We start from the raw sequence: 65,363 nt of genomic DNA, 5'->3' as shown, positions 1-65,363 counted from the left end.
GTTTGAATGATGCGCCGAGCCTGGTGCATGCAAGATAAATGAATGATACAAGCATGCAAGCATAAGGTATGCTAATCAAAACGTGCCCTAATCTAACCACTGAAAGCGGATAAATAAAAGGGAGAAAGAAGTGGGGTTGGAAGACATGCACACACACACGCACGCTTATTACAACATTGCGCCCTCTCGACGGAGGGTCCGAATAAACAAGTTATGCTACACTAAGCTAAGCTAATTATTACAAACCAATTAATTAACTAACTCTAGCTAACTAATCATTACAATCCAAATTAAAACAAATAGTTATGCTAAGCTAATTAGAATATTACAAAACAAATCAAATGACTAGTTACACGAACTAAACATAAGCGATGAAATGGTCTCGCGGGCGAAGGAGGCATGTATGCTCGATTAGCGCCATCCGGGAAATCCATTGCTTTGCCGTCAATTGCCTCTGTTTGTAGTTGCCTTGGTTCCTGAACATTGAACCAAACCTCCAAACTGTTTCTGCTCCAAAACAAGATAATTTCTGCACAAAATTGGACTGGTGGCCGGTCTGCCACAAAAAGTGGCTGCCGGCCACCTTAACTAGCCAATCGGCTAGTGAAAGTGGTCGGTCGGCCACTTGCTGTTCCAGACTTCTGGTTTTGCTGCAACAGAGGACAACAGAGGCACAACAATGTATTTGCAAGAATATGTATGCACAGCCACTCTCCTTGTCATGTCTTAAGCTCAAAGGAGTGTGGCGCTCGGCTCTTAAGCCACCAACCAAGCATCTCAATGCATGGTGGCCCGAAAACCAAGCTGCATAAGCTTAGTGAATGCACAAACAATACACAAAATGCCTCCACCCTATCATGCATGATCAAGGGGGTTGGCGACCAAGAAATGCAACACGTTTCATCACTTTGAGTATGAAACGTCCCATATTTCTTGTGTTTGGATTAACATCTGATCCAAACATAATGCAATGCAAACAACATGCTTATCTTTCACATGTTTTACTTTGCTCAATTCTTGTTTACACATTTTTCATTACCAAGCCATTCCTTAATTGGTTAAGTCCAATGTGCAAGTCCACTAAGGAGAGGAGGTCAACCAAGAGAATGGTTTAAGGCATAGGAGAGACCATGCCTTTGACTAGGAGGAACCCTCAAAAGAAGGTTAAATCCATTTAAGCACAAGTCTCGATCCCAAGCTTAAACACAATCTTAAGGCCAAACAACTCCCAAATGAAATGGAAAAATGAAGAAATGTGGGGGATGGCAGAAATTCAGTGTTGAAATGGCATGCTAAAGACCTTAAAGCATGCAAGCAATACAAGCATAACATGTTGAGGGTCAAAAACATCGAAGCTAGTAAAGAGCATTACACAAGAGACATGCAATACATAGCCTAAATAATCAAATCAGCTCTGGACAGAGCTCAATCATGCCAAATCAAAGGTCAAAACATGCTGAAATGGTAGCACAAAAAGTAAGAAACTCATGCTCATGTATTGGCTCATAAACAAGGCATAAAGCACAACTCTCAAAAGCTATGAAAGAGTGAAATATGTGAGAGTGTGACTACACTATATACACTGAAATTACATGCTAAATGATGCCAAAAGATGCAATCATCACATACACAACATGTTAAGGGCCCCAAAACTCAAAGCTAGTCAAGGCCATTTACACTGCAACCATGCAAGGCAGGCCTCTAAGAACCAAGACCACTCAAAATAGAGTTAAAGCATGTTAAAATATGATCAAAAACATGCTGAGATAAAGCTAACACAAGCTAAAATGATAGGCCAATTCATTATGCATGTTAAGCTAGTAAGCAAAATTACACTACAAGTGTAAGAAGCAAGCAACAAGTGACTTAATCAACCAAAAACAGAGTTAAAGTAGGTCAAAAAAGCCACAAAAACATTCTTGAACTAAGCTTCAAAAAGTTAGAAACACGTGCTCATTTGGTAGGCCATCAACACATGCAAACAAGACAAGAGGAGAAGGGACCACCCCCTCCCATTTTGGACCTCAAAACCACCTCCCCACCACTGAAATTCCTCTGGAATTCAGTGGTTAAAAGGCCAAAAAGAGATGGTTTCAAAAGCTTTAAAGGATGGCCCAAAAAGCTAGCAAATAAGCAATGAAAGAGGGTGGACCACCCTTAACTCCAAAAAGGACCCAAACCAACATTTTTAACACTTAAAAATAGAGGTTTTTGCAGTTGACAACTAGGCCAAAATAGCATGCAAAGGTGGCCCAAAGTAGTGTACAAAAAACAAGCTTAAAAGGGGTAAAACCTTACCCTTGAAACACAGCAACTAAAAGGCAACTTCTGAGCCAAAAACCAACTTTAGAAGGTCCAAACAAGCCTTAAGGAATCTCAGCTCCAAGGTCAAGATATTTGGCTAAGGGGGTTGTATGCAAATATGTGAAGAACACTCGCTTTCAAGCACAATAAAACACAATATAAAGAGAAAGCAAGAGAATTCTAAAGAGAGTAAAATTTAGCTCCTAAATTTTTTGAACCCCTCTAAAGGGGAAGGAGCCTTCCTTATATAGAGCAAGCAAGCAAAAAGCTTGCTTCATCCGTCCATACACGTGTATAGAGGATAAAGTCAGTGACCAATAGCTGGCCCAAAAGATCTGAAAATATCTGAAAAGGGAGAAAATTGGCCGCCGGCCACTTCCCCTAGCCGACCGGCCACTTCAAGTGGTTGGCAAGGAAGAAAAGTGGCCGGAAAGTGCCAAAAGTGGCCGGCAATGCTTTCCCCCCCCCCCCCCCAGGCAAGAGGCAACAAGGTTTGGCCCAAAAATAAGGCCAAAACACAGAGTGTTAAGAGGCTCAAAGACAAGACACTCAACCGAGAACTTCGGGAGCTCGAAACAAACACAAACATGTGCAATCATCGCGTACACAAACGATGATGTCTGAGTCTTAAGGTCGGTCAAAAATAGGGTGTCTATAGTGTAGAATCACCTATTGGTGGTGAGATTGTTTTGAAGCAGGGGTGTCGGGGTTGTGATATAGAGATTGCCGATCACCGACTTCTGTTTGCATTTGTGTTGCTTGACATGTCTAGTTTTGACGTTATTTTGGAAATGGACTGGTTGTCATCATATCAGGCTGTTATAGATTGCTACCGTCAGAGGGTTACTGTATGTACCTTTAGTGGTGATTGCTTTTATTTCTTAGGGGACCGTGTTGATAAAATCTTATCACCGGTGTAGGATCCGCGTGGGCGAGTGAGCTTAGTTACCTTCTTGCCAACTTCTTGAGTACTGAGTGTGATAAAGTCTAAGTTGAGTTGCCAAGGGTAGTTTGTGAATATCAGGATGTTTTTCGGAAGGATCTTACCAGTTTATCACCTCATCGAGAGATCGAGTTCTCTATTGATTTAGTGTTTGGCACGGCACCAATTTCTATGGCACCGTATAGATATGCACCTGCCGAGTTGAGTGAGTTGAAGATTCAACTCCAGGAATTGTTAGATAAGGATTTTATCCACCTTAGTACTTCGCCTTGAGGAGCACCATCACTTTTTGCCAAAAAGAAAGATGGTGCGTTTCAACTTTGTATAGATTTTCGAAAGTTGAACCGGGTTACTATTAAGAACAAGTACCCAATGCCTCGTATAAACGATTTGTTTGGTCAGTTGAAAGGGTCTTGTTGCTTGCCTAAGATAGACCTGAGATTGGGTTACCACCAGTTGAAAATAAGGGAGGAGGATATCTAGAAGACGACATTTCATACGAGGTATGGCCATTACGAGTTTCTAGTGATGCCCTTTGGGCTAACCAATACACCAGTTGTATTCATGGATTTGATGAACCGAATCGTCTGCGAGTTTCTAGAACGTTTTGTGGTCGTCTTTGTGGACGACATCCCAATTTAGTCACCCTCTAAGGAGGAGCACGAGGAACACTTGCGAGTGATACTTGAGTTTCTTAGAGCCGATAAACTATATGCCAAGTTTGGAAAATGCGAATTCTGGCCGAGAGAAGTTAAGTTCCTAGGCCACGTGGTATCCGGGGAATGGGTAATGGTAGATTAATAAAAGATAGAGGCAGTGCAAGATTGAGACCACCTAAGAATGCTTTCGAGAGCCGTAGTTTCTTAGGGTTGGCTAGGTATTACCGTCGGTTTGGGAAGGATTTCTCCAGATTAGCTTCACCATTGACTAGACTGGCGAGGAAAGGGATTAAATTTGTGTGGAGTAAGGCCTATGAGAAGTTTTTTCAAGAGCTTAAGGTTAAACTTACCATTACTCCAGTTTTGATTATTTCGAAGAGGGGTTTGGGCTATTCGGTGTATTGCGATGCCTCACGGAAAGGTTTAGGTTGTGTTTTGATGCAGGAGGGGAAGGTAGTAGCCTATGGCTCGTGGTAATTGAAAACACATAAGAGGAACTACCTTACTCATAACCTAGAGTTAGCGGCGGTGGTTTTTGCCTTAAAGATTTAGAGGCATTATCTGTATAGTGAGAAGTTTGAAGTGTTTGCTGATCACAAAAGTCTGAAATATCAGTTCACACAGAAAGACTTGAATCTGAGGCAAAGGAGGTGGATAGAGTTTATAGAGGATTATGATTTCAAGTTACATTGTCATCCGGGAAAGGCCAATGTTGTGGCCGACGCCTTGAGTAAGAAATCCATTAGTAGTGTAGCTTGTATTGCCATCCGAGAATGGGAGATGTTGGGTGCTATTAAGGAGTTTGACTTGCATCTTGGCGAGTCTGTTGAGTCTGCAACCTTGTTTTCAGTAGTTGTACAATCTATACTTGTGAACCGAGTGATAGAAGCGCAAAAGGGTGACCATTAGATAGAATCCTACCGGGAGAAGATTTCTTGTAGGAAGGTAGAAAGAGGCTTTAACATGTACTCCAACTCGAGTGTTAGATACCTTGACCGTCTCTTCGTGCCGGAGTCTTGCCAAGAGAAAGTACTCCGAGAGTTTCACCATTCACATTTTATGGTGCATCCGGGAGCACAAAGATGTATCATGACCTTAGCTGCCAATTTTGGCAGAGGGGAATGAAGAAGGATGTGGTCGTGCTTGTGTCAAGGTACCTTACTTGTCAACAAGTGAAGGTCGAGCATCAAAGGCCAATGGGTTTGTTGCAACCCTTGCCTATAGCCGAGTAGAAGTGGGAGCATGTCACGATGGATTTTCTTGTCGGCCTCCCGAGGACTCGATGGGGTAGCGATGCAATTTGGGTGTTACTTGACCGGTTAACCAAGTCGACGCACTTTATACCTATACGAGTGAGTGACTCAGTAGATTATCTTACCGATCTTTATATTAGAGACATGGTGAGGTTGCACGGGGTCCCTATGATGATTGTATCAGATAGAGATCCGTGTTTCACGGCTCGGTTGTGACAGAGCCTACAGAGTGCCTTGGGCACAAGATTGAACTTTAGCACTGCGTATTATCCTCGGACTGACGGGCAGTCAGAACGCACCATTCAAATTTTAGAGGATATGCTTCGGGGCTGTGTCCTTGACTTTAAGGGTTCGTGGGAGAGGCACTTGCCCTTAATAGAGTTTGCTTATAACAATAGCTTCCAGTCGAGTATTGGCATGGCACCGTTTGAGGCCTTGTATGGCTGACCGTGTAGATCCCCTGTCTGTTAAGCTAAGGTGGGTGATGCACCTATGCTGGGTCTGAAGTTAGTCAGGGAAATGATGGAGAAAGTTACACTTATCCATAAGAGGTTGGTTACGGCTCAGAGTCGCCAAAAAAGTTATGCCGACCATAGGAGGAGACCTTTGTCTCTTGAAGTGGGAGACCATGTATTCTTGAAGATATCACCTAGGAGAGATTTGATGAGGTTTGGAAAGAGTTGAAAGTTATCCCCTTGGTTCAATGGGCCTTTTGAGATCCTTGAACAGAATGAAAAGGTAGCTTATCGTTTAGCCTTGTTGTCACAGCTTTCCGGGGTTCATGATGTATTTCATATTAGCATGCTTCAGAAGTATGAGTTGGATCCATCACACGTGTTGGATTGGACCGACTTAGAGGTAGATGAGGATGCCTCGTATGAGGAGAGACTAGTGAGAGTCTTAGATACCCGGGACCAAGTCTTACGAGGCAAGACAATTTCCTTGGTTAAAGTATTATGGAAACATCATGGGGTTGAGAAAGCAACTTGGGAACGTGAATTGGAAGTCCATGAGAAGTATCCAGACTTATTTGTTGATGTTTGAACATGTATTGAAATTTTAATTATGTTAATGAAACATGAAAGCATTGTATATGTTTTGAGAATATGAAAACATTGTATATGTTGTGTATGTTGTATGTTTTGGAAACATGGATTTAATGAAAACATTGCAAATGTTTTGGGAAAATGTGAATTATACTTTCAATGTTGGAACTTATGTATCGAGTTAATGAGAATGGATGATTGGAGAATGGGTCATGGTATTGGAATTGATTAATTATCGTTATTGTGTTTGGCGTAAACGTAACTTTAAAACTTAATTTGAAATTTTAGGGACAAAATTCCCTAAAGGAGGGAGATTATAACAATTCTAGTTCAGACCCAATCCATTTCGTATTCTGGACTCGAGTTTTATGGTTTTGTATTGTTGTTCATGTCTTGCTTCCCTTGTACATCCTTAAATTTGGTTATTGGATTGTAGTGGTTGTGTTTGAAAGAGGTTGGTTGCTTAGTTTTCAAACCTTTGTTGCCCAGAATTTTGCTCCTCCGCTCGAGCCACACTTTTTGTGCTCAAGCGGGATCTGTGAACTCTCAGTACTTTTGTAGGTCTACAAAACTACTAGAAGGATGTATTCTACACTCGAGCGGTTCCATTCGCGCTCGAGCAACCTTTCTTGCGCTCGAGCGTTGGTCTATTGTCTGCAAAACTACTGAGAGTGTGCATTCTGCACTCGAGCGTCACTTCTTGCGCTCGAGCGGACTGTGCATATATTAGTTCGCAGCAGCACCTTTTTACATCACTTTTTCTCTCAAAACCCTAGATCCAAAGCCTCTCTCTCTAAAACCTACCTTCTCTTACATTTTCACCTAGATTTAGTGACTTCTCTACCCGTGTGCCTTTGTTAAAAAGGTAGAACATCTCAAGGGCTACGTTTTGATCCGAATAGAGCTTGGTTTCGGCATCTTTGAAGTCTCTCCATCTCTTCCTTTGGTCTTCTAAACTTGAAGTAGGGACTTTCTACACTCTTCTATGAGTTTTAGCTTAGCTATTTGTTGATGTATAAGAAATATTGGAACTTGGGGTGATTTTGAACAAACCTAGGGCTTTGGTTTAAAATCAAAAAGGGGTTTTCCAAATGTATGTATTAAAATTGGTTATGAGAGTAGATGTAAGGTTGTGTTGTGATAAATTTGTTGATTTTGATACCCAAGATGGTTTTGGGAAGAAAATGGGGTTTTACCCTAAAATATCTCAAATAGTTATTTGTATAGATAAATGAAATTGGTATTAGGAATATGAAATTGGATGGATGTTTATATAAATAGTGGAGTTGGATATATATTACCTCTCACCTATGGGAATTTGGATAATTTATCTGTCTTTGAGATTATATATCTATTTAGAAATATCTGTTTTGGACTATCGGTGGAGGATAGCTATGATTGTTGTAGAAATTGCATAAGGATTAGGTGAATTGAAACTAATCTCTTATTTGTTGTCATTGAATATGACTATGTCTGTAATACATTGTAAATGTATGATGTTTGGGAGGAGAAAGAGGTTGTACTCCATGTTTGGGAGAAGAAAGGGAATGGACTCCATTGAATTAAGTTGGCCTGTGTGTCTAGGGTGGAAGTCCCGAAAACTATACATACACATGGGTGTCGGTTCCCGCGGACGAAATATTCGTAAAATAGCAAATGAAAATGTTGTATAATGGTTGTGTTGGTTAGAAACCCATTGAGTTGTACCCGCAGTTTGGTTGTTTGAAATGAAATGGTGAATGACTCATGAACTGAGATATAAAGCCTGGCATGGCATGGTTTTGCAAAAGAGTTATAAATGATCTTATCATAGGAATTGAATATGCATCTCATACTTATATCTTTGTTAAGATTCATATATTGTGTTAGATTGTTTCTACTAGGCTTTAGCTTACCCTATTTGAAAAAAATCATTTTCAGGTGTTGGAGATATGCCTCCCCCGAGACAATAGTTTGCAGAGATTTGGAGCAAGAGCTTTTTTTTTATTGTATTTACTTGTATAGCCAAGGGCTTGATTGTATTAAGCTAGACTCATTTTTGTTGTAACCAAGCAATGACCTGGAAAGATGTAAGCCTTTAGGGCATATGAATGTCTGTTTAGTTTTCATTATTTTCTTCTATTTGTAACACATGTAGATTCAGGGTGAGCTACTTATAAACGTATATCGCATGTGTCATCTTTTGTATATCAACTCTGATGAATGAAAGTACTTTGCTTTAACTTAATTTCGCTTGTAAAATAGGTTTATCGTATTTATTTTGGGACGTTACATAATAATTGTATATGATCTACAAACTTAACTAGTTCATTAGAAAAAGGACACAATCTTGCGTCAATATCATTATTATTCAAACTACCAATCTTAAAGAGCCAATTCGCTATTTTAATTCTACCCAAAAGAAAATCTAATGTAGCGACTGTAAGGTGATTCCTAGAGAGAGCCAGATGTCGTAACATAAGATTTTGGTACTAGATTTATGCTTTAAAGGGTAATACCAAGATAAGAAGGATAGTGAGTATCGTAGGACGATATGGTGGAACCTAAAAGCGGATAAACTGGAAATATTTAAGAATAGAATGGATAAAGAAGGTACTTGGGACTTGGAAAATGATGTTAACACTATGTGAAACTCGATGGCCAATTGTATGAGGAGAATCTCAAGGGAAGTTCTTGAAGAGTTGAAAGGAAAGGGACCAAACTCTAGAGAAACTTGGTAATGGAAGGAAAAGGTTCAAACGGTAGTAAAGACGAAAAAAAAAAGTGTTTTAAAAAGTGGCAAAATGATAGAACTACAAAAAACCTTAAGAGCTATAGATTAGCTAATAAGAAGGTCAAAAAAGCAATGATGGAAGCTAAGTCGAAAGCTTATGATGACCTATACACTAGACTAGATAGTAAAGAGGGGGAGAAGAGAATATACAAACTTGCTAAGAAAAGAGATAGGAAAACAAGAGATTTTAATTAGGTAAAAAGACATGGTTTGGGCTGAAGCTAGATGTGAATAAAGCATATGATAGGGTAAGCTGGTCCTTTTTGGAGGAAGTTCTTTTAAAGCTGGGTTTCTTGGAAAAGTGGGTCCAATTGCTTAATCAATGTGTCTGCACTGTCTCTTTTTCTATTTTGGTGAATGGACAAAAATCTAAATTTTTTGAACCCAAATCAGGATTACAACAAGGTGACCCCCTTTCTCCATATTTATTTATTCTTGTCATGCAAGTTTTGTCTGAAGGGTTTGCTCACTTGGGTGCACATAATATTTGTCGGGGCATTTCAATTAGTCGAAATTCCCCACCTGTATCCCATTTACTTTTTGCTGATGATCTTTTTATTTTTATGAATTTTTGTCCTGAGGAGGTGTGGTGTCTTCATTGGTTTCTTCAATCCTTTTGTCGACAGTCAAGGTAAAAAATTAATTATTCGTAGTCCAAGTTATTTGTTAGTCTAAATGTTCCTTCTAATAAATTAGCTTTGCTGGATATAGTGTTTCAGATTCATCGTGTGAGTAGTCTAGATTTTTATTTGGGGGCAAATATGGACTTTTCATGTACCAAGAGATATGAGGTTTTGGGGGGTTTGATTGGAAAAATTCAGAATAAATTTCAAAGCTGGAAATGTGGCCTTCTTAACATTGCGGGAAGAAGTACTTTGGTTCGCCATGTTCTTTAAACAATTCCCATCTATACATTCTTTTTCTTTAAGATACTCGAAATGTTTTGAAGAAATTATTTGTGACCATTCAGGATTTCTTTTGGTTTTCTTCTAAAGGAAAAGGTCTATGGTGGTGAAGTTGGGATAGGGTGTGTTTGCCTACTGGGTGGGAGGGACTTGTTTTTAGGGATCTTGGAAGCTTGGCTCATTTTTCTAATATGGATTCTTTGCTTTCTAGAGTGCTTTCGGGTAGCTATTGTAGTAAGGAGGGGTTTGATAAGATTAAACCATATTCTAGTGCATCTTGGGGATGGAGGAGTATTTTATAGGGTAGGGATTTGCTTTTGTCTGGGGTCAAGTGGGTGGTGGGAGTAGGGGATCGGATTCACCCATTTGAGGATTAATGGATTCCTTCAGTTGATAAGGGGTTGTCTAATCACTTCACTTCAATGACTGTCTCTCATTTTATTGATAAGCAGCATAATACTTGGCGATTGAATCTTTTGAGGCTGTTTTTTTCCAAAAAAGTTGCATTAAACATATCCAAGGTATTCATGTGCCCGTTGAACCTGTGCTTGATAAATTAATATGGAATCATACTAAGTCTGGGCATTATTCTGTCAAGTCCGGGTATTGGCAGGCGTTAGAACGTTTGATTTTGCGTAAGCAATGGGTAGTTTCTCTTGATAATCCTATTTGGTTGTGCCTTTGGAAGCTCAAAATTCCTCTCAAATGATCTATGTTTTTGTGGAAATGTCTACATAGCATTCTTCCTATTAGACATATGTTGAAATGTCGGAAAGTATTAAATGATGCGCTATGTCTACAGTGTTTGAAGGAGGAGGGGACATTAGAACATTTGTTCTTTAAATGCCCTGATTCACTTCAGATCTGGAGAGGAAGCCAGTTAGGTTTGGATTTTTCAATTGGAGAGCCTGTTTTATTTATTACTTGGCTGGATAATTTGAGGCAGTAATCACAAGATATGAATTGTATTCCTCAACTTGTTGTTGTGCTTTGGGCCATTTGGAAGCAAAGAAATAGTGTTTTTTTTTTTTTTTGGATAGGTAAAGAAATAGTGTTATTTTCAAGGAAAATATATTGTCATGTGAGCGGGCCATTGCTTTAGCTAATGATTTGTTTATTTCATTGTCTAGAAGGTGTAAGAATTTATGTATTATTGATTGATTTGTTGTTGATTTGTGTTGTTACAAGATTGTTGTGTATATTTTGTATATTACAAGCTATTATATAGGAGAGGATTTGGGAGTAGGTGAGGTAGGTGAGTGGTGGTAGTGGATGGTAGTGGAGGTGGTGGGTGGTAGTGGAGATGGTAGGTGGAGTTGGTGGTGTGGTAATTTACACAATTTACAATTTACATTAACAGCCCCCCTCAAACTCAAGGAGGATAGGAACTAACCAACTTGAGTTTGAAGAGAGTAACAAAACAGAAAAATAGGATGACAAGTAAAAATGGGATAGGAGACACTGTATGGTCGTGTCGGACCGTTGTAGCAGACAGTTTACGGGGTCATGTCGGACCGTTGTAGCAGACACTGTGTGGTCGTGTCAGACCGATGTAGAAGACAGTTTATGGGGTCATGTCGGACCGTTGTAGCAGGACAGTTTACGGGGTCATGTCGGACCGTTGTAGAAGACAGTTTACGGGGTCATGTCGGACCGATGTAGCAGGACAGTTTACGGGGTCATGTCGGACCGTTGTAGAAGACAGTTTACGGGGTCATGTCGGACCGATGTAGCAGAACAGTTTACGGGGTCATGTCGGACCGTTGTAGCAGACACTGTGTGGTCATGTCAGACCGTTGTAGAAGACAGTTTATGGGGTCATGTCGGACCGTTGTAGAAGACAGTTTATGGGGTCATGTCGGACCGTTGTAGAAGACAGTTTACGGGGTCATGTCGGACCGTTGTAGAAAATTGTGGTGGTGCACCAAGGGGGCGACTTAGGGAGTGCGCCATGAGCGACTTATACATGATACTGTGTATAACCCCCCCTCAAACTCAAATAGGTGTGAAGATAGAAACCTATTTGAGGTTGAAACAAAGGGATTGAAAAAGCTGACCAGTGTAGAAGACACTGTATGAGTGTGTATATAGGCTGCCCAAAAGATATACATGGATGTAGATATCGAGCCCTCAAAAGTCGTGCCCTCAAAAGGTGTGCCCAATATTGTCAAAAGGCGTGCCATCAAAAGGCGTGCCCAATTCATCAAAAGACGAGCCATCAAAAGGCGCGCCAGACACGCGGCGATGCACGTGATCGACAGTGCGCGTGTCGGCCTCTTTGTCATGTTCTATATAAATCAATGCGGAGGCTGAGAGAACATGTGGAAATCAAACCAGTCTGAAACCTCTGAAAAACTCTGCCTTTGCTGAGAGAGATAATCTGTAACACGCTGTTGCCTAGAAAAATGGCCTCTTCTTCCCGAAGGCTGCTCACTCTCTTTCCCGACCTGAACGAGTCAACAAGAGAGATAACTGGTGCGGTGGCCAGTGAACCTCAACCAAACACCGCTGGTTTTGCTCCGTTGAACTTTCCGATGCGGTCTGTGGAGCAAAAAATGGCAGGGCAAACAGATATTGAAGCCAATCAATATACACTGAAGTCATGTGTGGAAACCATGACTGCGGTTACAAATTTGTCGAACCGGCTGCAGAGTAGGACAAATGAGGTGCAGCATTTGAACGGCCAACTGGCTCTGCTCCAACGCATGTATAAGGATGCGCGAGCAGAGATAAGTGTGTTGAAAGCAGAAAATAAGGAGCTGAAGCGGAAGGCCACCGTGATGTTCCGATTTGGAGGGCCGCCATATGCTGCAGTGGAGGAGCAGGGAGTAGTGATCATGCCCAGTGGAGTGGGAAACACGGAGGCAACACCGGCAAGGGCCGCCCAGGACGGAGGCAAGAAGAAGAGACCGGCGGCAGAGTAGAAAAATCCCGCCTGTGGATGTGTGTTGTTGAATGTTGTTTTTTTTTTTTTTTTTTTTTTTTTTGGTAAAAAATGTGATCGGGGTTGATCCCGGAGAGAAATAAAAGATGGTTTGTTGGGCAAATTGTTTTTTTTTTTTTTTCTTTGTGTTGTTTTGTTTTGTTTTTTTTTTTTTTTTTTTTGTTTTGTTTTGTTGTTTGTTTTTTTTTTTTTGTTTTTTTTTTTTAATAAAAGAATAATAATAATAATAATAAGAATAAAGTAAAGGAAAGCATGTGACCAAGGGGTGGGATAAGATTAAAAGAAAAAAAAAATGAAAAGAGGGGGACAAAAGTTGATGTCGGGGTTGGAGTGGGGCGGTGGGAAAAGCAAAGAAAGAAATAAAAAGAAAAGAAAAGAAAGAAAAGAAGAGAAATGGTTGGGTGGGAGAATATTTTAGAATGAAAAAATAGAGAAAAAGCTGAAAAAGAGGGAGGTGGTGATGAACTGGTAGTGTTTTTGTTTTTTTTTTTTGTGTTATTAAAGAAGCGTGCTCTTTTTGAGTGTGCTGTAAGCATGTCATCAATTAAAGATAGAACATATTCGATTGGTTCTTCCTGGAATAGGTCACGGAATATGCTAATGAACACGCGAACATAAGCTGGACCATCATCATCCAGCGATGCTGCTCGGTGACGTTCTAATCTGTTATCATAACGTCTTAACAGCTGAAGGCCAGAGCTCCTCGCCGGCCATCGACGAGCTGCGAGAAATGTCTGATGGCTTCGGAGTAGAGTCCAGCGTCGAGGGCGGCGATAGCGACCGTCTTGCGGCGGAGGAGGAGCTTGATGTGGCCAAGCAACTGGATTATGCTCTCGGACTCGGTCGGTGGAGGGGTGTGGGGTGGGTTGGGGAGAGATGATTTCGCCGGAGAAGCTGTCCTCCGACCAGCAGATGCTTTCGCGGCGGAATGCGGCAGTGGCGAGGCGTTTTCCGGCCTGGAGTAGGAGCATGGCATCCTCCATTAGACCCAGGTGGCAGCATGCTTGACCCAGAACCGAGAGAGGGGGTTTTGTGAGGGATGGCTGCACAGCAGCAGCACGAGGCAGAGAGAAGTTTTATGTCGGAGATGACGTGTCCGGCACGTTGACGGTGGGTGATATGAGGAACGTTAAGTTGCTGGTAGAGGATCTGACGGAATCTGAGGGAGATACTTGGTGGGATGCTGACGCCGTTATTATCTCGGATGAGGTAGTTGACGATGTCGTGCAAGGGGAGGTTATTCACTGTCGTGATGAGGCAAAGGTCATGGTTTCGGCGAGGTGGTGAAGCAGAACGAAGGTATGTGTAAAAAAAAAAAAAAAAATTTTTTAGCGGACTAGGTTGAGGTCCGGCGGGCGGCTAAGGTGAGGTTGCCGCCCGCCGGTAAAGCGCGAATACTAGGTTCTAAACCCGCTCTGATACCATGTAAGAATTTATGTATTATTGATTGATTTGTTGTTGATTTGTGTTGTTACAAGATTGTTGTGTATATTTTGTATATTACAAGCTATTATATAGGAGAGGATTTGGGAGTAGGTGAGGTAGGTGAGTGGTGGTAGTGGATGGTAGTGGAGGTGGTGGGTGGTAGTGGAGATGGTAGGTGGAGTTGGTGGTGTGGTAATTTACACAATTTACAATTTACATTAACAGAAGGCATGATGAACCAGAGTTGGTAGGAAGCCAGATTAAGGAAACTGACATTGTACCATCCTCTTCTGCATATGTAAATACTAAATGTTTACTTGCATCTGATGCTTATTATGATGTTTGTTTACAGGAATATAAAGTGCTAGTGGATGGCTCATGCAAACAAGCAGATGGTAGTGCTAGTGTAGCGTGGCTTTGTTATAATGCCAATGGTGAGCCAGTAGCACAAAGAGCTATCCATTTGCATCATGTCATCTTTTAAGGCGGAAGTGTTGGCTTGTCATCGAGCGATCCAATGGGCAAAGGATCAAAGTATTCACAAGTTGGAAGTATGAATGGACTCACAAGTTTTGGTAGATGTATTAGGTCATCGAGTTAGTCCCTTTTGGTCTTCTTCCACTTTAATTGTAGACATCAGGGCATTTAGTAAGTATTTTGATTATCTGGTTGTTTATAAGGTTAAGCAGCAAGAGGTCAAACCAGCACATGACTTGGCTCGGCTTGTAAATCATTTCCCAACTTAATACAATTATAGCTGGTTTGTTTTGTTTTCTCAAAATAAAAAAATAAAAAAAGATTTGAATTAGGTTAAGTGCATCAAGAGTGTGGACTCTAAGGTGTTAGTGAAGGACGAAAAGATTAAGGAGAGGTGGAAGAACTATTTTGAGAAGCTATTGAATGAGGAACATGGGAGATAGGTCAATAGGAGAGAAAGCAGCCGGTAATAAGGAAAACCAAGACTATAGGTTCTATCACAGGATTAGGAACTTTGAAGTGGAGATTGCACTTAAGAAGATGAAATTGAATAAATTTTTAGGACCCGATGATATGCCTATTAAACCTTGGAAATATTTGGGTAAGAGGAGGGTTACCTAGTTGACTAGGTTATTTAGTAAGATTTTGTTAACTAGGAAAATGTCAAAGGAGTGGAGGAAAAGTATTTTAGTACCAATCTATAAGAATAAAGAGATATCCAAAAGTGCAACAACTATAGAATAATCAAGCTAATGTGTCATATATTGAAAGTGTGGGAGAGAGTGATGGAACTTCAATTGCGAAATATAACAGAGTTATCAAAGAATCAATTTGGGTTTATGCCTAGTAAGTTAACAATGGAAGCGATTTATCTTTTAAGGAGAGTAATAAAAAAGTATAGAGAAAAGAAAAGAGATATTCATATGATTTTTATCAATCTTGAGAAAGCATATGATAGAGTGCCTCGGAATATAATCTAGTGAGTGTTAGAGAACAAATGGGTGACAAAAGGTTACATTGATGTGATTAGGGACATGTATGATGGTGTGGTGACCACTATTAGATTACATGCTGAAGAGACAAATGAATTTTCAATTACTGTAGGGTTACACCAAGGATCAACCGTAACTCCTTATCTTTTTACTTTAGTTATGGATGAGTTGGCGAGAAATATTCAAGATAATGTGTCGTGGTGTATGCGTTTTGCAGATGATATCATGTTGGTGGATGAGATTAGAAAAGGAGTCAACACTTAGAGACTTGGAGAGAAACACTTAAATCTAAAGGATTCGGGATAAGTAGAACTAAGATATAGTATATGAAGTGTAATTTTAGTAACAATAACAATGGAAGTAGAGAACAAGTGAAGATTCAGAACCAAGAACTACCTAAGAATAAACATTTTTGTTATTTAGGATCGATTATCACAACGGCTGGGAAGATTGGAGCGGATGTGATCTATAGAATTAAGCTAAGGTGGTGATGTAGAGTATAAGAAGCTCAAAAAAGGCTAAATTCAGAGAAGTGATGATACTTGGACATTGGAAAACACAATCTATACATAATCATGAATTATTACCCACATCCTTCCAAATTATTTATTAGCAAACACAATCTATACATATATACATATATATGTCTACAAAGGTGAATATCTAATGAAATTACCACGCGTGGGTCTCAAATTAAAGATATAATAAGTTAAAAATACCCCTACCTCAAGAATGGAAGCTTAACATGGAAACCCACTTGAAATTTCAACGAAAATGCAAAATAATAGGTACATATCTCGAACTAGACTTGTTCTTCAATTTTCTTGAAGGATCTAGGATGTATTTAAGGGAGAAATTGGAGAAATCAAGTGTTTGGAGCTCTAGGGTTTTGGTTATGGAGGAGAGGGAGAGAAGATAGGAAGAAAGAATAAAGATTTTGGGCCAAAAAGTGACTTTAAAGTGCCAAAATTCATGCAGACTGCTCGAGCGGACTTACTTCCAACATAGGTACCCAAATTTCAAACAGGCATAGCTCCCTCGTCCAAACTCCTTTTTAGGTTATTCTTGTATCCCCATCGAAGCTCCAGAAACAAGCTTTCCAATGGTTCCAACCTCACATCCAAATTCAAAGTGTGGAAAGAGAAAAAGGTGAAAGAGTGAAGACTACTCATAGAACAATTATCTGAATCAATGTTTTTGGTTCAATCTTGCTTTACCATTATGATACCACCTCAATCAATATTCCAAAATAAACCAAAGAGGCTCCAAGTATAATAATAAGAGTGTCAAGAGTAATCCCACTAGTCCAAGAAGTACAAAGTGTTACAGTTACCAACCATCCTAGTGTTCCAAACAACGTTTACCTCTGGCTTTTGGCAAAGGGACTTTGTGAATCATGCCTTTCGATAGACTGAAAAATTCGCACATATTATTATTAATAATGCCTTCTTGTTCTTCTTCTTCTTCTTCTTCTTCTTCTTCTTCTTCTTCTTCTTCATTTTCTTTTTTTTCAAAGAGCATGAGCCAGGGAAGTTGAGCGGAGGACGTATTGAAATTTTGCTTGACTGTAACAAATCGCCATGAAGTGCATACACCACCAAAAGCAACAAAATCTTCCAACGAATCTACTCAATTTACAATCAAAATCAAAACATCTGATACAATTTCTGCCCAATTTTCTATTTATATTTTGTACCTAAATACTAGAATATCTTCCAACAACTCAAAACTCAAACCTTTCAACTTCGAACCTAACCTTGTTACCTTGGAATAACAACAAGGAATCTAACCTAACAAGAAAAACCTACAAGACCGTATGCATGTATGTATTTATAACCCCCACAATCCGCCTAATCTAATTCAAACCTAATCGCAATAAGAATAGGAATATTAGGAGACAGTTTCAATGAGGTTGGATTCTTATTAATATTAACTACCAGGTTTAAACGAAAAATTATTTGGTGCTCCTCAGGTGCTACATAACGGTGTCCCTCATCAATTACCAATTTTAATGTCCTTTCATGTTCTCCAATAACCTAATACAAATTCATGAGTCTCACCTCCTCTACTAATTAAAACACCATTGGAGTACCACGTGGCAGTGCCCCAAGACCAACTAATAAATCCTCAATTGAAATAGCAACTCAACTACCTACCACAATTCTAGGGAATAGATCAAGACATATGTTTTTTTAAGATTACAAGGGTGTTTGAGAAGGAGAAATTATTTGGTAGTCTAGGACTATTGTTCCACATCATTGACACTTTACCCTAGTAAAGTTGTCTCAATAACTTAATAAAATGGTATTAGATCTTATAATTTCAATTAATCATGTCAAGTTAGAACATAGTATGACAATGTCTCAAGACCACAACATAATTTTTCGTCTGAGGAATGACTATTTCAAAAAGTCGTAAAGAAAAATAATGAGAATGATATGATGGAGTATTTTGACTTAGGAAGTCAACGTGATACTTCTCGATAGCTTAGGAGGTATTCGTGTAAATAACCTTGTTTTTTAAATACAATTTTATCTTTAAATTTAATTACTTAAAAGTAGAGTTGTACAATAAATCTAGTAGAAACGGTAAATCAGTCCAAATCAAACGAAACTATATAATTTGGTTGTGTTCTTTATTGAACAGGTGTCGTCCTAGTTTAATAAATAATGAGAACCACATAAATGGTCCTATTAGTGAATTTGCTTAAAAAAATCGCAGTCCAAACCAAATCGAATCAATAATACATACACACACACACACACATATATATATATATATATATATTAGCGGGTGACACACGCAATACGTATGCAATTCAAATAAGTAAGAAAAAAATAAATAATAAAAAAAATTAATATTATAATATATATATTACCTAAATGATAAAAATGTTCTTAAAAATTTTATAATATACAACTTACAAAAAGTGTGTTTAAATGCTTATAACTCAATAAATTTATTACATGGGGAAGTACCAAAGACTCAAACAAAATTTAAGAGGTCTTTCTCACTTTTACACCTTTTCGTCTCCTTGTCTTCATTATGGTCTCCTTATCTCTCTCACACTCTCTTCCTATTTCCCACTAATTGATGATTATATAGTTGTTGAAAAGTTTTGAAAGTTCATTGCTTGTTTCTTTTGTGTTTTTCGATTTTGATGTTGGAAATCTCACTTGATTGATGTTTTAGGTTTTTCTTTTAAGGATCATTTTGTTTTTATTTATTTTTTGCTTCTACAAAAAGAGCATCATTAATCGATCCAAGGCTAAGCCATTTTTTTTTTGGTTTGGTTCTCAAAATTTCAAAACCTTTAGGACTAGTTTGGTCGCTAAATTTTCTTAGAACTAAACCAATCCGAACCATATACACCCCTACTTAAAAGGATCTAATTTAAAATCCTAATCTTCACCATTTTCAGATCTAACCACAGGCGTTGGCATCGGTATCATTGTGGCAAAAACATAGCCACCCCTCCTCGCATTCAGTCGCCACTCCCAATTCCTTATACATTTTTTACGGTCACCTTTAGCCACTCCCTCATCCTTTTTCAATTCTTCGTCAACTTCCAAACCCCCATTTTCGCCTCCATTTCTTCCCTTATCTGCACCTTCCCTATCGCCATTATCGTCGCCTAATCCTTCTTCTTCTACTTCTTTGCCACTGTGACCCCATCCACCTTCTTGTCACAAATCCCCCATCCCCAACCTATAAAGTCATTAGACATGACTTCCTACTCAAGTATTGTGCTAGGATAAATATGCTAGGCTGATTTGTTAGGTCACAGAAAGTTAGACACATGGGCCTAGCTCATCTTTTGACCTATTCCGTCCTAGACATGGACCTGGCAAATCAAGCTTACATGCACAACGTGGCCTACTCAATGAAACTCCGTTTACTACTTAGTGAAATTTCATGTATATTTTGGTGGAATTGACCCCTATATATATACATGTATGTATTGAATAAATATTATTTATCATAATATATGTGTACATACATTTTGGTGGAATTGATCCCTGCATATATACATGTATATAAATAAAAAAATTGAATAAATGATATTTATCATAACACACACACACACATATATATTTGGTAGAATTGACCCCTATATATATATATATATTAGTGGAATTTACCCATATATATATAAATATATATTTTTATTTACATGTAAACACTTTATCATTAATTTCGTTAATCATTTTTCGTATTAAATGTTTGAATTTTACTTTTATCATCATAAATATTTTTAAAGGTAGATCCATCAACAAAAAAATCTATAGATTTGGAAACACAAGATTGTAAAGGCGGTGTAAGGTGCCTAACACATTCCTTACCCGTACCAAAAAGCCCCCGAGCTCATCTTTGATTTTTCAAGGGGCAAAATGGAAATCACTATCAAATTCATCCCCAAAATAAGATTGCGAATTTTGACAATTTTAGGTGACCTAACACATCTGAATTTCATGTTAGATGGCGACTCCAAATTTTTCTTTAAAACCCTATGGTTTAAGTTTCAACTATTGAATTGTATTCTTTTTGTCGCATAAAGTCCTAATTCATCTTGAATAGGATGGACAAAAATTCAAGTGCGACAAATATCATGACCACAACATGATTAGATCTCACCATCATCAATGCCATATCAAAATTATATCATAATTTGCCAATAGGTCACCATATAATCTGCTAATTTAACACACTTCATACCTACAAACATATATCATTTTTTTACCCATTAAGGCCACTGCAAAAACCTTACCACACCCTACCCCTTCATTCTCAATCTGCCAATTCCTATCAATATATAACAATCACTCTCCCAAAACCACGTACAAAACCAAGTACCACAAAACCACTCAACACCACCAATTAGATACCCAATTTTAACTTTCTCGAATTTATTCTAAATAAAATTACATGGTTGTGATTGAATTTGTATAGTATAGGAGTCATAGGTAGAATAAATATCAACCGCAAAAAGATAATTCCAGATAGTTTCTAAGTAGTTAGTCAGGATTTATAATAGGGAAATTCTACTATACGCCCATTTAAAAATGGTGTACCATATGCACCATTAATTATGCCATTTTATTCTTTAGTTATGACCAATTTTGTTCTTTAGTTATGACTCACGAATTCTTTAATTATACCCCATCTTGTGTTTAGCTATGACATTTTTTTAATTATAACTCAAAAAATAAAAATTATGTTATTTTTTTAATTATGTCTAATTGATGAGCAGTAATAGTATTAATGGAAAATATAATCCATAATGCAATATTGTGGCTACAATTATTATAGATATTTAGGTATTAGTAGATATTTAGAGACTTTGGCTAAGTCTACAAACAATAATCCTATATAATACTCTATACCAATATTACTATTTTCTCAACAACAACAACAAAAAGATGATTATGGAATTGGATTGATAATTTCATAGGTTTTACAAAAGTATGTTAATTTTGAAAACATGATGACTTTTATAATATTAATGTTTTACATTTGTTTTCCGAATTAAAAATTTTAAAAAGAGTTTAAACAAATAAGTATTGGAGCATGTGTGAAGGTAGAGTCTCATATCAGAAAAAGAGTAAATAGATGAATCTTAATATATATTAGATGAACTCTCCACTTATAGGCTTAAGTTTTTAAGTAGGTATAAGTTACTATATGAGAGGGTTCAAGAACGTCGTTGGAAAATTCGAATATCTTTGAAGATCCTTGAAGAACAACTTCGAATTCTCTAGAAGATGATGAGAGGCTTAGATTCTTCAATAGTCTCAACTCAAGAACACAAGAGTAAAGGAGATGATAGAGATAAGAGATTGGGTGAAGAAGAAGGCAAAGTAGCTAGCGAGAGAATAATGGCAAGGCTCTCCCATGGATCTCCCACTTTCACTCTCAAGGTTGATAATGGAGAAAGGAAATTAGTTCTTTCCCAAGAGTTAAATCTCCAAAATTCATCCCTTGTAAAGCTATGGGTGGGTGCTATTTATAGGCACCTCATGATGTAGGATGGAGCCCATGTGCAAGGCACATGGAGAATATTCTCTCTAACCACCTTGTCCGAGGAGGTGACCTCTCCGAGGATGAGGAAAACCCCGAAGAGGAGATCAACCTCTCGACGAACCCTTCTTCTTAGCCACACCTAACCAATGATCCCCAATCATCCCAGAGGGTCAGGGGTAGTTCCAGAGGACGTCCTACCGCAAAAGGGTCAGGGGTAGTTCAAGAGAACGCCCTGCCGCAAATATTGCCGAGTCTCAGGGACCCCCTAGATAGTGCCACCTCGACCCGGGTATAGGCTAGTTTAACCGAAGAGTGAATTTATCTCCACTCACCATCCTCGGGATCGAGTCCTTTGTTCGAACTCCATAACGCCCATGGTTCTGGTGCGTAGATCCCGGAAAGCTCCGAGCCCGCAAGTGTTTTGGGACTCATTAACGGAGCGACTTCTAGATTGCATCTGAATCGGTTCGAAGCCAAGTGCGTCGGACCTCTAGGTTCGTGGATCCGAACCATTTCGAGTCCGAGTGTCTCGGATCTCTAGGCTTGCTTAATACCCTTTCGAGTCCGAACCCAAGTAAGTCTCTAAGTTCGTAGATCCGAACTCTTTCGAAGCTTAGGGCCATTCAACACATTTGATGGCAATAAATTCGGACCCGCTAATCTTGGACTTGCGATAAATTCGGGCCCATCAACCTTAGACTATTAGGCCTAATTAATTTAGTGGGCTCAAATTAGCTCCTCTTACATTTGCCCCTTGCGTGTATGAGAAATTGTAGTTTTCTCGGACATGCATAGTTTCACCTTATTAGCCATGCTTCGCATTACGTCTTCAGGAATATTTGGTCTTTACAGAGTCCATGGATAAAGCTGAGGGCTCACCGTAATTTATAGATAAAATCAACAAGTAATATGAAATAAATAAATAAATAACCTTCTCTCTTTTTCTTTTTCTTTTTTCTTAACCCTTTTTTTTTTTTGAATTAATTTTTTTTTTTTTTTTGGTAAGTCAAACTTGAGTCTTCAATTCTTTTGAACAGCATGCATATTCCAAATTCTTCTAAAACATCTAAAATAACTAAAGATCCATTTTCTTATCCCAAGAAAATAAATAAATAAACAAATGAAAAAAAGCACCCATTTTTTAATATTATTAAAATGGTAAGGCTCAAACACTTTTATGGGTTTGGAAAATACGGCAGGCCTCTTACATACATATATATATATATATATATATATGTATGGAATATATGAGGGTATATTCAAGGGAATCTGCTTATCCTTTTGCCTATTTAAAGAAAGAACAATGTTACAGACCCCCAGTGGGGGTCTGACCCCAATGACGTGGCACAGCCTCGTTAGTTGAAAAAAAAACATTTTTTTTTCCCCACGCACGACCCCCAGCACCCCCACTGGGGGTCGGAGGCATTTTCCTTAAAGAAAAAGACAAAGAACCCTAATCAATACATTTCCTTTCTTTTTGCCTACAGTCGCCAACACCACCAAGGATCCTCTAGAGTGTTTTTTTCCTAAAGTTTCCTAAAGTGGTGTATTGTGTGGTTGAAATTTAATGCTGAAAAATTGATGTGACTTGTCATTAAATCTGAACCACACAATGCACCACTCTAGGAAACTTTAGGAAAAAAAACTCTAGAGGATCCTTCCTCCGCCAACACCATCTAATCTTTTTGAAAAAAAACTTATTCTCAGTCGTCTCTCTCTCTATAAAACAGAGACCAACCCAGGCTTCTCTTTTTCTTTTAGAAGGCTCTGTGTGTTCAACACCAGAAGCCACTATCGTGCTCTCCTTTAATAAACTAGGGGCTGCTGCAATACCAAAGGCCAACGTCATACCAGAGCTTCTTCATGTTTTTTGCAACCCGTTGAATACCACTGCAGCCGTCCTCCTCCTTTAACATTCTTTAATCGAAGCAACAACTCAGTGCTCTTCTTTAACTTTTGTAATCACTAAAGATTGCGCAGACCATCGTGATCCGCCGCAGCTCTGTCGCAACACCAGCCTGCCTATCGTCGTGCTGCACCCCGTCGACCTACGCAAGAGCTAACCATAGCTCAGCCCTGCGCGCTTTGTTCTGGCACCTGTGACCTCACTGCTGCTTCTATCCGTGGCTAACCAGCGCTGGCCACGCCGCCCACTCAGTGCAGTGTTGGCCTGCCCAGCATCCTTCTAGCCCACTGTTCACGCACGCTACTCGCACCGTCATCGATCTACTATGAAACCCATTTTTGGTGGGCCTTGGTCTTCCTCTTAACTATTTTTATTCCTTTCACTGTATTAGATTTGTAAATACAAGCTTAAAACCCTTTTTGTCAAACCCATTCTCAGCCCACTCTCTCTAACAGAGACAGATTCAGAGTTCGTCTTCTTCAAGGGGGCTCTGCTTCGCAGTTTGCTCACTACCGACTGCTACAATTCTGGGCACTGACTGCTGCAACTCTAAGTGCGTCGCCAACCTGTCACAGCCCCGACTACTGTAGATGTCATGACCCAAGCTACTACTGACCTCTCTTTGCTGCAACTCCGACCACTGTTGGCTTCAATGGTTCCAACGCAGACCACACACGTTCGCCCACTCAACGCAACGTGTGTGGTCTTGCCCAGCCTAACTCAATCTTGTTGATCTTGATCGAAGCCGACTCTGCTACGTCTTCAACACTGCCTTCGTCCTCAACTGTCCAACGCCGACTACGCACGTTGCCCTTTCAACGCGACGTGCGTGTGGACCTGCCTAGCACTGCTCAGCTTGTCATTGGCCTCGAGTGTACTTGTTTCATATCTACTGCCCGTGCTTGTGATTTTAAAATTGCACTGTAAAGCTTGAATTTGCTTGAAAATGTAAACTTGACTTGAGAAAGACGAATTCCTTTATTGTACAACCCATGAATCTTTGTTGTTGGCCATTTTGTAAAACCAATTTGAATTGTTAATCTCATATAAACTGAGTCACTGATGCTTGAAAGTTGTTTGAACATTGACAACACTTGCACTTGATTTTTGAGAGAAGATGAGATACTCGTTGAATTTTATTTTTAATTCTATTGAAGAAATCCGGGTTTCTTTGATCTTGTGGATGCTTGGGAAATAAATAGTTGATGCCAAAAATTTGTTTAATCATTGTAGCTTCATGTTGACTTAAGAGGAACCGGCCCTGAGAGCCAAAACCTTGATTGTTGTGTTTTCAAGAACTTGCTCATAGTAATAAAATTGTTGTAGCTTAAACAGATCATTATTATTTGTTGATGTTGTCCCATTCTGATAATGCCTGAATCATGATCTGAAATTGATATTGTTTGTCTCGTTTGTCAGCTTTACTATTTCAGGCAAATAAATTTTTGTGCAAAATCCACGACCCCGAGGCCTTCAGAATCTTCACTAATGAGAGCAAGGGCTATCCTTCGAAAGTCTGAACGAGAGCAAAACTGTCCCTCAGGAGTCCGAAAGTGGCATACACCCTACTTCAGTAAGAAAGATCCCTCTGGACGGCAACCAAGTCTACCAAGCTTGCACCAATAGAAGTAAAAATTGTCTCTCAGAAGTCTGAGCAGAAACAAGGCTATCCCTCAGAAGTTCGAGTGGAAACGAGGCTCTCCCTCAGAAGTCCGAGCAGAAACAATGTTGTCCCTCAGAAGTCCGAGTGGATGTGCACTTCTACTTCGGCAGGTAATGGAAGCAAAGGCTATCCCTCGAGAGTTCGAGTAAAAGTCCACTCTACTTTGAAAAGAAAGATCATCGGAGCTCGTATTGATGAAATCAAGGGCTGTTCTTCGGACCCGCACTAATGAGAGCAAGAGTTGTCCTTTGGAAGGCTCTCCCTCAAAAGTCCGAGCAAAAACAAGACTGGCTCTCGGAAGTCCAAATGGATGCGCACTTCTACTTCGGCAGTTAATGGAAGCAAAGGCTATCCCTCGAGAGTTTGAGTAAAAGTCCACTCTACTTTAAAAAGAAAGATCCTCGGAGCTTGTGTTTATGAAATCAAGGGCTATTCTTCGGACCCGCACTAATGAGAGCGAGAGTTGTCCTTCGGAAGTCCAAACAGAAGCAAGGCTGTTCCTCAGGAGTTTGAATAGTAGCACACACCCTATTTTGGCAAGAAGATCCCTTCTGATAGGCCACTGAGTCTCGAGGGCTGTTCTTTGAAAGTCTGAGTGGGAGAACACACTCTACTTCAGCAAGAAAGATCCTCAAAGCTCGCACTGATGAAAATGAGATTTGCTCTTCGAAAGTCTGAGTGGGAGCACACACTCTACTTCAACAAGAGAGATCCTCGAAGCTCGCACTGATGGAAACGAGGTTTGTTCCTTGGAAGTTCAAATGAAAGCAAGGGTTGTTCCTCGGAAGTCTCGGTGGAAGCATACTCTTTTCCTTGGCAAGAAAGATCCCTTCTAGCGGGCAATCGAGTCTTGAGAGCTCTTCTTTAGAAGTCCAAGTGGGAGCACACATTCTGCTTCAACAAGAAGGAACCTCGAAGCTTGCATTGACAGAAGTAGGGGCTATTCTTCGGAAGTCCGAGTGGGAGCACACATTCTACTTCAGCAAGAAAGACCCTCGAAGCTTGCATTGATGGAAGCAATGGCTGCTCTTCGGAGGTCCGAGTGGAAGTACACTTCTACTGTGTCAAGAAAACTCCCTTCAGGTTGGTAACTGAGTCTACTATTCCTCTTTCTTCTTTGAGGGGCAACAAAAATTGAAAACTGTTTCAAGCAACATAACACAATGAAGATATACACTGTAGAGAAAATAACTTCTAATGGAGATACATAATATGAAAGAAATAAATTTCTTCATGACATAAGAAAGATAGAACTTCTTGGATAATGCAGTAAATGTAAATTTTAAATGTCATAGATAGACTTCTTCCACGGAATGTTGACATTTGCCCCTAGAGTTGCAAGGTCATTTGAAAAGCTTTCACTAGCTGCTCGGGCTGTGGCCGTCATACACCATCATAGCCACATCTTCTAAGATATCCTGGGGCCCCTATTCTTTGAACTCTAGCTCATCCGCTTCGACTTTGTTTCTAAAGATCTTCTTAAGTGTTCGGCACTTTTCTGTAGGGTGCCCTAGTGATCGGTGGAAAACACAATAATTAGGGCCCTTACGATCCTTTTTCAACAAAAGCTCTTCGATACGAGGCAACTTCGGTTCCCCATCTGCCACCCATTCTTTAACTAAGGCCTTCACCTCCTCAACACTACATGGAAAAGGAGTGTCATTTTCGCAGTTTTTCCTCTTCTGACCTCTGAATTCCTCCCCCTACGACTTTCAGGTAAAAGACGCGGAAGCCGCAGTGACAGAAGGTCCTCGGGATGACTTGAAGCTGGTTTTATAACTAGTCTTGAACCCGATCTCCTGAGACTGAGGTATGTTGATGTTCCGGGATGCTTCAATTAGTGCCGAGAAGGTAGGTAGCTTGTGATTAACAAGAAGCATCTTGTACCCATTCAATGCCCCTTCAACACAGATTTGGACCAAATAGCTTTCATCCACAGCCTCATGACAGTCCACGGCTTTGTCTTGGAACCTTTTCACATATTCGAGAATGTCTTCACCCTCCTGCTGCTTTTCCTTACACAGGGTAAGTGTGGTCACTTTCTCGGCCACTTGAAAGAATTTGGCGTGGAATTTGTTAACCATTTCCTCCCAACTTCGGACAAAATTTGGGGCCAAATTAACATACCAACTATATGCTCGGTCAGTGAGGGACTTAGAGAATTCTCTCAGCCGGAGGACGTGGTTTGAACCATGAATACCTAGAGTCTCGATGAATCGCACAACATGTTCTCGAGCATTTTCTTGTTTGCCATCGAACTTGATGAACTTCGGCACTGTATACCCCTCGGGGTATGGATAGCTCAGCACCTCAATAGGGTAAGGTGGCTTGACATCCGGATCAGGCAAAGAGGGTAAAGTCCTCTTGCCTTGTTCGAGATCGAACATGGCTTGCACATCGGAGAGAGTGAGAAACTGTTGAGGGAGAGAATTTGATGGTGGTATTCTCGGAACCTGACTTGTAGACCCGAAGACCAAGCTTGGAGCAACTTGGCCAATTGGGTGCTGAGAATTCACCATCGGTGAAGACACATGATGATATTGGCCATCGACACCTATAGACACGTCATTTGGTGATGGGACGTTGCATTGGGCCCCATAAAGTTCATTGCACGCCATAGCTATACTGGGTTGGACTTGCAAACTTGGCGTCGGAGCCAAAGGAGACCCACTCGGTACATGAGTAGAATTTACAATCGGTAGAATAAAATTAGGCATGAATGGAGCATCATTTTGTAAAGGAATTTTTGTAGGCCTTCCTTGAATTTCCACATTCGCTGGAACACCATTCATCGCGCCGGAAACTCCTCCAACCACCGATGGACCATGGCTCAATCCTCCAGGTGTGTGATTTTGCGCTCCACGGGCCGCAGGTTGGCCATGACTTGTTCCTCCTAGCACTTGATTCTGCACACCATTTTGTACAACATGAAGTTATTGATGCTTGTCGATGCCGACTTGACCTCCATTTGTTGCTGGTGGTGCAAAATTCAAACCCATCACCAACATGGTATGGATGAGATTTTGAAGGATCATGAGAATCTCTTGTTGAGTGTGTTGGAGTCCTTGAATGGCTTCAAGCATGAGAGGTGAGTCTTGAACTTGAGTCCTTTCATTGCCACCATTGGAAAAGCTTTGTTGATGAACTTCTTCTTCTCTTGCCATGTTCACCGGAGTTGTGCAGATTCCAGATCTTGTTGAGACCATTAACCAATCCGCCTCCCCAGAAGAGTCGCCAAATGTATGAGAGGGTTCAAGAACGTCGTTGGAAAATTCGAATATCTTCGAAGATCCTTGAAGAACAACTTTGAATTCTCTAGAAGATGATGAGAGGCTTAGATTCTTCAATAGTCTCAACTCAAGAACACAAGAGTAAAGGAGATGATGGAGATAAGAGATTGAGTGAAGAAGAAGGCAAAGTAGCTAGAGAGAGAATAATGGAAAGGCTCTCCCATGGATCTCCTACTTTCACTCTCAAGGTTGATAATGGAGAAAGGAAATTAGTTCTTTCCCAAGAGTTAAATCTCCAAAATTCATCCCTTGTAAAGCTATGGGTGGGTGCTATTTATAGGCACCTCATGATGTAGGATGGAGCCCACACATGGGGAATATTCTCTCTAACCACCTTGTCTGAGGAGGTGACCTCTCCGAGGATGAGGAAAACCCCGAAGAGGAGATCAACCTCTTGGCGAACCCTTCTTCTTAGCCACACCTAACCAATGATCCCCAATCATCCCAAAGGGTCAGGGGTAGTCCCAGAGGACGTCCTGCCGCATAAGGGTCAGGGTAGCTCAAGAGAACGCCTTGCCGCAAATATTGTCGAGTCTCAGGAACCCCCTAGATCGTGCCACATCGACCCGGGTATAAGCTAGTTTAACCGAAGAGTGAATTTATCTCCACTCACCGTCCTCGGGATCGGGTCCTTTGTTCGAACTCCATTACGCCCATGGTTCTGGTGCGTAGATCCCGGAAAGCTCCGAGCCCGCAAGTGTTCTGGGACTCATTAACGGAGCAACTTCTAGATTATGTCTGAATCCGTTCCAAGCCAAGTGCGTCGGACCTCTAGGTTCGTGGATCTGAACCATTTCGAGTCCGAGTGCCTCGGATCTCTAGGCTTGCTTAATACCCTTTCGAGTCCGGGCCCGAGTAAGTCTCTAAGTTCGTAGATCCGAACTCTTTCGAAGCTTAGGGCCATTCAGCCCGTTTGATGGCAATAAATTCGGACCCACCAATCTTGGACTTGCGATAAATTTGGGCCCACCAACCTTGGACTATTAGGCCTAATTAATTTAGTGGGCTCAAATTAGCTCCTCTTACAGTTCCAAATAATGTATATTGGGTCTTAATATGGCATTTGTGGACTCTAGAGTTTCTCTCTAGTAGATTGGGCTGGTATTGATGTGTGCTTGTAGGCTCCCAAATACCTTAACAATTGGTATCAGAGCCAATATCAGACGATTTATGGGCGGACTCTTATGAAGCATTAATGTTGGTGGACTTGGGCTTACACAAAAACTCTTGATGGAGCAAGAAAAATCCATGATATGTAACGCCTATTGTCTTGAATTTTGCTTTCTTGAACGAAGATGGTATTCACAATCGAAAAAACCTTAGCACCAACTCTTCCCCTCCTTCTCCTAATCTTCATGTTGTCTTTCAATAAGGCTAACAACTCTTTGATTCACATATATATAAATATATGCAAACCCCAATAGGATGGGAGAGGGGACCAGGCCTAAATAAAACAATCATTGGGCCCTCCCATTAAGGAACCCAAATAATTTAAAACAGGCTTTACACCTCCATACTACATATCCACATGTCAAACAATAAATACACTAAGATGGACCATGGCCTAAAACTTTATGGATCACAATAATAATTTTGGACTCATATAAGTCAATCTGTCTGAATCACTTTCAACTTGTTTTTCACAAACCAAACAAAATATAGTCAATGGCAGTCTAATTAAGAATAAATTCTTACAGATTTTTCCTGTTTAGTTTTGTCTATATTTTAGTTTTTTTTCTTCTTAGTGGTGTGGTCCTTATCGGTTAGATGTGGCAATTATAATGGATATTAAAGACCCTAAACCCTAAAACACAAACAAACTAACAAAAGTTTTTAATTTGTTATTTGGACTTTGGGAGAAAAAAAATTAACAAAATGAAAAGAAATAATAGTGGTAAAGAAAAAATGAGTAAAATTTTTGTTATTACGTTTCGTTATTACACCTCTGGCTATTCTATGTGTTTTCATCATTAGTGGATTTACTTTGATTAAGCATTTTCACAGACCCTTTTTTCAATGATCATAATTTATAATTGGAGAATTGTACATTTCAACATTATTCAAGATCAAATTAACAAGAAAATAGATTGCGTGGATGTGTTAGGGAAAAATATGATTTTCCTATCAATCGAAAGAAATAAAAGCGACACGAAAAAAATTAAATCAGCAACACAAGAATTTTTACATAGTTTTCTCAATCTAAAATACGTCCACGAGATCATAGTCCGATTACATTATTTACAAACAATTATAAACAAGACACAAAAAGTCTCACAACTATCCTTAGATGAATTCTAAATAATCACAAATAAAAAAAGGAAAGACCTATCTAAAATGGATGAACAAATGTCTTCAAACCAGAGTTAGTGAAAAAAAATTAATGAAATAAACCAGAGTTGGTAAAAAAAATCAAATGAAATAAACTAAAGTACATCATTACATTTATAAAATAAAAAATAAAAATTAATGATGAGTTTTTTTTTTTTTAGAGAAAGAGAGAGAATTACACTGACATGTGTCAGTTAAAAAATATTATAAATATTAATAACTATAATTATTTTAATATATAATTAAATTACTCAAGTGCCTTACTATTTATTATAGAGGGGAGCAAAAAGGTCTCCCTTTTTTTTAGAACATTAGAAAGACAAGACTATTCAAAATTAGGAGTGTAAATTTGGCCCAGTCCGGCCCGACTCACGGTTGGGTCTCGCGAGCTCCCGTCAATTTTTGAGTTAGGCCGGCCCACATGGGAAAAATCTTGGCCCAAGCCCAAGCCCACTCAAAATCGAGCCGCAAGGCGGAGCTCGGGTCGGGCCGTCAGGCCTAACTATTTTTTAAAAAAAAATTCTACCAAAATAGCTTAAAAATGACATTGGGCCTCGAGTGGGCCGGGCGAGCCTTGTAGCGAGTTGGTGGGGCGGGTTTGGCCAGTCAAGCCTCAAAACATACGACCCAGGCCTAGGCCCAGGGTCTTGAGCTGGGCTCGAGCCCGAGCCTGACCAGGCCTAAACAAGCCGGGCCACACCAAGCCCAAATGGGTCATGGGCCGAGGGGCTAAATTTACATTTCTACCCAAAACTTTAAAAAATGAATTTTTTAATTTTTAAATTTTATTAGTAGAATAATTTTTAACTGTAATATATACTTAATAGGGAAATTTAGCTAAAATTCCTCCATTATATCCTTATTTGGTGAAAAAGACAACCCAATTTATTTTGCTTCATAAACCCCCTAAGGAGGAGGTGTATAATTGAATAAGGACAGATCCTTTTTTTTCTTAGACAATATTGTCAGTGTATATATATATATATCTCACAGAACTCTTTTGACGATAAACAGTTTTATTTTATTTTATACAAGTTTTAAAATGTTGTATATGTGTATTTTTAGTTAGTTTATCTAATATGTACTATGTTTTTTGTAACAATAAAATGTTACTGTGAACCAAAGTAACATGTTACTGTTTACGTCAATTTTGACGATATTTTTTTTTCATTTTTTAAGAATTTCATAGTCAATATGGATTTTGTTTGATAGATCTTAATGAGAGAATTCTAAAAATATTAATTTTATTAAAAATTGACATCTAAATCAAAAGTTATATTATTTTAAAGTTTAAAATATTAAATTATTCAAGTATATTTTAGTAATAGTAGTATGTGTTGAATTTTTCAAAGAAAACTTTTTGTGTTTATCTTTAATGCATAAAGTTTTATTATGATAGGATTTTGACCAAATCTCTCCCATTTAATGCTAAGATACATTAGCAACTAATTATTGCAACATATTTATAATTTATCCATAATGAGTAAAGGTAAAAATTTAATCCATCTATTTGAACTTCTATAACTTTTTTCACACTTGTAATGGAAAATTCATCATATTAAAGATTATATTCTAACACAATATTTTTTTATATATTTTTAAATAAAATTAATACTAAAATTTAAATTAATTGTAATGGGCATTAAGTAGCGTGCGAGGCACGCCACTTTCTCACTAGTTTGTGTTACACCCTGACCTTGCTTTTGCTTAATTGATTATTTAATCATTAATTAGCCTTGTGATAATTGCTTTTTCATGTGTTAGTACAAGTGTTGCGTGAATTATGTGATAAAGAGATTAATTCCAATTCCGAAGAGCTAATATGAGACCTTAAATATTTAATTTGTCATGTATAGTATTGATTTAAAATCATGATATTTGCATATGAGTCATGTCACATGTTTAATTGCATGTATGAGAATTTAATTTATGATAGGAAAAATTTGTCTGATCCGCTAATTTTGATTCAGAAATTTTGTATGAGACTTCACAATCTAAATTGACATATGTGAGATTAATTTATAGCTATGAAATTTATATATAAATGATTATTTAATGTTTAATTGCAAAATTTATGTGTTCATAAGTTTTTGATTCAGTAATTTAAATATGACTGAATAATTGTAATTTAATTGATATGGGCCTAATTCAAGTTTAATAATGTAATTAAGGGTTGTATATGATTAGATTAACTATATTTAATTAGTTTGATGAGTTATTTTACGTTAATTTTAATTTTGTAAGCTAAGGCCTTGTTTGGATGATTTAATCATCTTTTTGGATTAAATAGAGATGTAGAGTGAGTTGGTGTTAGCTTGTGTGTTTTATGTTGAGAGAGAGGAGGAAGAGGAGAAGTTAGGGCTTCTTGATTTCTTCATCCTAAGGTAAGATTTCTCCATCTTTTTCATATTTTGATCTTGTTTTGCATGAATTCACATACTAGAGCTTGTATTTTGGGTTTTGAAGAGAAGTTCATGGAACTTTGCCATCTAGGGTTTGAGATTGATGAGTTCATTCATCTATCTTGTGTTTCATCATTGTATTCATGCATTTTTCATGATTTTATGACAGAAATCATGTATCAATCCAGTTTTGTATGATCAATTGCATGTGTATGAAAGTTTTGAGGAGAGATTTCATGAGTTTTGTATGCTAGGGTTTGGAATAGATGGATTTTCATGCATTCACTCACAATCATCCATGTATCATTACATTTATTGTAGATTTAAGTTTGAAATCTTGCATTGATTGTGTTTATAGCATTTGTTGCATGTGTATTTGAAGATTCAAGAAAGTTTCATCATGTTTAAAATAGCGAATGAGAGATTTTGAAATTTTGTTTTGAATCTTGAATAAATCTTTCAATTGATGTTATCTAACATGTTTTAAGAACCTTATGACTCATTTTATGAAAGGAATTTGAAGTTTGTTGATGATTTTTAAAGATGAGTTTTCATGTTAAATTTACGAATCAGAAAACTTGGAGATTGTTTTGAATCTTGAATTATTCTCTCAATTGAAATTATTTTACTTATTTTTGGAGCTTTGGGACTCTATTGAGGTTGGTTAATTTGAGTTTGAAAATATTATTTTGAAGATGAGTTTTATGTTCAAATTTACGAAGTAAAAATCATTAAATTAGGCTTGATTCATGGATTAAGTTTTCAATTGACTATGTTTTTCATGTTTTCTTGCATATGGGACCCCTTAGGACATCTAGAACTTGCATTTTAGCACTCTAAGAGCATGTTAGCAATGTTTTGAGTTAGGCATAAGGTTGAAATTAGGTTTAAGCCATTTGTTGCATCGTTTATGTTCTAAATCTTCAAGTACATGCTATGTGTGATATGTAGGTCTTGCGCCGAGCGTTGAGCCGTCTGTTTAAAGGTTTTCTCATCTTTTCTTCTTTTGAGGTAGGGATATCTAGTTCTCTTTTAATACTTTCATTTATGGATAGATTTGTGGTATTTTTCCTAATACAAAATTTATCTTTTATGCATTTTGTGATAAATCATGAGATTGGGGGTTTAGGTTTGATGTTCTGGGGTTTACCTTTTTGGGTTGGGTTATGATTTTGGGTGAATGATGAATAGAAGAGTTGAAATAAAAAGTGTTTTTTGTGAAAAGCTTCAATTTCTTCCAAAACCCTAGTTCGGCTCATAAAGATGGTTGATGGTTTTTGCTTAAATTGAAAGTGGCGTCATAAAGTTGAGGTGTTAAATTACACATATCCATGTTTAATTGAATTTTGAAACTGTTTGGAAAATCCATGTAAAAATTGCGATTGAACTCTTGTTGTTAATATTCTTAAGTTGTGTTATGAGATGAGATTGAGTTTGGGGATTTTGAATTGTGAATTGTATTGATGATATGAGATTTTTGATGAAATGATGAAGTGGAGATTTAAGAAATGTGTTGAGTTATGTTGAGCTGAGTTAAGTTGTGTTGAGTTGAGTTGTGTTGAGTTGAGTTATGTTGAGTTAAGTTGAGTTGGGTTGAGTTGGGTTGTGTTGTTTTGTAATGGGTACCTGTGCACGGAACCAAGGTACCCAATTGCCCTGTCTGCGAATATCGCCAGACGAATATGAGAAAATGTTTTTGAGTGTCCATGAGTCTGCCGTTTTTAGAGTTGACAGATGTGAAAAATCATGATTTTGGGTGTCCACGTCCCCGCCGTTTCTGGTGTCGGCAAATGTGGAAAAAGAAATATTTTTGGGTGTCCAATCGCCCCGTCGTATCGAGCCGGCAAATGTGGAAAAAGAAATATTTTTGGGTGTCCAATTGCCCGTCGTATCAAGCCGGCAAATGTGGAAAACATGAATGTCGGGTGCCCGCTATCCCGCCGTATCAAGCCTGCAAAAGGTGGAACGTGTTGAGAAATGTGTTGAGTCAACGATAATGTGTATGACTCGTAATGAACTTATGAAATTACAATTTGTTGTGTGATATTGTATAGTGGAGAAATGCATATATAAATTACTTGAAAAGAATGGAAAATGAAATGGTAATTGGGTAAGGAGTTGATGATGATGAACTCACCGGATTGTTTTGTGACCAAAAGTGAAGATTATGAGTTTTATTTTGTGAATAATAGTAATATTAATTTAAGTTAAAGAATGTGGACTTATAGTAATTGTGGTATAATTGGGTTGGAAGTTTAAGTAAAAAAGAAGAATCTTGTCTGAACTTTTGAAGAATGATTTTATGAGAGATGAATCCTTTAATCTTGTAAATGATGAGTCTTCTTAATAAGATGTTTTAGGAGAGGATAGGAGAAAAAAACGAAGTAGGAATACCTTTATTTTTGTATATCTATGATTTGGTGTGTTTATGTGGTATCTTCATAGTTATAGCTATGTATGAGTTGAAATTTTTGTTTTGAAATATATAAAAGAGAAAAATGGGACTTTCGCTCAAGTTTGAAATGTTTTGAATATTATGACAAATTGATGAATAATCTATGATGATTTGGAGATTTTGTGAAAAAGATGAGGAATAGCCCTAATTTTCTTTAAAACCCTAGATTCAAAATTTTGGTCTAAAGTGGGTTTTCAATCAGGTCGAGGATTTATTTCATAAATTGAAGACGAATGTTTATTTGAAAGAGGGATTTGAAATCAATTGTAAATATTTGAGAAATTGAATTAAAATGGATTTATATTCTTGATTTAAGTTAAATTACTATTGATGATAGAAATGTTGATGTGATGTAACGGATAGACAAGTGGGAATAGAGTGTACAACGGTTGTTTTTTAATATAAGGGGAACTTGGACTTTAATGTTATAGAGTTATAATAATTGTGAATTGTAAAATGAAAATGAAATGAGGAATGTCTTGGAATTGGATTAATAAATTTAAAATGATGTTGTTTTTTAAGTATACTTATTTTCAAAGAAGACTTATGGTTTTTCTGATGATGAAAGATAATATTTATGGTAAAAAAATTTCTTAAATGTTCAAATGAATTTTGAGAAAATAATACTCTACGTATAATATTTTGGGCATACAAAACGTCACATTATTATATAGTATCACCTTGCATGCATGATTGTTTCTATCTATGTGTTAGTTATTGTTTTAGAACTATGAGATTCTTACTGGGCATTAGTGTTCATCCCACGTTGATGAATTTCACAAGTAATTGAAGATTTCAAATATCAGGACATGGAATTTCCTTCTTGTGCAGTCTTATGATTTTATTTTGAGATTGTAAAATATACTTGTAGTTCAGAGATCAGTATTTTCTTGTATGTAAATGCATGTAAGCCTCAGGGCATTTATTTGCTTTGTATGTAAATGACATGGTTGTGTAACGAGAGAGAACGTGTATATTTATTTATTCATCAACTCATTAAAAGATGAATTGTCATTTGTAAATGGACTTAATTAATGAATATTGGTCATGTTATTTGAGTAATAAAATATGGGACGTGACAGTTTGGCCTCTTTTGAGTCACATCACCTCTCTATTTTTTTACACTTAAAAAAAAATCAAAAAAGCCAATTTTGTAGCCTATTTTGCCCTTTAATTTGTTTTAAAATTTTTTATTTTGCCTTTTAGTTTGGTTGGTGAATTAATTGGTGTTGAGGGTTTTGGAAATTATGTAAGAAATTTGGGTTAATTGTGACAAATTTACAATGTAGAATTTGCTTTAAAGTGTTGTTATTAGCACCTTATCAATTATTTTGAACTTCTTATTTCTTTGGATCCCCATTTATAAATTTTAGAACCCTTAAAATTTCTTTTCTCCTCCCAAATAATACCAAAATTTATCCTTGTGAAATAATTTCAGCCATTCATTTGAATGCACTCTAACAAAACCCATGAAGGTGATTGCTATCTTATCTTTACATACTTGTTCATGACTTGAGAAAATAAATGTAAGATTTTTTTGTTATTGATTCAAAATTTCCTTTTTGTGGGTTATGTGATCTCCACGAGCTTGGATTTGTGATCTCTCAAGTGGGTTTCTTTGAATTCTTTGACAGTTTCAATCCTTATTCCTCATCTTACCTAGGTTTTGTAATTTTAAAGTTTGAAAAAAGTTCATTAATAATGTTCGGTTATCTGTTTCTGAACAAATAAGAAATGTTCGATTTCCTATTTCCGAACAAAAAAACAATGTTCGGGTCTATATTCCCGAATTTTGGTCATATGTTTGGGAGTTCAGTCCCGAAAAAATGACGAACAGTTTTTATTATTTTTGTCATTTTTTTCAATAAACTTACCCTAACAATGCCAATTTTCTCTGAGCTAAAAACACCGTCAAAGCTATGAACCTTCTCTGAGCTTTTATTGTTGTACTCCTCTCGTTTCATGAAGTTGTGGTTGCTGAAAAAACTTCCACTCATTGTCATTGCCAAAGAAGTGTAGATAATCAAATAGTTGTCATCGTTACCGCCAGAATATTACTGTCAAAAGGTTTTCAAGGTTTTGAGGGTGGGTAGGTTTTGAATGTGAGATTTGGAGAAGATGGATGGGTGGTGATGGAGGTGGGTGCTCTCATAAATTCTAACTCATGATGTAATGGGTGTGTATGCTTAATTGTGAGATAGGGTGTTCTAAAATTATTGATATCATTTTTAGTAATTTCATTTGAGGTTATTATTGTAATAAATAACTAAAAAATGGAAGGTCTAAAATAATTGATGGAGTGCTAATAGCAGTACTCTTTTTATAACGAAAGTTAAACTTTTTTAAGTTGTTCCAAAACTGACCCTTTGTGTTGGCCACTCATGCTTATGCAGGAGAATTCATTCCCATTATTGATGGTATCCAGGTTTAACGGTTTTTGACCGTGCTACTCTTCACGGTGGTCATGATGATTTGACATACTTCCATGAACTTGCAATTTTCCACAACAATCAACTTCGCATCTGCACAACTAATGGCATCGATCCAAATACATGAGTATCAACTTCCTCTCGATTATGTCCAACCCCTCGTAGAACTTATTGTTCGACATCATGACAGATGGTCTGATTATCATGATCATCCAATTTATCGTGTTCTAAATAAAAGATGACCCAATAAATGCCAGTTTGATGACACTACCTCAAATTCTGATAATACACCTTTTGATTTTGACTGGTATCTAGAAACATAGTGAAACTATGTGAGTGTCTGATCTGTGTACTATGAGAGCATGTTTGATTGAGTGGATTAGAGCATGGGATTGGGATTATTAATCCGTGGGTCCAATTATCCTATGTTTGTTTTAACATTTTGATTTAGGATTCTTAATCCAATGGATAATTAATCCAACAAATTTATAGGATTATTAGTAATGGGGTAGGGGTGGGATTATTAATCCAATGGATATTAATCCAATTGGATAGTGAATACCACACTAATTTAATAGAATTATTAATACTTCACTATTAATCTTGTGAATCAAACATGACCTGAACGTATTATCGGCTTCTGTAATAATGCAAAGTAACATGTAAGACATGCGAATACTTGTATTGTTTGTCCTTTATGTTTGTACTACTTGTCCGGTAATTGTATGAGTAAGAGTGACAACGCATGCAAATGAATAATAATATTAAAATAAGGTGTCTTGCATGCATCCTATAAGTTGGTTCTAAAATGCTCCTCCTTGTCTATATAAGTAGCTCCTTATGGTATTGATCTAGGTAATAAAATAAAGTGTTTAATATATGATTCCCCCTTCTCTGTGATTGTATCTTCCGAGTGATTCCAAACTTTAAACACAAATAATTTTACCAATCTTAAATTGTAAAGTTATTATTAAATTGTAGCTTTCTTTAGTTTCTTATAATTGCTATCTATCTTGGTAAAGAAGGATAATATATCATAAGCTTTGAGAAACCTCCATTCCTTGCTTGATCAAAATAAAATTCCCAACTTCATTTTAACATCTTTCATGGCTTTCAATAAAACATTTGATCAAAGGGTCTGATCCACTCCAAATATTTCCCCCTCTAGCCATCCATGTCGAACCTTTTAAGCAAAGCCACAAGGACCAAGATCAAAGTTTCTGTCCCGTGAAGAGCTGGTGGATGACCCTTGGTTAATAGAAGTCTAGAATCTTGCATTATTAATTGGTGGAATACTAGGCAATCCAAAACTTATTTGAATGATATTCAAGAAAAATATTCTTCTAAGCATTTTTCCCTCCCTCTTGAGCCACCTTGTTACGGAAGGGCGGCTAGGTGGGAAATGGAGAAGAATGAAATTGGATTTACCATGTCAACTTTCACCAACAATCACATGCACGTAAACTTGAGTGAGCAAATCAGTGGTGTCTAGTCTGGCGCTAAAAACATGAACCAGTAAAGTCGCCTTAAGGCATACATTCAACTCAACGAAGGAGCAGACATCAAGAAATCTGAGGCATGGAACAGAAAGTATATCTACGGAAACACGGGAAATACATATAGTCAGAAAAACGAGAAAGTATCACATAATTCAACATTGGACTAACGGTCAAATTGTCTGTCTATACAGATATGCACAAGCCTCTACATACATGACGGGGCACAGAGACCCCATTGATATTGCTGGAATTGAAGCCCACCTCATCAACTTGACCAATGGTTTATATGTACAATTTTCATCCTTATTGGTACACCTGATGCACAAGAATGAGCAGAATCTCATTTGGTAGAATATATATATATAGAGAGAGATAGAGAGAGAGAGAGGGCCATGGTGTAATCACAATGTAACACTATTTAAAATGAGATTGGAAGAAAATGGCAAAGCCTTGTACCTGCTATATCCAATTCCTCTTGGACCTAAGTTGAGTGAGTTTGTCCCTCCATTGAGCTGTAATATACCACAAAATAAGGAGACTCAAAACTCCAATAGTGGTGAGGAAACATCAAGCATACCAGGGAAGGAAAAATGGGACCATTCGGACTTCAAAGAAGCCCAAGAAATCAGAAAACCCGACCATATAAAATGACATCACATAATAATTTTTAGTTTCAAAAGAGGCGTCATGAAGAGAATGCCAAAACATCATAATAGCATAATCAAATTTAATATATCATCCCCACTGTTCAATAGAGTTAACTACTTATTCAATTGTTCAAGCTTGCTTGACCCAACTTTTAGCCCTATGAAAGACCCACAGCATTTGAATGCACAAGCTAGCGGAGTAATATGAAGAATTCAAAACCTAGAAAGACCCATTCTCAAGCAATGGTGAAGTTGGATAAAACGCCAACCACCAAAATATTGCCAAAAGCACAATTGACTCATATTTCAAGTTCCATGAAACGTTCAACGGGGCCAAAACAAGGAAAAATATGGAGAAAAATCTGTAATCAATAATTGAATAAATATAAAATGGAGGAAAAACAAAAACCAAAAAAAAAAATTTGACAGTTGCTTGAGTCCGTGCACAGTATTTTGGTTGATAATAGAGGATTCCTTTGACTACCTTGTCTATAGATAAAAGCCATGGATTGCACAAGTTCCTCAAATTCTCAATGGTGTATGGATCGTGTCTAGGAAAATATATTGATTCCAGAATGAACTGATCTCGAAGAGATCACTATTCTTAACATGCCATGACATCCCAAATTATTGAGGAGAAACTGAGTCCACCTGTGCAACACTTAGGCCCAATACACATTTGAAACTCATCCAATGTATATTAAGACTCATTCCTTTTTACTTTTCTTTCGATGTTGGGACTCTTCTTGTTCAAGCATACACCAACACCCCATCCCCCACCTCCAGCCCCCCAAAAATTACATATATATCTAAGCGCACACAGCGACGAAAAGGAAATATGAAATCTTATAATTTTTTCTACTCATTTAAGGTATTTAAAATGAGTATTTATTGAATATATTCGTTACTAGGATTAGATGACATTCTACAGAGACTTTTTGTGATTTCATCTTTATAAAAAGTTGAGTTCAAATGTCACGACAAACAATATTTCAACCCCAGGTACTAATATCTTAAATATCATGATATCACAGAGCTATGGAACAACCCCCAGCTCCCCAACCAACCAAGAGAGATAGAGAAGGAAAATAATTGCTTTCATCTTGTAAAACATGGGTTTAAATGGAAGAAACGAAGACATGCTAATAGATCAAAAGAAAGCATACCTGCATCTCCATACCGTTCTTCAACAGCAGCAATCAGCATGTTGCGCACAAGATTGAACTCCTTCGTTTCAATGCATGGCTGGCCACTTGGCCTGGCATGTAACAGCATATCAACATACATGAGAACCTTTTCTCTCACAATAACAAACGCAAACTTCAACCAAAAAAACATAGAATTTCTCAGTGTGATTGATAAGATGGTGTCATAACATGAAAATCCCTATCTTCTCATCACAAGTTGTTTATTCATTTCCAAAGCCTACTAAAATAGCCTATGATGAAATCTCAATAAACTAAGTTTTTCTGAATTGTACATTCCTTCCGGTGGATTGGCATGAATGAATGAAAACACATTTCAAGGTAGTCATATATAAACCTCACAATTATTGGCTCTTTAGAAATCTAAAGTACATCATCAAACTACATCTTCCAATTACCAAACACATCAAAATTCAGCTTACATCAAATGCATAGAATGCCCCCAAACAAACAGAATAAAAACAATCGCAGCCAAGGAATAAAAAATTACCGGTCCAGTTCAGTAAATAGTAGGCCATCTGAAGAAGAGGTCTGAATTGACACCTTCGCAGATTCAATGACCCTCATCCCATCACTATATGCTAAATATTTGTTAACTTGTATAGGAACCTGCACAAAATTTGAAAAAACCAAAAAAAAAAAAAACACACACACACACAGCTTTTGTTGATTCATGTACAAATCCAAATAATGGGCCAGCCAAATTACAGAAGGAAGTCTAACACCACTAGAAAAACTAAAGCAATTAGCATGGCACCACTACTAAGTAGCAAATTTTTGTTGACAACCTCATAATGATCATAGCATAAACTGCCTTTTCCAATACATATGAAAGTCAGCAAAGTGGCCTCGAATTACTATATGAATTGGGAAAACTCAAGAAGATAACATGGCAAGGATTGGCAACAACCTCAACTAAGGATTCCATTAATAAAATGGCATGTTCATGCACATCCATCTTACTCAACAGTAAACAGGTAGAACAAGCAATCATTTGAGCATATAAATAATTGAGGGGGTATTATTTTTAAATTGAGCATTTTGAGATCACAAAAACAGATCATTTCAACAACACACAAAGAAATACCCAAACATTCAGCAGAAAAATTATGTTCGGAGACTTTGGACTGCATTCAGTTTGATAATGACTCACAAAATTGATAAGTTCAGCAAAGTGACCGAATTCCAAAGACTGGAAAAAGGTATAAAAAAAAAACAAAAACAAACAAACAAACTGAAATTCCTGTGGAAATGTAAATACAGAAATCTTCACACTAGGATACTATCTTTTGTCAACATGTCCTTGTCCTCAAACAACAAGTCTCCAACTTCCATCTAGAAAATGAAACAAAATATCAATTTTTTTTCTTTCTCTCTCATTTCTGATTTCCACTCAAAATAAAAGTGCCACTATAGAGTATGGACCTTTACCCAACAATCAGTTTCCTACAAGGACAGCATATATCATTTATAAACTATTGAAATTCCAATAATTATAAGTTTATAGCAATGATCAATAACGGAACACGAAGAGTAGATTTTAAGCTTATTGTGGAGAGATAATTTTAATAAATGGTCTAGGTCAACTAAGACTAAGGTAGAATTTATGGAGTGTTAGCAAAACTAAAGATAAGAATGAATGTAGAGTAAAACTTGATGGGCATGAGATACCTAACAGTGATAATTTTTGATATCTTGGTAAATGGAATTAGGTGGGATGAATGAAATGGAGTGTTGTGTGGTCATAGTATTCCTACTAGTTGAAAGGAAATTTTTAAAATACTACTATAAAATTTGCTATGATGTATGGTTACTAAATGTTGGGTGGTTAAGAAAAAAATATGTTCAAAATATTAGTGTAGCTGAAATGAAAATATTGAGAAGGATGAGAGGAGATACAAACAAAGATAAATTGAGAAATGAATTTACAAGGATGAAGTTAAAAGTAACACAAACTGAAAAGGGATTGAATTCTACACAGCTGTCCCATAAAGTCTAAATTTACAGACAGCCAGTCAAATGTTGCCACCTCATCAAAATGTGAATTTCACTAATATTTTAACACTTTCATACATGCACCCTACCTTATGTAATCATCTCTCTCCCCTTTTCTTCTCACCATGGATGGACCTGCCATGCCTTCCCTTCCCTTCTCCATTTTCAGCATTCACCACCACAGCCATCGACCACAATCAAACGACCAAAATCAAAAACCACTCAGCACTCGCAGTCATCAATTTCTCATCGGAACTATGTCTTCGTTGATCAAGGGTGTTCATTGTTCAATCTTTGCTATTGTCTTGGCTAGGACTTCAATCATGCATGCCCATACAGATGGCAGTGGCTCACTAATGGAGGTTGGGCGTGAGTGGGAAGAGGAGAAAGGAATGGGGAAGAAGGTGATGGGTCGTCGGTCTGGGGTCCGGAAAGCAGTGGAGCGTGATTTTCAGTGGTGGGTAGTCGCTGGTTGCAAGAAGAAGAAGAGATCGAGTAGTAGATTTGCAGAGAGATAGAGAGAAGGTGAAGGGAGATGATTCGGTGTATGTGTGAGTATCAAAACTTTGATAAAATTCAATTCCTTTCATGAGGTGGCACTGTTTCACTAGTTGACCATAAAAAATGGATTTACAAACTCGACTGAAAATGAGATCAAAGAAGTTGTTTAAGATAGTATGGTTGTGACCAATTAACATGCTAGTAACGAGTAATTTGATCCATGTGAGGTGGCAAACAAAATAAGGGACAACCGTGGAGAACTTAGATTGAGGTGATAGGAAATGGCATGATTATTTTAAATTTAGGCCAAGTTTGGCTATCCTAAATAAGTACACACTTTTTATCTTTTTTTCATCACATCATCCCTCTACTTTTCTGCACATCTTTTCATAAAAAGACAAAAAGTGCACTTATTTAGGTCATCCCAAACAACCCTTTAACTTAGGATATAACTGCAAATGGAACCAATTGGAAGAAATTGATCCATGCAGCCAACCCCAAGTAATGAGAGCAAAGGTTTGTTGAGTAGTATTATTTTGACCCTTGATCTTTGCTCGAGTTTTAAATATCATCCTCCAACTTTAAATTTTCTATTCAAGTTCTCAAATTTTCATAATTAAGTCAACATAGTCCAACTAATTAACAGAGACAATCTAACTCTGTTCATCACTTTTTAACTCATATCTATTACACCTTAAACTGGAGTCATTGAAGTCAAATTTCACCTTGTATCTATTATATATGCTTACATGTAAGACATGAGATGTACATGTAACAACGTCCCTCTTGAAGTAAATCTCTAGGTCCACCCCTGGGGGAGATGCATCTATTATCACAAACCATTGCCCATATGTGGGGCCACAGAATAGGACTTCTCCATTAATTTTCTAATTTTTTTTTTTTACTCTTCCTCTCATTTTTATTCAATTTCTGACAAAATACTATGATATTTCCTTCAGACACTAGGAACATCCTACCAAAAATCACCATCATGGCCCAATATTACTCAGATAAATGGGAGACACTCACCTGATTTTTCCAAAACTTTTATCTCATACTATCTTGTGACAAAGAAGTAATTTTAAAACCATGCAAGATAAAGTGTATATAATGATAAACAACCATACAAGTCCAGCAAAGCAATTCCATTACCAACATGAGCAAAAGTACCTTGCATCTTACTGCAATGTTAATGGCATCTGAAGGTCGAAGATCAAAGCTGACACTCTCCATTTCATTACCCAACTGAGATCCCAAAAAACTTAGCATTAGTACATTACTTAAAGAAACTTTCATGGTTGAAAAAATAAATCAACAAAATGTGGGGGTTAGCAGGAATATGCCTTTGTGAGGTATAGCTGAGCAAAATATGCCTCATGTACTCTCTTGGTGACTCGAACAAGCTTCACCTGCACAAGTGGTAAGCAAACATATTAAAGGGAATCCTTATAAAGAGACATGAAGGAATCACAAAGAGTAGCATTGATAATCGTGAGACCCAAACACAAACTTACTTCATAGCCCATTTTGTCAATCATCTCCTTCACAATTTGATACATGGTAGGCCTAGCCTGAAAAGTAGTTAACAACTGACATCTTTTAGCACAACCATTTAAAAAAAATAAAAAATAAAAAATAAAAAGGGATCCAAGTGAAATATGACAGCTTACAATTTGGACATTGCGTATGGCAGCCATAAGCAGCACACTTGGCATCTCCACTACAAATACAAGCAACTCGTAACTTGAGAGTAAAAGAAAAGTTACAAATGCACAATCCTAAAAGAAAATTCTACTATTTTAGAAACAAACAAATGCAATATGTACATACAGACAATTATAGGGAGGAGAAGACCCGTCCCATCTTCCATCTTCAGTACGATAGCAGGATGTGGAGCATAATCAGGCAGATGCCCACTCTGCGGGTTGTTATGAACACATCTTAAATTCCTACCATCTCTCATCTTAATCATGAAACCATCTGGGCCACTCTTCACCTCAACTACAAGAAGAATCCAAACAGACGCAAACATCAAAAATGATACAATGTGTATAATAACAGCAACAATATTTTCAGCAAAGGAGTGAAGAAGTATATAGCCAACAGCACACTACCAAGGGCAATGGAATTTAGGACAACATGATTATAGTTGCCATTCATAAAAAATAATACTGCTATAGCTTAAGAGATCCAAAATTATAGAAACACGAATATTAAAGAAGTGCAAGCCACAAAGGTAGGTTCCAAAATATGTAAAAAGGGTGTCTTCTCACTCCTCTTGAAAACCCCTCTCTCTGTTTCCCAAATTGAATGGAAAAGTGGTGCAGAAGGATGTTTATGTGAACATCAAAAGCATGTTCTCTGTTACAATTTTCATGCTCTAGCAAGTAGCAAAAATAACACACAGTATACTATCATAAGATTTTAACTGTTTGTGTTAAAAGATTGTTGTTTCCAATTTTTCTGTTTTCTGACAGAAAGCAAAATGACAAAACACGAAATCTGATCAAAATTTCAATTATTTCTTTTACAGAATAATACACAAATGCATTTTCCAAAAGCATTTTAACTGTTTGTGTTAAGAGATTCTTGTTTCCATTTTCTGTTTTCTGATAGAAAGCAAAACGACAAAACACAACATGTGATCAAAATTTCAATTGTTTCTTTGCGGAACAATAAGCAAATACATTTTCCAAAAGAATTTTAACAGTTTGTGTTAGGAGATTGTTATTTCCATTCTATTTTCTGATAGATATAAAAAGGACAAAACAAGGCATCTGATCAAAATTTCAATTGTTTCTTTTACGGAACAATAAGCAAATGCATTTTCCAAAAGCAGAACCAAACATAACAAATGCATTAAATACGACGGAATTTAAGAAAAAAAAATTGGAACAATCACATTTAGGACACCTGCTTCAACTATACTAGAGTTGACATAATCTTCGTCATTTTCGTTGAAATTCTCAGCCATGCTTCCATTACCATTGGATGATGAACTGAAACTACATTGCACCTTCTTGTACATTTGCATACATAGTTGTTGACACACATTAATCCTAGTACCATTGACTCCTCTGATTCCCCAGAATCCACTTCTAAGTACTTTTGCCTTCATTAAGGGACCATTAACAGGCACAGGGTGAACCCCAGTTTGTTTTGCTCGGACAGCAGGGCAAATAACCGGTCCTTGCAGAGAACCCATCTCACCTCCTTAAGACCTACGAGAAAACAACAATAATTATGATATATATATATATATGTATAAGAGAAAAAACAAATACTCAACCTATATCTATTCATATGGATATATGTAAAGTTTAATCAATTTGTTGACATATGGATTAATGATCACAAGCAATAGATGTTTATGAGTAGGTGATCTATGTTAATGATCACAAGCAATAGATAGTTTAGGTTCTATTATATGATATGTTTTTTCTTTTTTAAATTTCTTTAGTCCTGATTTTCATGACTGACAAATTGATTTTTTTCACAGCTATTTGAATTGCACGAGCTCAATGGTGAAACTATAATTTGTACAAAATAGACAAATTCAAAGTAGGAAACAAAGACAGCTTCAAGATAACGTTACTGAGTTTACAAATTAGAATTCTTCAAATTTAGGCAGTTTTCTTCAAATAATTATCATTAATCACAAAATACATTTCTAGCTCTCTCTCACGCACACAGACTCGTACAAAATTCAACAGTCTCTGACACAACAATCAGCTTTGAATGATTAAATAATCTTTCAATTCAAAGTACACAGAAGATCATAAAACAGAAAGCGAGCGAGTTCCATGATCACACACCTGAAAAGGCTCAAAGTGCTGTGCAAGACTGCAAGTTCACAGTCTTCAAAAGGATCAAGAGGTTTCACCTACCGATCGTTGCTCTACACACAAACAGACCTCGAAATTTCCGATATTTTTCCTATGATTTTCTCTCAAGAGTCATAGAATCAAGAGCTCAAAACCTAAATATGATCTTGTTCGAAAGCGTTAAACCTGTATTTGCTAATTGTGAGATCATTTTTTGATCGATCTGTTTTGAAGAAGCACAAAAACCAGACACACAGATTGTTGGATTGTTAGAGAAATTGTGTGAGAAAGGAAGGGATAAGAGATTCCTACGTGGAGCGGGAGAGAGAGAGAGAGAGAGAGTGACAAAAGAGACGACAAAAGAATGAGTCAGTTGGAAGGGGATGCCCAATCTCCTTGCCGAAAAAGACAGACATGTCCCTTCTAACACTTTTGGATGTTGTGATTTTAATTTATATTCATAAATTAAATGAAAAAAAGTTAAAATACAAAAACACCCTCTAAGATATATTTAAAATATAAATTACTTCATGTAATTTAAAAAATTATAAATATTTCTTGTTAAAAAATTTTACTTACTAGAATTAAGTGAAAAAATGAGGCTTAGGCCAAGTTTGGCTACAAAGAAAAAAGTGCACTTATTTGATCTTTTTATCTTTTTTGGGTCACATCAATCAACATCTCCTCTCTACTTTTTCTACACATAATACAAAAAAAGTCAAAAAGTGCACTTATTTAGTCTTCCCAAACTAGGCCTTAGTTTGGTAGAGGTTTGGAACTTTAGTTTCACCCTTTAGTTTGCACGTGATGTTTGTTTATAATTTTTAAAAATTAATTTCACATTCACTTTTGAAAACTCTGTCTAAGGCAAGAAAATTTAGACTAACCGGTCGTCTTCCCAAACGTCTGGCCAGTTGATCGAAACAGTGCATTTTTTTTTATTCTTTTTACAATTGCCACCTGTTTTTTTTATATTTTAAATAAAAAAATCAGAATTTTTTAAATTTTTTTATGAGTTTTGAATAGAATTTTGAGTTATGTGTTTAGTTATGAATTGTAAGTTTTTGTATCAAATATCATATGTCACATCAAAAATTCAAAACTCTATTCAAAACTCTTTTCAAAACTCATTCACCAAACAAATTTTTTACACTTAAATCATAATTTTAAAACTCACAAATTCAAAATACAACTTCTATTCTCAAATCATATTTAGAAAATTCTACCAAACGCTACCTGAAATTCATAACTGCTCTTCTATATAATAATAAAGTTATATAAATTATTAATTGAAATAAATTTCTGACAACATTAAAAGTTGTTAATTGACTTGATAATTTATTAATAAAATGGTCCATTTGTTATAAAATTGGAAACTTCAAGAGGCAATATGTAATTTTCAAAATCATAAGGGACAAATCGTATATTAAACAAATTTCAAAAGATGTATTTATAATTTATTCATAAAAAATTACGAGAAAAAAATATTTTTATTTTGTTCATTTCATTTCACGTTTAAAGTGGTGAGATTTAGTAAAAAATAAATTATAATATAATATACACATTGCTCCTTAAAATAAAAATAAAAAATTTAAATCTTACTTATATAATTTGTTTTTTTATTTATTTATCCAAACATGTGAAAAAATAATTTTTTTTCTTACCCAGATAAGAAACCATAATCATTTTTTCCCTTACTCTACAATTCAAACAAAGTGTAAAAGCTCAACTGGACTCAAAGGCCTGTAGCGTAACCCAAATTTATTAGGTTTTTATTAAGCTTGTACTCTGAGTGGGATGGGATGTGACAACCTATAAATTTTTCTTCTTCATCGCTCGAGCAACGGATTGTTCACCCGAGCGGTCTTATAGGTCATCTAGTACTTTTACAAATCTAAACTTATGGGAGTTTACGTTCTGTGCTCGAGTGAACGTTTCATCACTTCAACGGTCTGTTTAGGTGTAGTACTTTAAAAAGTCACTTTTTGATCAAATCTAGATCATTTTATCTCTCTCTTCTTCCTCTCTTCCACCATTTTTGAGGGTTTCAAACATTCTAACTTGGTTTTCATCCATTTCCACTCACTTTCTACCCTTAGTTCCATATATCAAAATGTAGAGCACAAAGAGAGCTTTTTAGTAATCTGAGCATATCGTGTTTTCGTTGAAATTGAATTTTTTAGTTTTCTCCTTTTCTTGCTAGAGGTAGGGATTTCTTTGCTCATTTCCAATACTTCTTTAGGCCCCGTTTGTTTTAGGCTATAGGGAGGGTATTGGGACTAGTACTAGTCCCAATACCCTCCCTATAGCCTAAAACAAACGGGGCCTAATACCCTTGGAAGGGAGATTGGTAAGGAGGAGGTAGAGATGGTATTAGAAAATAGTGAGGGGATTAGAAATTTTTTTATTTTTTATATATTGGGAATTTTTTTTAAATATAATGTTTAATTTTTTATATTTTTTTATTTGTTTTATTATTTTATATAAAAATAATTTAACAATTCCTCACTATCAATCCCCTCACTAACAATCCCCTCACTATTAATCCCCTCACTATCAATCTCTTCCATTTTATCTCCCAAAACAAACAGGGCCTTATAGGTAAACATGTGGTTATATTTCTATTGCATAAAAGATACGATTTAGCTATGTGATTTCAAATTCATGCAAAGGAGTTTTTGGATTTTAGTTATGAAAAGTGAAATTGTATGTTTTTGGGAGGTTTTGGTGTATTGGAAGGTAGCCTTTTTTGTTTATGTTATGAATGAAAGAAAAATCTTAATTTTTTTATTATTAAAGGTCTGATGAAATAAAAAGGGAAAAAGTTAAGTAATAGTTATGTTATGTATTATGTAGATTGTATTAATGTAGTAATTGCTAAAAAGAGAGCTAACTAAGATATTGAAATTGTTTGAGAAATATATGTTGAGTTGAGTTGTAGTTTTGGTTTTGGTTAACTATAGATTCGGGATTTTTAAACATGGTTGGAGTATTGTGAATTGGGAAAATAAGGAAATTGATTTTGAAAGGAAAACAGAATTATAACTCTTTTATAAATTAAGAAATAAACGGGAGGTTGGACATTTGAACATTTGATATATGTTATTATTGTTGTTGGGCTTATATTCCACAATAATTGGACGGTTGTAGTTATGGGTAATAAATACATGTGATTAGATGTTTTGTTCTTGGTCATCGGTAGAAGGTGACATTAATGTGTTAAACAGATTATGTATATGTATTACACTTGTGTTATTATGCTTTTAGTGTGTCGTGATGGTTGGTAATGTATACTGCACTTAGAATGAGAGGTGCCAGTACCTTCCATTTAGCGTCTAGAGAATTGGCTATCCTTAGAATAAAAGGTGTCAGTACCTTCCAGCTAATGCCTAGAGAACTTGGCAGAAGTATCATTCCCTCCCAACTTGTGTCTATTAAATTAACATTTCATTGTGGAAAGGTGTATTCTTGGCCTACCGTGCTTGAGGCAGGTAGAGCATGAGTTGGGAGTTTTAGTGTTGAATCGGTTTATCTGTATATATCATATGTTGTAGTGGTTTGGTTAATGAGGTCGGGTTGTCTCGTGTGATATTGTCGTAGTCTTGGCATGTACGTTATTTTATTTTTTTCGTGTTAAAGGTATCGTATGTAAGTTTTTGTGTTGAACGGGTCATAGAAATGTTTCATTACCCTTGGCTTAGGGCTTGGAAATGTCATTCACATATTATAAATAGGTGTATGTGATGGGTTAGGAGTGTAAGGAATGAAAGGTGATTTGGTTTTGTGAACATGTTATCGAAAACGTGTTGTTAATATATGTTCTTTTTGAAATGGATAATGTAAGAGAAGGAAAAGAGAACGTTACGTATTGTTGAGCAATTTGAACGAATTTTTGAAAACGTATATATATAAGTATACTTTGATTATGAACCATCATATTATTTATATTGTATGATATGAAACATTCATGATCATAGTTATCTATATGTTATTATTATTTAAGATCATGTTGAGATCCCTACTAGGTTTCATGCTCATCACACTTTGTTAATTATTTTTCAGGTACAAGTTGATAAGTGATACAAGATCGGTGATCTTCCTTACGTGTTGGCCACGAGAACTTTATTTGTTGGCGGAACACCGTTGATACAAAGAGGGTTGAACCATTTTTCTTTTATGTAATAGTGTACGCCTACGGCCAATTTACTTAATTGTAATTCATGTTGCATTTCAATTTGTATATGCGGTTAAGGGAACCTTTATGTCTTTATGGATGTCAGTTTATTTCCTTTCCATATTGTATTAATGACATGGACTATAACGATGGATTTTGTAATGTTAACTTGGTAATAAAAAGTGGGGTGTGACAACTTGGTATCCGAGCGAATCAGGTTTGAATATTTTGGATTCGCAAGAAATGGTGTTTACCACAATGGGTTCATTATGTTTTGATGAGAACGTTTGCATATAGTTAGTATAAGGGTGAGCACTTGTGTGCTGCATTTATGTGAGTATGGGGTTGAGTTTCCTGGATAGTACTCATAGCCGGTTAACTTACTTTGAGGTCTTATTGGAAACACGCTTAGAATAGTATTCTCATTTGATCTAAAAATAATTCTAGATGACCAACAAATTATCACCTATAACCCTCATTTTTTTTTAAATTAAAAAAAAAAATTCACGAACCATCACTTTTATTAAAAAATAACATTTATTTCTATTTATTTTAACAAAAGTCACTTTTTAGCAATTTGAGCCAAAAAAAATTTCATTTTTATTGTAGTTTGTTTAATTAACAATTGATATTAAAAAAATTAACGGAATTTATCATATTTCACAAATGCTAAAAAATCTAGATGAACAATAAGGAAAATGTTTGAGACCCACAATGGTACCCACAATGATGTGGTATCATATGTGTCAATTCTTGATTTGTTATACACTCAATGACATGTGCCCCAACTCCTTTGCCACATCATTGTGGGTGAAAGTGTAGGTCTGTAATATTGCTTAAATAATAAATTATCACATGTAACTCCTATTTGTTTTTATTATATAAAAAAAAAGTTTCACCAATTATCACTTTTAATAGAAAAAAATGTTTATTTCTATTTGATTTTAGCAAAAGCCACTGCTCAACTATTTAAGCCAAAAAATTTTATTTATTTTATTTTAATTTGTTTAATTGACAATTGAGACCAAAAAAAATTTAATAGAATCTATTATGTTTTTTTGTCTTTTGTTAAAAAAAAATATTTGTATTTAAAAAATTTATTGTTTAAGTCCTTATAGTTTAGAAGGATATAAAAAAAATTATAAAATTTAAAATAAAAATGACAGAAAAATAAAAATATAAACTTTTAATAGCAATTAATAATTTGAATACGTGTATCTAATAACATATTATGTTTAGACCAATAACATTATGACACATCATTGTGACACATGAATATTGATCTCATTCTAATTGTAGTAACATAATTTTTAAAAAAAACTAAATATAAAATTCTATTTTATAATTTAATAAAAAGATGCATAAATTAAGAAATAAATATTGATCATATTCAGGTAACATAATTTAGGAAATAATATAAATTTAAAATTTTATTTTAAAAATATAAAATTAATTTATAGATCAATCATATTCATATTAACAAAATTAAACAAAATCAAAAAAATAAAAATGATAGAAAAGAATTGTGACTTTCAGCTTTAATAAGATGACAATACTTTTCAATTATAATAGTATATAAATTTTGTATGAAATTTTAAAACTCTCATAATATCTCTTCTTAACAGTATTCCTTTGTAAAATATATAAATATATAATCTCAACGGCACTCTTATTGCTCCTTAGTACAAAAATTATGAGTTAATTATGATAATTTTAAATTTGTATTTAAAACTTATAAATCATGAAATAGATCATTATAATTTTAAATTTATATTGTGTCAGTTTTAAATTTAAATGAATACATTGCTTTTCATATTTAGTGACCATCAAATTTGAATTTTGAAATGGATTAATATACTTTTCATATTTTTTAGATTTGACATACTTTCTATTTGAAAGTCATAAATTAAAGGATATTAATTTTTTAATTTTTTATTTTTTTTTTGCTTGAATATGAGTTAGCCAATAATTTTTTTTTTAATTCCTAAAAATAAAAAATTATAAAATTTAGATTTAAAAGTTAAAGCTCTTAGAGGTCTTATGAGTTAGAAATTCCTTCCCTTTTGCTTATATAGCTTCGATTGGGATGTGAGTTGACTTTTTGGTTTTTTAACTATTTTAACCTGGGGCTAAAACGTCTTGTTTTGGATAAATTTTTTTTATTTTCTTGACTTTTGTGAGAAAAAAATGAAATGATTATGATTTAAATATGATATTTTATCTTATTAAATTTTTAGCTAATTTTATTTTTTCGTGATTATTTTAACAAAAAAGTCCAAAAAAAAAACTATGGGTTCGTTTGGGAAATAGGTTGGCTTTTTTAGCCTGGGGCTAAAAAGTCTCGTTTGGAAAAAAATTTTTGGCTTTTTATGAGATAAAATAATATAATGATTATAGATTGGATGTGATGTTTTGTCTTATTGGGCTAAAAAAATCTATTTTATCTTTTTGTAACTAAAATAATCCCAAATCCAACCCAACCCTTCTTACCAAACAAAGCCTGTATGCCAAACAAAGGCATAATATATAGATTTGTGAGTAATTTAGTAATGTAATGAAGGGCAATTTAGACCTTGTTTGTCATCCCCTAAATAAGTCCATCTTTTTATCTTTTTATTTTTTTGGGTCACATCATTAATATCTCTTCTCTACTTTTTTACATATCTTTTTATAAAAAGTCAAAAAATACACTTATTTAGAACATTGCAAATCATCCCTTAGAGCATCACTAATGGTGTTTGCTAAAATAGCATTGCTATTGCTATAATTTGACAATGAATAGTGTTATTTTACCAAATTATAGCAATGATACTCCAATAATCACTTGCTATTTTAGCAAATCTCAACCAACTTTCCCTCCAAGTTTGTAGGTATTGTTTGAATATAAATTTTTTAGTATTTTTTTAGTTTATTTTTTGTCTTTGTGACATTTTTTTTAACTGTTTCAAAAAAAATTTATATATTTATATTATTCCCGACTAGATAAATATAAAAAAAAAATTAGAAAATTGAAAAAAAAAATTAAATATAATTCAGAGAACTAAAAAAAAAAATTGAAGGAATAGATGCTATAATAAATAAATGAATTATGTTTGCAAAAAAAATATTAGTGAATTTCATTTAAAAAAATACCATCAAACATTTTGGGATGTTTTTCGGAGAGAGAATGAACTGAGTTTTAGAGCCAAAATCAATTATCTTTTATGATGTGACATGTTTGACAAATGTCATTTTTGTTATCAAATGGCATATGTTATGTTTAACATAAGAAATAATAAGCCATTAGAGACCCTTTTTATTTTGCTCTTGTCAAATTATAATTTTGACAACTCCTTTAAGAGTACCATTAAAAATGCTCTTAGACATTGAAAAAAAAAAAGGATAGTAATGTAATGAAGGGGATAGTAATGTAATGAAGGGCAATTTAGACATTGAAAAAAAAAAGGATGGGTTAGTAGTAGGTCCTACCCGGCTGAAATCTGTGTGCCGGGTCACCACATCAGGCACTTTGACAAACGCTCTGCCGTCGTCACTCGATCTCAAAACGCCCATTGAATGCCACTTGTGTGATGATAACGACAATTTGGATAAGGCTCTCACTCAAAAATAATAAATAAATAAATAAATAAAATATTTTTTCTATTCTAAAATAATGATCCCTTTTAGAAAAATTTTTGATGGTATAATTATGAGAATTTTTTTTTAAGATCTTAGTATTAAAATTTTATAAAATAAAAGATATTAAATATTTTCATAATATCTAAGGTCCCTCAATTTGATCCAGAGAAATTTCATCCAGAGAATTTCTTTGGACTTTCTAGAGAAATTTCTCTCCAGAAAAATTCTCATCCAGAGAAATTTCTCTCCATAATTTCTCTGGACCTCTGAAAGAATTTCTCTCCTGAGAACTAGAATTTCTGTGGGAGGTTTCTCTATTTCTTTGACCTTCCAGAGAATTTTTTAGAGAAAATTTACACAATGGCCAAAATCCCAGAGAATTTCTCTGGATATAAATTTTTGCCAGAGAAAATGAATGAACAATTTCTCTGGATCACTTTAAGTCAAAGAAATTCTTTCAAAATCAATGAAATTTCTAAAGAAACATTTCCAGAGAAATTCTCTTTAACCCAGAGAAAATTCAGTTCAAATAAAAAAAAATCAGTCCAAACCAAAGAATATCTCTGACCAACCCAGAGAAAATTTAGTTCAAATCATAATTTCTCTAGTCCAAACACACACCATATATATACAACACATTTATATATATTCATACATATTTGAGTGGGTTAGCTAGGAAGCGGTCTGCACCAAGCCAGGAGTAAGACCCTTGTGGAATAGTGATGAAAGTGCCAAGATTGAGCTTCTTGTTGAGGACTGAGTCAATGTCCCTAGGGAAGAACTCAGTGGTGGAGAATCGGCGGTGGTAGAGGGACTTAGCGTCGGAGGGAGCGGGTTTGAGAATGGCGACTCGATTACTGAGCTGGACACGGTTGGTGAAGACGGGGTGGACCAGGATTGATGAAGTACAGAACTTAGAGTCGCCGCATTTATCGGTGAAGAGCTTGACGGAAGGTTGGTTGCCATTTTCAGTAACAATGTACGAATACTTAGCGCCAGAATAGACCTCAGCGACACAGAGCCTTCATTTCGGCGCTCTCGATCCACTGCGATTCCATTCTTCTGTCATCGATTCGCCGAAGTCAACAACATGATGATCATGAGATCGAGATCGATGAGAGCGAACAGAGATCTTTCTGCGCGACAATCTCTTCGACGGCGAACTTGGCAATGACGACAGCCGGCGGCGGACTGGCTCCTCCGAATCAGTGTTGAACAACCCTCCGAATCGGTGTTGAAACGGTTCATGGTTGATCGAATTAGAGAGAGAAAGAGAGAGAGAGAGAGAGAGCAAAAGAGAGAGAGAGAGATTACATCTAATGGTGGAAGTGAAAAGCTTAGAAATGTGTTCATGTGTGTAGAAGGAGAAAGCGAGAGACTGGAATTTCTCTGGATATATGGGTGTAGGATTAAGAGACCTTAGACATCACAAAATAATATTGTGGATTTCTTCCATCACCAAAAGTGTAAGAGGGACCTCAGACTAATTTTTCCTATAATTATTTTATTTAAAAAATAATAATTTTTCAAAATTATCCTTTAATAGTACATCTTTTAGGGAATATCAATATCATAATTGTATTTTTTATGTTGTTAATAAATTTAAAATAAAGGCAAAACAGAAAATTTATATTATTTTTCTACTTAATTTTTGAAAATGGACTAATATTTTTGGACAATGAAAAATAGAATAAGGGATTAATATTTTGAGGAGGATGGATACAAAAATAAAAATAAAAAACCTCTCCTTTTCAAAATAATAGTTCATTTTGAGAAATTTAATTTTTTTAATAATATAATTATTACATTTTAAAATATTTATTTTTCAAAATTACTGTTTGATAGTACATTTTTTTAGAATATCAATTGTCATAATTATATTTTTTATATTGTTAATGGATTTAAAAGAATGATAAAATAAAAAAAATTCATATTATTTTAATTATTGATTTTTGAAAATAGACTAATATTTTGAGACAATGAAAAATAGAACAAGAGACTAATATTTTGGGATGGCTGGAGTAAATAAATAAATGTGGGAGTTGAGAAAAAAATTACAAACACATAGGTGTGCAAGTGTGTCTATAAGGAGATGCAAATGAAAGATTGTTGAGGTGCAAATTACAAACACATTGGTGTCGTCGTCACTCGATCTCCATATGTTCGTAATTTTTTTCCCAATTCCCACTTACATGTAGTTCTAATGTTAAGAAAAAATAATTTTAATTATAAATCTTTTAATTCATTTATAATTAATTATCACTAACACCACTGCAGTGTAGTTGTACCAAAAAAAAAAAGAGAACTTGGTTAAAACTACCTTCTGAGAAAACTTTCATTCATTAGGGTATTTCTATTCATACCTTCAAAATTTGGTGTGTCAAATTTTTTTTGAAGGTTTAAGTGACAAATTGGCATATGTCTATTTGACATAGAAGCTGTCCACCTGATATGTCAAATCTATTTAGTTTGTTTTTTCAAGCTTTTATTTTGAACTTTTTGATTTTCATATTATTTATTTTTGACACTTTTTTTTAATAACTCTTTTATTTTCTTTTTAAATTCACTTAATTTAATACTTTTTTTATTATTTTATTTTATTTTTATATTTAAATTCACTTAATCTAAATTCACTTAGAAAATAATTTGATGTGTATTCCTTTTGAAAAAAATTATTAATATTAAATAATAAAAAATATATAATAATAAAACATCAGTACATATTTGAATTTATAAATTTTTTATCAATATTTTAGTTTTTAATTCTATTTAAATTATTAAATATTAGATTTTCATGTAAAAATAAAATTTAAATATAAAATATGTAGAAATTCAAGTATATTTAACCACCAAAATTGAGAAAATATGAAAAATCAAAAATTGAAAAATAGATTTAAAAAATAAAACCAATGAGATTGATTATTGTTTAGAATTTTGACATCATACCTTGATTGTTAAAGTACCATATAAAATATTACAGTTCATAAAATATCATTTAAATAAAAAAAAGTATATGAAGATAACCTGCAAAATTTTGAGATACAACACAAATCTCTATGTTAAAAATACATGCGCTTTTCTCGATTTAGATTCAAACAAATGTTTACAACTTTAAAATTCAATTAAAATTATTCACAGTGATTTGATTTATGATGAATAACTATAAATATTATGTATATCAGTTAGAAGTAGACATAAGAAATAAGAAAGAGTAATTATTTTTTATTTTTCAATCATTATTTATGTAAAAAAAAGAGAGACAATTTTTTTTTTATAAGAAGGGAGACGGTTTGTTATGTTTTATATAGAACTCTTAGAAGTAAATATATCATTTTTGAGTGTTAAACTCCAAAAATAAAGAGATAATTAATTTATATAGGACTTGACTTTTAAAAAATATAGAAAATTTGAAAGGATAAAATTAAAATTTAAAAAAGTAAAAAATATGATAGACTGTTCACACTTTCTATAATAATAGTGGATTGATGCGTTATTTTCATTTAACAAAAAAAAAAAAAAAACCCCAAATTGATGGTTTATAAAGGTTTGATTATGTAGCGATCCCGCTTTCGATCCTTCTTTCATGTTTTGCCACTTCGACTGGGCCGGTCAAGAATCGAGCTACCCGGTCAGCTTGCGAGAGTCTAGGGGGCAGCGCCCCTTGGCGGGTCCGAGGGTAGCACCCTGGCGGGGTCAAAGGGCAACGCCCTCAAAGCAAAAATGCAAAATGCATTCGAAGTTGCTTGTCCGCTCGAGCGGCCGTTTATGCGCTCGAGTGGAGAATATTTGGTTTTAGAAGTTTGACCTGTCTGCAAAAGTACTGGGTTAGTGTATTTGACGCTCGAGCGGGGCATTCCATGCTCGAGTGGACCATGTTATATCAGTTCGTGAATCTGACATTTTAGATCACTTTTTCAGTCCTCTCTCTCTCTCTCTCTAAAACTCTCCAGAATTCCAGATCGGAAGCATCTCTCTCTAGAAGTCATCTTCTCTCTTTGATTTCTCTAAATCTATTGGGATTTAGACCTAAGTTCTTCACCAAAGTTGGTTATCATCTCGAGGGCTTCGTTGTGTGCAATGAAGATCGAGTTTCGACACCGTTGATTTTGGGGGTTTCATCTCATTTCTTCTTCAAAACTTGAGGTAGGAATTTTCTTAGAGTTATGTATATGTTTTTGCAAGATCTATATGATTTTTGAAATCATCTTTCAGAGCATAAAAAGCATACCTTAGACCCATGAGGGTGCCTCTGTAAGTCGGTAGATGGGTTTATTGAACACGGTGGTGATGGCAGTGCGAACTCTTAACCTCATTTTTTCTGGGTCCTCCCTGTTGGCTCGCCTACCTCGCCCATTCCTGTTTGGTTTTTCTACTGTGTTGACTTTTGTTGCAGTCTTTTTGTCTGGCGTTACAGTTGAACCAGATTTTGCTTTAGCCCAGGTGTTGTCCTCCTCCACATGGATATGTTGGTGTACCCTCTCCATTAGGGCCTCCATCGTAAGGGGTGGAATCATAGTAATTGAGTCCCTCAACTTGTTTCCGACTGGTAGACCCCTTTTGTATTACGCGATGGCGAGATTTGTGGGGTAATCTCCTATCTGGTTGAAAGTCTCCTAATATCGACTGTTGTAGGATCTCAACGTCTCCTTGTCGTCCATGTCAATGGAGAGTAGGTGATCGATCTCCACTGGTGTCTTGGTGTTCGTTCTGAACCTAGTCACGAACGCCTCTGCCAATTGTGCCCAGGAGGCAATGTTGCCTTCTGGTAGTCTTTCGAACCAGGTTAGACCTAGGTCGCCAAGGCTGGATGGGAACAGGATACACATCAGGGCCTCATTCCGCCGGTACGCTGCCATAACCTGGCGAAAGTGGCTTAAGTGCATGTAGGGGTCCGTCTTCCCCTCATAGGTAGTAAATTTGGGCTGGTGGAAGCCTGAAGGTAGTGGTGTGTTCTCTATTGTTGGAACGAACGACGAGCTCTACAACCTTGCTAATACCTTATTCGCTGGTTTGTAAGCAAGGCGAGGCATTGGCATCCCTACTTCGACACTCCCATGCGTACTGGGGGCCAATCGCTGTAGTGCTGAGACTCTACGTGGGTCGCGAGCCCTGGTGTCCTTCTTCTATCGGGCTCTTTCGTCAAGTACTATTCGCAAGTCAAATGATCTAGGCAACTCCGTGTGCCTAGATGTCATCTGGTGCGTGTGCGAGGGCCGATAGGTGCTTCCCTCAGTACACGACCTTTTAGTTCTCGTTCTCTCAGACCTGGAGTAACGAGTCATGGAAGACCTCGATTGAGTGTCGCCTGTTCTAAGGCTCCTACTTTCTGCTTGCAATGGTGTGGTATGCCTATCACGATCCTCCGAGTGGCGAGGGGGCGTGTTGCCTTTGTGCCCCTCTCCTGTCGCCACCTCTTTCTTTTTTATTTGGTGCTTCATTGTCTCCATGTCTGCCACCATCTTCCTAATTAACTCGTCATGCTCCTTTACGCGATCCTCCAGAACATGAGGGTCTATCATCCGTATCTGTCTTTCAGGACTTTGAGAGCGACGGGGGCTGTTGCCCCGTCTTCCCTTTACATCCCTCCGGGGGTTCTGTCGCTGGGGCTCTAAATCCGCCATGGGAGGGATAAAAGGCAAACCTTCGCGCCTCCCACCCCCCTCCGGGGTTTGCCCATCAATAGCCGATTGCGGCAAGTCCTCATTGTGCACCATTGCTTCCATCTTGGGAGGAAAGCTTGATCAAGAGGTTTTGTTCTTTATTGTCTTCCCACAAACGGCGCCAATTGTACGAGCACAGAATTATCTTCTCGTATAATCCTGTTGATCAAGTTTGAGCTCCTCCAAACGTCGTCGCTTTGCTCCCTGAAAACACAAACGTGAGTTAGCCGGCGGGTGTATACCGGATACATCTCCGATGCCTAAGTCAGCAAAATCAACAAATAGACAGAAGCTCTGTATATTCGAGAATCAAAATTGTGTTACCTGTACATAGGTTCTGTTGAGAGCTTTTATAGTTTTTCCCTGGCACAATCCTAGTAGGACTCTTACTCCTCAAAGTAGAGTCCTCCTGGGAATCACACTCCTGAAAGATAATGTTTATCCTTCAACACCCTCCTCACTGCTTAAACCAAGTGAGATAGTTTTACCACGGTTGAACAACAAAGCAACCAGGCTAACATATGCTGACGTGGCTAGTTTCACCGAACTCTCTTTAGCTCGGCTCTACCTTGTTTCACTTAGCTCGGTATTAACTTGTTTGTACAACTCCTTGTACCCCGGTTCGGAATACTCCAACTGAGCTAACTTCAGTCATCCACGACCGAGCTAACAGAGTCCAGCAGCGAAGCCCATTCTTCTCAACCCATAGTTCGGCGTGCTTTTTCCTTTTCCTAGCTCGGCCCAGACTTACACTTTTTACCCTCTCAATTGCCCCTTAATTCTATCTGCGTAACATGATTGGGATTACTTATTACCAACCGAGCTAAAACTTCAAACCTTCAACCAAGCTAAATTGTTACCAGGATACCAATTTGTCCGGTCAAAAAACGTCTTTTCAGTCACGTTGTACATCTGAATCGCTTTCTATTCCTATAGACACGTGGCTGGCCCCTATTGGTTTAATACAGCTGTCAACGCCGTCTTCGTACCTCACGAATTTTGAACAGTCTCGCCTAAACCTAGTTTTTATACAAAAACCCTATTTTTTAAAATCAAAACATTTCACTATTCATCTTCCCTCTATTGCCTCCTGAGAACTTGTACATTCGAAGCTCCATACTCACACATTCATCTTCATTGGCTAATGTTCCTTCGCGACTTCACACTCGTAAGTTTACTAACACTTCTTTATGCTGTTCTTTTTTAACTATTTCTTCATTTTCAATATTCAATCCCCACATACGTGTTTATATACACTAGATATCCACCATAGTACTGAGCAAATGTTACAAACCCCAAACCTTAGGCTCTAGCTCCAGAACACAATGTCTGGATTCAGAAAACATGAAGTTTGAATCTTGAATCGTGCTGTAACCAAGCTAAAAACCTATTTCGGCAACTTTTAGGCTTAAACACCACCGAACTAGGAAACTCCACCCAATGACCGAACTAAAATTTTACACCACACCTTAAGTTTCAACCGGTCTAAGAACCTTTCGTTTCATTAAGCTGAGCTAAAGTCCTTTGCGTTAACCGAACTAAGAACGGTAGCCGAGCTAGGCTTATGTTTATTTTGTCTTTGTACTTAGCACGGTCTGACGATCTGGGTTTAATACTTTTCATCTCCACTTTGCAGACTCTGACTAGGTTGGCCAGGCACTCCTTTGCACGCTCAACCGAGATATTCAACGTCATCTCAACACCGAGCTAGTACTCCGAGCTAATTTATACATAATTTAAGTCCACATGGGAAAATATCGATTTTTAGTAAACTCCCCAAGGGCCATAGCCGAGTTCCAAAAGGATTACCAAATTCCAGATGACGTCCATCTTTCCCTCGTTGAGCTAGATACCACGCCCCGGGGAAAACAAGGTTTCGTTCCCTTCACCGTTATTTCTATTGTGGAGGCCAGGCTCCGATTCCCTATTCAGCCGCTATTATGCGAATTCCTTAGGCAGACTAGAATATGCCCAACCTAACTTAGCAAAAATTCTTACAGAATAATAAATAGCATCGCCGAGCTAAATCGCCAGTTTGGCCTCAACCTCGGCTTAGCCGAGCTATTTCACCAATATTCACTCTGCCATAATGAAAACGGCTGGGTATATTATTTAAGAATAAGACATCGCCGAGAAAAAATAATTAAAAATACACCAGACAAAGATGTCAATGATGATGACTTCTTCTGGGTTTCTGGCAACTTCGAAGACTAGGAAGCCCTAATACCGGGATACGGAATTAACTGAAATAAAGGAGTAGCCAGTATGAATACCTCGGCTTAGCTTATGCGTTCTTTACTCTTACTGTTTATAATTCTTGCACCGGGCTAACCGTTGCCTTTTTCTTTATGCAAACTTAGACCAACTGAAGTCGCAGTATCAATACCCCAATTTAGACACACTCCGCGCCGCGCTTTGGTACCATGATCGAGGTTGGGCCGAGCTACTCAATTTTGAACCAACATACAAATACAGTGGTAGGGGAAAGACCAGGGTAACTGACTTCCTTCTAGAACCATCACCAGAACCGGACCGAAACTTGCCACAGATTAACCTTATTCTCTAATCGTAGAACAAGAAATGGCAAAGCGTCGAGCTGTGCAAGCCCTTATTACCGAGACAACCTCAATCCCAGGCAACGGGGTTCAGACCGAGACCACTCCAGCTGGTCAAAACGTCGATGCAGTGGTGGCTCTCCCAACAGCCCAAGCCTTGTCATCCCGGTCGAGGAAGCGCGCTCGCACTCCTTCAACCGAGCCACAACACCTTGTAAATGACGATGACACCCTGCTCCCCCAGTCAACGCAACCGAGCCAAGAGCCCGCGGGTTCTGATCGGGCTAGCCCTTCTGAATAGGCACCAAAGATCACATACAAGAACCGGCTTGTTTCTAGCACTGATTCGGTGGTAGCAGACAAGGACCACTCGTTCGCTTTCAATCTCGCCAAAAGCGTGTGTCTGCCCACCGATATGGAACATCATGACCATTTGACCGAGCTAAAGGCCATCCGGTCGGCGCCGATGTCAATGGTGTTAGTAAGTGCTTCTTTTAACCATCTTTCATTTTACATCATCTGTTTGCTCGACTTTTATTCATAATTGCTATCTCTCCTTTTGTAGGCCATGCAGAAGAACTACGTTGCTCATAAGCGTGTGTTGGAACTGCGCAAGACAACAAGGTTGGCCGTAGCTGAGGCCGACAGCAAGATGGCAGAGCTAAACGAAGCCAAATAAAAAATGGCCGAGCTTGAATCAGAAGTCGCCCAACTTACCGGGCTGGTTAACTCGGCTAAAGCAGACAAGCAGAAGGCTTTGGCCGAGTTGTCACGACCCAAACCCGTCCCTATGGGTTTAGCACCATAACCGGCCAGTAATTCAAGATTACCGAAGGCCTGCTTAACAGTAATACAGTAATACAGAGTACAGGGGCTGGCGGAAGCCAATACAGTAAATAAACAATGTCCAATGAGCCGTGACAGTCTGTATGCCAAAAAGACTTTTCATACACTTATACATGAACAGTACAGAACAGTATGTACATATATACAATTATTCAGTTCAGGGACCTAATCCCTATTAAAACAGTACGGTAACAGTCTATACAGTCATACAAAACAGATACAGAGACAGACGGGGAAATTAAAAACACCCCTAAGCCATAACTTGACAGGCTCGGAACCTCGCAGTGAGGCACAGTGGTTGGCTTGACAAAACTGGAGCTTAACCCCGACGCTTCTAGCCACGGTCTGGTGCCTGTACACCTACATATATATATAAGCAGTGAGCTAAAGCCCAGTGAATAACGTAATGCGTAAAGAGGTTAAGAATGAATGTCCTTACAGTAATGAAAACAGTTCGTTGATTCAGTATATCAGTCATTCAGTCATATGTGGTACATCCATTAGCATAACAGTACAGTAAACAGTAGGTCTTAAAAGACCGAACAGTAAATGATGGCCATCAATCAGTAAACAGTAGTGGTTCCAACAAGGGAACCGACAGAGATCTCTGTAACAGTAACAGTA

The 65,363-nt window shown here is 36.7% G+C and overlaps 1 protein-coding gene and 1 long non-coding RNA gene across 2 annotated transcripts; one reads left to right on the top strand and one right to left on the bottom strand.

Moving 5' to 3' along the window:
• The first annotated feature begins 33,197 nt into the window (after nucleotides 1–33,197).
• LOC114282847 (uncharacterized) lies at nucleotides 33,198–38,482 on the top strand. The gene is made up of 3 exons (XR_014332179.1): nucleotides 33,198–33,313; nucleotides 34,283–34,342; nucleotides 38,180–38,482. It is a non-coding gene; the product is annotated as an uncharacterized LOC114282847 (long non-coding RNA).
• A 1,241-nt stretch (nucleotides 38,483–39,723) lies between these two features.
• On the bottom strand, nucleotides 39,724–48,317 carry LOC114282846 (bifunctional nuclease 2). The gene is made up of 11 exons (XM_028225605.2): nucleotides 47,878–48,317; nucleotides 46,976–47,283; nucleotides 45,893–46,063; nucleotides 45,733–45,782; nucleotides 45,577–45,633; nucleotides 45,406–45,471; nucleotides 45,233–45,307; nucleotides 42,057–42,175; nucleotides 41,528–41,619; nucleotides 40,171–40,226; nucleotides 39,724–40,029 (listed from the first exon to the last, which is right to left on the bottom strand). The coding sequence occupies exons 2-10, from the start codon at nucleotides 47,265–47,267 to the stop codon at nucleotides 40,174–40,176; spliced, it is 975 nt and encodes a 324-aa protein (XP_028081406.1). The 5' UTR covers nucleotides 47,268–47,283; nucleotides 47,878–48,317; the 3' UTR covers nucleotides 39,724–40,029; nucleotides 40,171–40,173.
• Between the last annotated feature and the right edge of the window lie 17,046 nt (nucleotides 48,318–65,363).

This window comes from Camellia sinensis, chromosome 6 (assembly GCF_055761805.1).
Source record: "Camellia sinensis isolate YWXY chromosome 6, ASM5576180v1, whole genome shotgun sequence".
Classification (NCBI taxonomy): Eukaryota; Viridiplantae; Streptophyta; class Magnoliopsida; order Ericales; family Theaceae; genus Camellia; species Camellia sinensis.
This window is presented reverse-complemented; position numbering and strand designations above follow the sequence as displayed.

Bases quoted from the DNA above. Each gene is read 5' to 3' on its own strand.
- LOC114282846 (XM_028225605.2), bottom strand. From the start codon at position 47,267: ATGGGTTCTCTGCAAGGACCGGTTATTTGCCCTGCTGTCCGAGCAAAA. The intron at 45,783-45,892 runs GTATGTACATAT...TTGTATTTGTAG, and splicing joins TCTCCTCCCTATAATTGTCT to TGGAGATGCCAAGTGTGCTG. The intron at 45,634-45,732 runs GTAAGCTGTCAT...ACTACTTTTCAG, and splicing joins CCATACGCAATGTCCAAATT to GCTAGGCCTACCATGTATCA.